At 41.9% G+C, this 72,089-nt stretch overlaps 1 protein-coding gene and 1 pseudogene across 1 annotated transcript; one reads left to right on the top strand and one right to left on the bottom strand.

Annotated features, from left to right (window-relative positions):
- Nucleotides 1-31,000: 31,000 nt before the first annotated feature.
- On the bottom strand, nt 31,001-39,197 carry LOC130029817 (uncharacterized protein C2orf78-like; annotated as a pseudogene).
- A 2,266-nt stretch (nt 39,198-41,463) lies between these two features.
- On the top strand, nt 41,464-41,813 carry LOC130029869 (elongin-C-like). The gene has a single exon (XM_056120955.1). The coding sequence runs from the start codon at nt 41,507-41,509 to the stop codon at nt 41,798-41,800; it is 294 nt and encodes a 97-aa protein (XP_055976930.1). The 5' UTR covers nt 41,464-41,506; the 3' UTR covers nt 41,801-41,813.
- The last annotated feature ends 30,276 nt before the right edge of the window (nt 41,814-72,089 follow it).

Below are 72,089 nucleotides of genomic sequence, written 5' to 3' on the forward strand. Positions count from 1 at the left end.
GAAAGAAAATTACATGATTATAATTCACACAGTATAACCACAAAGAACAAAAATGACCAGTGAGGACATGGATGTTGAGAAAAAAGACCATCATTCATTGCTGGAGGGGATTTCAACCTGAGCAACCTTTTGGGAAAACAATATAGACACTTCTCAAAAAAAAAACCAAAACAGGAATTGAGCTTTTCTTGCTGGGGATATGACCCATTAATTCCACTTCTTGGCATGACCCCAGAGGTCCAAAATCTACTCAGAAAAGACATATTGCAATCATATGATCATTACAGCACTATTCACAATAGCCCACATCAGGAAAGAACCCAACTATTCGAGAACAGAGAAAAGGATAAAGAAACTGGTACAAATACACAATGGAAAACTATCTAGCTATCAGAGAATACAAACCCATGTAGTTTTCTATCTGGCTGTATTTGGAGAGTATCCTACAGAGTGGAGAAAGTAACAAGGGCCCAAGTAAACAGGAACTGTGAACTATTCCTCAGTAAGAAGCAGAGAGGATGGGGGGACTAGGATAGGGAAAGACACCGGGATCATGGTGGGAGAAGCAGATACTCTGGTGCAGTGTATGGTGCTGGAATGTTTCATGCTTGAAACCCAACCATTAACAATATTATAAATTATGTCACTCAAATTTTTAAAAGCCCAAGAAAAAACACAAACCATCATTGTTTTTGGTATTTTATTTTTTTTGTCAATATCTGTCCTAAGAAATTAATCTTGCAACTTTAAGTACTTATTACAAATACAAGATGCACATTCTAATAGGGAAATGCCTAAGGGAAGTAATTAGGGATGAACCCTTGGAAATCATACCCCTATAATAGTTGGTACTGACAGTGTGTGACTCTCATTGAGGGTAAAGTTCAAGGAGGGGCCACAGAAAGGCCACATTATAGTCAGGTGGTAAAACTTCAATGTTTTTATTATTATGTTATTTGGGGAGGGCTTTTTCTGTCACAACCTGCAGTGCTCAGGGGTTACTTCCAGGTCAGCACTTGGGACTTACACTTGGCGGTGTTCAGGGGACCATACGAAATGCCAAGGATCGAACCCAGGTCAGCCACTTCAAAGGCAAATGCCCAACAGCTATACTACTGCTCTGGCTCTTACTGATACATAATTTTCACAAGACAAAGTACGTGGATTCAAGCATACCATTACAGTGTCACATTCCACGCCCTCTCTTTTAAAACCAAGAGAACATCACTATCCTCCCATGGAGTCTTTCTTCTGCTTCCTTCAAATTACTATCTCCCACAAAAGATTCCCTGTTGTGTTTCTATCACCTTGGAGAACATCTTCCATTTCTAGAAGGTCAACATATACTGTGCTCTTGTTGATGACTTTTCTACACATAAGTATGTTTTTCTGGTTCTGAAGTCAGTTGGGCCCCCTTTGGTTGTTTATGTAAGTCAGGGAGGAGAGAGATGGTCACCTTCTCGCAATCCACCTCTGCCACCCTGGCACCAGTTGGGAAGCTTCGGACTTTAAAGGAATGTGATGAATCCCTGTGTGGAGCTGACCTCGAGTTCTGCCAGCCCTACGAGGCCCCGCCAGCCCCATCAAGCCACACCTGACATCTGCATGGTCTTCGCCACGTGGGAGTTGGTCCCCACCATCCGATCTTTTGAGGAAACCCGAGAGACTTAAGCTGGAGTGAGGAATTGCTCTTTTCGGGAAATGAAAGTCCTAGACCTTATCCAGGGTTTCCAGGTACTTTGTCCTGTATCACAGAAAAGATTTTCAGAAAGCAACAAAAAACAGATTTTATTTGGAAAGTTTTAGGAAGGGGAAGGAGTTAGAGAAAATGTGTGTGTGTGAGAGAGAGACATGCTCAAGAAAGGAAGTGGATTTCCCCATCGAAGAAAAGAGCCCTAGTATACATCTCAAGAGGGGAGATGTGGGTGACACAGGTGCTCAGGTATCACTTGTGTTTGGCCTTATGGCACAAGCAGCACATAGACTTGGGCAGCATACGTGTGTGCTTCCTTTGTTAATATGCTTTTATAGGGTGTCTTCAATCTGCCCCATGTGGGACTTTCTAGGTAGGTCAGAGCCCATTGCTAGGGTTGTTGCTAAGGGATAGAGTTGGGATGGTCTTCTTTGAAACTCCTTTCCTTGATCTTTGTTCCTGCTGGATCTTCTCTCACGGAATGGGTCCAGCCTTCTGGGCTAGCTCCAGGTAAAGGTCTTATAAGGTCTCGCTGCCTGTATCCACAAGGTGAGTCCAGACAGCTTTAGGGCTAGGTGGTTGCACTGCTTCCTAAGAATTGCATTTCCATGGGGGCTCTTTCCTATCTACCTGCCTGCCTACATCAGTTTCTCCACTCTGCCACTGACAAAATGTTGAAATTTTTTTCATAGTGATTTTTCTCTGAGTGAACAGTTTACAGTTTGATGAAGCAGTTAGCATAAAACTTACATGTACTTATATGCTTATATCTTTTATGAGATGGTGATGAGGAGGAGACTAATTGATAGAAGTTGGCTGTTTTGGAAACATTGCTATTACCGTTATATTATTCTTCCCTGACATAAGAAAAGGACAGTGGTGGAAGGTCAAGGGTGTTTTAGAGGTGGTAACACACAGTTACTTTGTTTATAAATACTATAAATACTATAAGCTTAAACACCATTATAGCCATATTATGTAAAACAAATCAAACTTACATAGAATACAATAAAATTACATATCGGCCTGCAAAAAATCCTTTTTCAGTGAAGCAAGTTCTTTTGTTTCTCTTGTTCTGCTTTGTGTCTGAGCCACCACAGCTGGTGCTTAGGGTTTACATCTGACTCATCACTCAGGGATTCTTCCTGGCTGGTTTGGGGGCCCATAGGGGGAAAGCTGGGGAATCAAATCTATGTTGGCCTCATGCACCCTACCTGCTGTGCTATCACCTGACCCCCAAAGAAAGATAGTTTTGATTAAACAAAACTTTCTTAGAAAGATGTAAGTAGAGAGAGAAAGAGGAAACATTTTTTTCAAGAGAGAACAGTCTTCTCCAGAGAGGAAAGAAGTCCCAGCAAAGAGACACAGAGATAAGAAAGTAGGACACATTTAAGGGAGAACAGAGGTTTGGAGAACAATTAAGCAAGCAAAGAAAGAGACATAGAGGCAAGCAATTAAGATATGCATTCAGGGAAAACACAGGCCAGAGAACACAGGCCCTCAAAGTGTTTAATTAAAGAAAAAATAAAGAGAAAACGTAGACATAACTTTCCAAGTCATTGAAGCGAGAGGTATCTTTAAGGATGAAATACCAGTAACCAAGAAAGTGGAAGCAAAGACAAACAAATGGGACTCATTAAATTAAAAAGCTTAAGTAACTCAAAGAAAATAATAATCAGAATATATAGGCATTCCACAAACTGGGAGAAATATGTTGCTAACCATGCATTTATAAAGAGCTAATAGCCAAGAGAGCCAAAGTACTGGTGGAACTGTACAAGGAGAAAATATCTAACCCCATCAAAAATGGCGTGAAAAGATGAACAGAAAATTCCTCGAAGAAATAATATAGCACTGTAGCACTATCCTTACATTGTTCAACGATTTGCTCGAGTGGGCACCAGTTTTCCTCTGCTTTTTATAATTAATTTCTACTTCCATATTATTGTGGTCTGAGAGAATACTTTGCATGATTTCTATATTTGTAAATATACATATAGAATATATATTTATATATATATTGAGTTATACTCTAGTATGTCATCTATCCTGTAGAACATTCCACATGCACTAGAGAAAATATACCCTCAGTTTTGGGGAGGGTGGTGGGGGTCCCTGTATGTAGCATAACATTGGTTTGTTCTTTCTCCCTTGCTGCAGGGAGCTTAGGTTTATTGGTTTGCACCCAGCACAGTGCTCCTGAGGCACTCCCATTCCTCGGGAATCCTCTGTAGCATACATACTGCCTAGGACCGTTGCTAAAGACTTCAACATTTCTAACATTCCAATTCTGCGTGTCTTTAGGAAAACATTTTGAAAGCCAAATCAGTCGTTCAGAAAGAATACCACTAAGGAGAAAAGTCTTTTAGATACACTTGTCCAAGATTCTGAAAGGAGGCCCGGAGAGATAGTGCAGGGTTAAGGCTCCCGTGTGCTGGCACTCGTCTGTACCCCAATACTATCCCTGATACTGTCAGGACTTCCAAGCGCCATTGGATGCAGCTCTGAATCTCTAGGTGGAGTCCGGGGTACCCTGAGCAGGTCGTGGAAGCCCTTATAACAAGGTTCCTTGACTGTAAAGAAGGAAAGTATAAGATTCCGGATGTATGCGAATGCCCAATTTTACTCATTTATTTTTATCAACTTTAAAAACTCGTTTTGGGGGCTGGAGTGCTAGGACTGCAGGTAAGGCATTGTCCTTGCACATGACCTACTGGAGTTCGATTCTCAGCAACCCAGATATTCCCCCTGAGCACCACCAGACGCCATTAATGAGAGAAGAGCCAGGAGTAACCCCTGAACATCATTGGGTATGACTCTCTCAAAAAAAGTAAATAAATAAAAATTGTTTTGTTGCCACACCCAGCAGTATTGAGGGCTTATCCCACTGTTCTCACAAGTCACTCTTGGCAGAGCATGGGGCATGAAAGGTGTTGGGGAAAACCCGTGGTCAGTCGTGTGCATGTAAGAGGTTGGAGTGAAACAGTGGTCAGTCATATGCAAGACAAGAACCTTGACTCTGGTCCTGGCTCTCATATCCCATAAAGCCCAATTATAAGCAACATTGTGCAGACTGAATTGTTTCATGGCAGCTGACTTGATGCTCTGAAGAATTGTTAGGAGTTTTGAACAGATCCCTAAGCCTGCCCTTCTGGCAAACTCAGGGGAGAGGCCTGTGTGCACTAGGGAGTGTGTGTGTGTGTGTGTGTGTGTGTGTGTGTGTAGGATGTGCTCTAGTGAGTGTGTTTGTGAGACTGTGTATGTGAAGGAGGTCTCTAAGAAGTGTGTGTGTGTATAGGAGGTGATCTAAGGAGAGTGTGTGGGAATGAGGTGCTCTAGGGAGTGTGTGTGTGGGTGTACATGTATGAAGGAGGTGCTCTAAGGTCTGTGAGTGTGTTTGTGTGTGTGAAGGAGATGCTCTAGTGAGTGTGTGTGTGAGAGCATATGTGAAGGAGGTGCTCTAGGGAGTGTGTGTGCATGTGTGAAGGAGGTGCTCTAAGGAATGTGTGTATGTGTGTGTGAAGGAGGTGTTCTTTGGTGTGTCGGGGCAGGGCAGAGAGGGGAGTCAGGGAGAGAGCTTGTGTCAGGGAATGGGCTATCACTTCCAGGCTCTCCTCTCTTCCTCCTCACTCTTCAGGGCTTCACCGGGACTGTGGGAATAATGGCCACAACTGCTCCTAACCTTGCCTCAGATCTCAGGATGCTGCTGGGTGAACCTGGGATCCATCTCTGAGTGCTCCTTGAAGACCACGGAGGGAGAGACTATTACTGAGGGTGCAGCACCCTGCAATTCATCATCCTGGCTGCCTGTCTTTCCCGTGGGAACCCCATGTTCTTTGTGCATCTGGATCACCAGCCTGAAAAAATACTAGAAAAAATACGGAATGGAACGAACAGGGTGAGAGACTGTCTGAGTTCATCATGTCGACCAAGACCATTCATGGTAACTCACAGTTCCAGAAGGCAGAATCTAAACGTTGGACATGGGAGTCTCCCGGTGGACATTTACACAATGAAATAGACCACATCATATTCAATCGAAGGTTTTGCCTGACCGATGTCGCTGTTGTCCCAAAATTTTGAACGGGATAGGACCACCGTCTCCTTCGTGCAAAATTCTACTTCACAGACCGGGGAGAAAGGGCTGCAAAGTTCAAAAAGAGAACACCCTGAACGATCACCAACTGGGAACTCTTTGGCACTATTGCAGCAACATGGGAAGATGCCATTGTTGACAACATTGTCGAGGAATACGACCGACTGGTTCAACATCTCCATGAATGTGCGAGGAACGCCAAGAGAGAGATAGCCACAAAAAAAACACCTGTCTTCGAAAACTCTTGAGCTAATTCACCAGCGTGGTTTGGCGCATGCCTCAGGCAACCGCAAGCTAATGTCCGAGCTCACAAAGCAGTGCAGAGATGCGATCAAGGAAGACCTCAAAGAGAGAAGAGCAGAAGTACTGGTAGATGCGGCAGAAGCTGGGAAAAGTATTCGTTATGCCCACCTGTCCTTCGCCAACTACAAGACCAAGATGACTGCCCTCCGACATCCTGATGGATCCATCACATCCTCCAGAACGGCATTGGAGAAGATTATCCATGACTTCTACTCAAATCTCTTCGATAGCCATGTCCACTTGCCGACATATCAAATTCCACAGGATGGATATGTCGTTTACAATGTTCTCCCTTCCGAAATCCAACACGCGATTTCGTCGGTAAAGAAACAAACAGCACGCGGCCCAGACAAGGTCAGACCTGAACACCTGAAGAACCTGCCGTCGGTACTCATCAATACACTGGCTCGGCTCTTCACTCGCTACCTGTCTGAATGCAAGGTCCCGTCCCAATGGAAAACCAGCAGACCGTACTACTGTTCAAGAAGGGAGACATCCATGACATTGGCAACTATCGCCCAATCTGCCTATTGTCTGTCATCTACAAGTTGTTCACTTGAGTCATCCTAAATAGGATTGGCAGAACACTAGATGTAGGACAACCATGCGAGAACCCAGGTTCCGCAAAGGATTCAGCACCATTGACCATATCCACACAATAACCAAGCTCATTGAGGTTTCTCAGGAGTTCAAGATGCTGCTCTATTTAATGTTCTTTGATTTAAAGAAGGCCTTTGAATGCCCAAGAACAGATGACTGGTTAAAGAAACTTTGGTACATCTACACAATGGAGTACTATGTAGCTCTTAGAAAAGATGAAGTCATGAACTTTACATACAAGTGGTACAATATGGAAAGTATCATGCTAAGCGAAATGAGTCAGAAAGAGAGGGATAGACATAGAAAGATTGCATTCATCTGGGGGATATAAAGTAACAAAGTATGAGATTAATACCCAAGAATAGCTGAGATCAGCACCAGGAGGATTACTCCATAACTTAGAGGCCAGCCGGGTATCCTAGAGGAAAGGGCTATTCAGATAGAGAAGGGAGCACCAAATAAAGGATGTTTGGAGGATCCTCCCAGGAGGGGAGATGCATGTCGAAAGTAGACTATGGACTGAACATGTTTGCCACTCAATGCCTCTTTTGCAGACCACAACACCCAAAAGGAGAGAGAGAACACAGGGGATTGCCCTGCCACAGAGACGGGGGGATGGTGGGGGGATGGGGGTGGGAGGGATATTAACCATTGTGGTGGAAAATGGGCACTGGTGGATGGATGGGTATCTGATCATTGTATAATTGAAACCAAAGCACAAAAAATTGTAAATCTACAACTTTAAAAAAAATAAAATAAAATAAAGGGAAAAAAAAATAAAGAAGGCCTTTGATTCTGTTGTGACGGAAGCGGTCATTGAAGCCCTAGCCAATCAGGGCATTCAAGCCCAATACATCAACATCCTCCATGAGCTATATTGCGGATTCACTACCAGGATCTCACCATTCTACAAAGAAGTGATCGTTGATGTCAAGAGAGGGGTTCGGCAGGGTGATACCATTTCACCGAAACTCTTCAGTGCCACACTCGAGAACATCATGCAACAACTGGAATGGGAAGGAATGGGAGTGAAGATAGATGGTCGGCAATTACACCACCTCCGCTTTGCTGATGACATTGTTTTAATAACACAAAACATCAGCCAAGCAGCACAAATGCTGGCCAACTTTGACCGTGAGTGTGGAAAGGTAGGACTACAGCTGAATCTTACGAAGACAATGTTTATGAGAAACAGCCTCATTCCTGATGCCCCATTCGCTCTCAACAGAACGACCATCTCCGAATGCAACAGCTATGTGTACCTAGGTCAAGAAGTCAACATGACAAATGACCTGGCACCGAGCTGCGCAGGAGGAAGAGAGCGGCGAGGAACGCCTTCAAGAACGTCGAAGAAATAGCTAAGAGGACGAAGAACCTCCGGCTCCGGGCACATCTCTTTGATTCCACTGTTCGTCCTGCATTAACATATGCCTCAGAGACCTGGGCCCTACACAAACAGGATGAGAACGCTATTCAGGTCTCCCAAAGAAGAATAGAAAGAGCTATGCTTGGAATATCACGTTTCACTCAAATGAGAGAAAAAATCCGGAGTTCCGACATCCGTCGACGATCAAGAATCAGGGACGCTGTCTCATTTGCCAAGGTGTCAAAAATCAGATGGGCTGCTCAAGTAATGAGATTTAAAGACAACCGCTGACTAGAGCTGTTACCGAATGGATTCCAAGGGATGTCAAAAGACCGCGTGGCCACCCACCTACCAGATGGTCAGACTTCTTCGTGAAGATCATGAATGATCGGTTTGAGGCTCTTCATGTTCCCAGAGCGAACAGATGCCATTGGGCTACACTAGCACGCGACAGGGACAAATGGAGACGTTACTGGCACCCGCTCGAGCAAATCGACGACTAACGGGAAGTTAAGTGATTAAGTGATCAAGTGATATATATTACCAAAATGAGCTCAGTCATTGTATGCCAGTCCCTCTGCTTTTTAGCTCAATTAACTCAGCGCCATACTCTTTATGTTCATTCATTTCTGAGCAGATTTCATGACCTCTTTCTCCTGATGGCTGTGTAGTATTCTGTTGTATAGATATACTGTAATGTTCTTCTTCAGTCCTCTGTTCTCGACACTCAGTGTGTTTCCAGATTCAGGCTCTTGTGAACAGTGTTGCAATGCACATAGAAGTGCGACTGATATTCCAGCTGTGTGATTTTAAGTCTGAGGTTATTTCCCCAAAGTGACATAGTTGAGTCACACGGAAACTCAATTTTTAGTTTTGGGGGAATGGTCATATTGTTGTCCAAAAAGGCTGGGCCAGTCGGCCTTCCCCCCAACAATGACAGAGAGCCCCTTTTTCCAGCATCTGTGCCAGCACTGGTTGTTCATATTCCTTTTGCGGTGAGCAGTCTCTGTAGTGAAAGATGATATTTCACTGTTGGACCAAACAGATTCTTCAAGGGACCCCTCTTGTGAGGTCTCTCCCTGGGGTGACAGCCACTGTGTTACAGACCTCAGCTCAGAACATCCCTGTGGAGCCACTGGTGGGAAGCAGCTGTTCTACCTCCCAGGACCCGGGCCTTGGCCAAGCACCTGCAATGACACCCAGTGCCCAGAGCAGGTGAGTAGGCAACAGGGGCTCCCACACTCAGGGTCTGAGATGGGGAGGTGGGTGCAGAGCCCAGACACACGTGCGACTCTTCCTTGGTGTCCATTTGGGGTGTCCCATGAGGTATCCACGGCCCATCTCAGAGGAATCCAATCCCCAATGCTCTCCAGCACAGGGTCATCTAAAGTCCATCAGCCCATTTCCTTGCAGTTGTGGGGGGACTCCTCTTTCTGCCCCAAGGAGCTGGTTTCTCACAGTTCTTGGCTCCAGCCCCTCAGCATCTGGCCCCTGCAAAAATCACTGACCTTCTTGACCCCTCCTTCCCACCCAGCAGGAGAAGCCTGCATACCCCTGGTCTCTGGATGAGGCCTGCACTATGCTGACCCTCAGTACGGCAACTTTGAACCTGCTGGTCTCCCTGGTGCCAGCGTTCCCCCAGCGGAAGTTCTCCACTGTCACCACCATCCTTCCTACCAGCCTGGTGTTCCCCATTCCACCGTGGATACTGCAGCATATGTTGGCTGGTGAGAGCCACACCTGCCAGCACTGGGCAACTCCTGCCTCCAGCCTGTGGTGCTCAGAAGGAACCAGGCCACTCTGAGTATCACTGGTTCTGTACAAAGTGGTGGAGGGAGTATCATGCGAGATCCTGGAGTGGGACATGGGGTGGGCCAGGACAGGTGCTGGGCTGCTGCCTGGTCTCCTGACCATGAGCTTCTTGTTCATTCTTGTTCCCACCCCTCTGTGGATTAGCAGTTCAACACTCAAAACCTGTGGCTTAGGACCCCCAAAGTACATGGATAGCCCCCCCCGCCCTTCACTCCATATCTGTTCCTCCATGCCCTGGCTTCCTCTCCGCATAGCTGTGGGTGATTAGAAGTCTCGGGAGGATACACAGGTGACCATCATCTTGGGAGAGGAGAAGGTTTTTGATGGTTTGGTCTTTCCATATGTCAAAGCAGCACCTAGTTGTGCAGCATTTCTCCACAAAACATTGTCACAGGAGAGCAGAGAGACTCTCTGGGACTCAATCCTGGTCTGAGCTCAGAATCCTGCCATGTCTCTAGACACTCCATGGGGCACTGTCCTGCTTCTAGGTCTGGATGTCTCCTTCTGTACTTGGAGCAAGTTATCAAGTATGAAGATGTACTGAAGCAGTGAGTGGTCCAGGGCCCAGACTGGGCCTGACTCTCCCCGTCCAGAGTGGACACGTGGGGCTGTGTTGGATGCCATGTTTGGGCAGAAGCCAGAGCTCAGGCATCATTTCCCCAACACAGAAACCTCCCTGGAGGGTCGCTGATCATATTGGGCTTTAGAGAGGACCCAGGGCTTAGGAATGTGGGTCACTCCGGTCTCCCTGAGTGACCCACATTCCCTGCCCCAAGGCCTCCTGCTCAGCATCCTGGCCTTCAGCTGCAGATGTGCTGAGCAGGTGTTCTAGAATTCACAGCAGCCCAGGAGAGGCCCAGGTGGGAGGGTCATTCTCAAGAACTTGGGGGCAGATAGCTGGGGACCCACTCGGGTTTTTGTTGGATCTTCTCAGGGACATGATGGCTCAGCGGGACTCCAGGTGAAAGGACCTTTTGTGGGAGCAGGGGAGGCGCATTCCAGAGTCCGGACAGTTCCCCTCACTCTCCCCAGCACCCTGAGTCCTGTATATGGGGCTTGGCCTGAGTGCTGTGCTGAGTCACTGTGCTGTGTCCCCGTGCCATCCATGGTGGGCTGCATCCAGGCGCATCTGTCTGGCTCTGGCTTCCAAGTGCATGGGAATAAGAAGCTTCTCCTGACCACCCGGACCAGGGCCCAGAGTAAAGGCTCTGCCCTCGGGGGTGGCCGGGCTCCTGCATGCCGTGCTCTGGGGACCGGGTTCCTCTGTTTCTGGCTATTTCTCAGTGGGACCCTGAGGCAATCTCCTTCTCCTTAGAGGTTTCTCCAGGCCCAGCAGTTGTCCCAGACCCACCTAAGGAGCTGAGCTGCCTCCACGGGCTGCCCCAGAAACTGAGCGGGTTGAAGCATCAGTGGCAGCCACAGAAGCACGGGCAGAGCTGGAGGACACCGGGCCTGGAGACCCTCATGGTGCCAGCTCGTGTGCAGAGGCCAGCAGGACCATAGAGCCAGCTGAGGATTCCCGCGAGGAGCTTGGGAACGAGCAGGTCTCCATCAGTATGTTTCCTGCCTGACTGGTGGCCGAGCAGCTGACCTTCATGGATGCGGTGAGAGGCAGCGCCTGCCCACCCCTGCCTTCCCAGGCACCTCTTTGGGCAGCGGCACTCACTGCCCACACTCATCCCTGTGCTGGCTCCCTAACCTGCACTGTCCCAGCTGAGTGAGATGGTCCATGTCAGGGGGACATCAGACGGGGTGTTTGTCCGTGTGCTTGGCAGAGAGTAGTGAGGGATTTCGTTCTTTGTGGCGCAGAGACTGGTGTTGAGGGTCTGAGTGTCTGCCGCGGTCTGAGTACCTGGGACTTTTCCATGAGGCCTCTCATGGCGGTTCCCTCCATGGGGGAAGCAGGAACCAGCCCCCTGGCAGCTGGGAAATGTGCCTCTGAGGGGCGCAGAGAAGGGAGCAGGGAGGGCCCTGACCCTGCAGGGCCCCAAAGCAGTCACAGGGGCCCTGTGCCTGCACCCCACAGTCAGTCTGGGCTCCGGGGTCCTGAGCCCTCAGTGCCCAGCGCAGCCCACAGGCCGATGTGAGACTGGCTGTGTCCTGTCTCCTGTCTCCTGTCTCCTTTGGGGTGGCCATGGGTGAGCCTGTTCCTCTCCCCAGGAGCTGTTTCTGGAGCTGCTGCCCTATCACTTCCTGGGGGCCCTCTGGTCTAAGAAGAAGAGGCTGGACCACGGGCATGTGTGCCCCACTGTTCGGGCCACCAAGGGCTTTACAACCCTGAGCCAAGTTTCTCTTTTTTGATTCTTGTCTGTTTCCACTTTTATCCCCCCTCGAACTTCTATTTCTTTCTCATAAATCCTTCAACCCTCACCCTCCTCCAAATAACCACCACAGTGGAAAGCCTCTCAACATTCAGAACTTTTATTACTAATCTATTAACTTATATGCATCTATTTTTAAAAATATATATATATGAAATTAAATGAAATGTGTATGGCTTTCAAGTGTTTGTCTAAGACAATTTTCTGATACCTAAAGTGGCACCACCCATGCCAGCTACTTATAGCCACAAAATCACGAGATGTCCATATCTTTTTCTCTCTCAATAAAAAACTGCATTTTCCCCAAAGAGGTGCATTTGGTAGCATTCTAACGCTCCTGCTGAGCCTTCTTCTTCATAGCCTCACGCTCTGGTCTCTGCTCTTTTGTGATGGGCTTTGACTGACTCTGGAACATGGGCATTCTCCATGGAATTGGTTGGAAATGGAAGTCTTGGGGTAGAAACTGACTCTGCTCTTTGGGTGGAGCCTGTTGCTTGGTCCCAGAGAGAGGAAGAGGGCCCCACTGGAGAGGAGTGCTGGCTGTTGTCTAGGAGGGAGCAGGTCTAGAATTTGCAGGCTGAGAATTAGGCCGACTAGTAGAGCTCAGCATAGCTGGTCGAGATAAGTTGGTCGAAATGGTCTGATCTGGTCTGGTAGGATATGACAAAGATGCAGTCACTTGCCCGGATAAATTGGTGGCAGTTGGCTGAGCTGAATTGGTCAAGCCAGGCCTCACAGGGTAAGCTGCAGCAGGATGATATGAAGCCAGAGACTAGGGTTTCCGAGGAACACATCGAGCTTGTGGCTTCTCCATAGTAAGAAAATTCAAAGGTGCCAATTTGACCTTTCCAGGAGGTGGCAGCTCAGACGGGGATGGAGATGAGCGTTCTTCAGCACTGCTGCTTGGCGTTTGAGCTTTGCCCTGAGTTTTCTCAAGACCTTTTCCAACCCGTGTAGCACTTTGCTGTGCTTTGACAGCTAAAGAGGGCTGGATGTCTTTGGGTTTCTTTGAACTACCCAGGACCAAGTGGAAGAGGATCCATGCTTTGGATCCCTCTTCTTTTCCAGTGCATCAAACACTTGCACAGACTCCAGGATGTGCATGCCCTGGCAGCTGCGTGGCTTTTTAAGGGCCTCTTGTCCAAGCTCAGGTTGACTTAACTTGTGTTTCGTTCTGGCAATGGTGGGATTCTCTTCTGCCTTCACCTTGTTCCCTGTCTGCTTGTTGTCATCAGCTTTCTTGGAGTTTTCTCTGGCCATTTTTGTCTTCTCCTGCCAATGACGCTTGGTATTGCTGATCCTGCGTGACACAGTTTTCTGAGGTTTGCTGTTGGGTTTGACCAAGTTCACAGGACACCTATCACTGGCTGCAGCATTACAAACTATCCCTGTTCCCCCTAGCAAGCGTTCTGGGTCTTTGGAATGGATTTTGGCCTTGGGTTCTCCCTCCAGCGGCTCAGAGGCCTAGTTTTTGTTCTTTGTTGGGTGGGAGGTCCCCTTAGTGGCACCTGAGTTTTCTTGCCCCTGATTTAGAGTGATGGTATCTGTGGTGTTCATTCCCTGCATATCTATGCATTGATCAAGGTCTTCTAAGCAATCAAAGAACTGGGGAAGTTGTTTATCTTCCACCCATGTCATGATGTCTGCAAAAACACTACCAGATTCAGTCCCACCTTCAAGTGTTCCTGTGTCCTCCAAACATTTACCATTTTTTTCCTGACAAGTTCTTTCAATACCAGGCTGTTGGTTTTGACTGAGAGGATCCATGCAGTACAGCAGCTGGTGGATATCAGGGATTACTAAAGGGCACAGCAGAGGATCTTGGTTTTGTATTGGAATCTGTAAGTATCCAGAGACTTTGAAAGCCCAATGTTCATCTCATCCCAATTCTTATCTGTTTGTTCCTGAGTTGGATCTGGGGGCAGTGCCAACTTACTTTGTGCTGAATCTATTATGGGAATATCTGGTAGCTCTGGTGCTGTGTTACTCTTAAGTATTTGAATCCTGCTACTGCAATACATGGAAATTCTGATGTTGGTGTGAGACAAAATGTCTTATTGGAAGGTTGCAATGCCAGGGAAGTCTCTATCCCCATCACTACAGAGAAACCACAAAAGAAATATATCCCCTTTAAATGAGATACTCCCTCCATATAACTCGTGGTGCCACAATTGGGCATCTTCGTGCAATGGGCAAGGCATTGTTACTGGCTCTTCTATGCATCATGGACAAGGCCCTGAGCTTGAAGATTGGAGGTAACTGCTGTATTTCTTACTATTGGTTATGTGGTGCCATTGTTTTCTTTGTATTTGAAATAGTTTCTGTGTAAACCGTACTTAAAAATGAGAGACTTGGAACAGAGGAATAGCACAGACGGTACAGCACTTACCCTGTGCACAGCTGACCTTAGTTTGATCTTCAGCATCACATATGAGCACCTAAGCACCTTCGTATGTGAACCTTGAGCACACAGCCAGGTGTAAGCACTGAGCAGTGCGAACTGTAAACCACATTCTGCCTACCCAAAACTAAAGCTTTTTTTTCCAAGCTAGAGATTTGTAAACTATTAAATGCTATACAGAACTTAGCATAATATAAAAAATTTCTTCACTTTCCTCAAAAACAAAACCCGGCACTTCATATCATGGTATAAAAGAAGGAATGAAGCACCACTTCCTCATGAATTGTGTGCTCCAGTAGAGATTCTAGGTTTGATATCTTTGGACAGGACCTCTGAGCATATTGCGTATTCAGAATCTTGTACATTAAAGTAAGGGAAAGTTAATGTCGTATCATTGCAATAAGAGTTCTTCAGTGTCTTCAGAAGTCACAAAAACAATAATTTAAAAATGGAGCTTATTGTGACTGTGGTTATTCTGGTGGACTGATCAACAATGAAAATGTGGCATTCCTTGTTATGCTACTGAAGTTTTCTTCTAGGAAAGCTAGGTGATCTTTATACCTTCCAATCTGCATGAGAAGCTCTGATGTCGAGTGTGAAAATAAAGTACTGTAAAATGAGTGAGGGGAGTCTAAACTTAAACTGAGTTAGCACAGCGGGTAGAGCGTTTGCCTTACAAGCGGCCAACATGGCCGACCCAGGTTCAATTCCTCCACCCCTCTCGGAGAGCCCGGCAAGCTACCGAGAGTATTCGATATGTCAGACACAGTAACAACAAAGTCTCCAATGGAGACGTTACTGGGCCCGCTCGAGCAAATCGACTATCAACGGGAGGGCCTTTACCTTTACCTTTTATTTAACTTCAGGTTTCATAAATTTAAAAACCTTAGTGTATTGAACTGAAATGCCACCTGTCTATGGACAGTTTCTCACTTGCATATTTGACCCCAAGTTTTGAATTCCAGAATTCCCTTCTCTCAGTTTTACACACCTTGATAACACGATTCTTTGATGGATGGAGCAGACACAGAGTAATAGACTCCATAAGTCGAGGATGTTGGTCGGTTATTTGGGGGCTGAACCTCCTTTAGAACCATAACCATTTCTGGGGATGCATTGCTGTAAGCTTGGATGTCAGAGCCCCTACCTCCTTTGTATGTCATAGAGCCATTGGATTGCATGCAGGGACCGGATTCTCCAGAAAAGGGTGTACCCGGAGTGCCCTGATGATAGTAAACCACCTGGCTTCCTTCCTCATATAGAAGAGACAGGCTATAACTCTGATTTGGAACCCGAGATGGTGTCCTTTCAACAAGACTGGCAGAAAATGTTGGGTACAGAGACACCATGTGGTTGGTATCTAAGGTTCTCTCATAGCAAGCTGCCATAAACATGGGAGAAAAAGTGGTGTCTAGGTCAATGTTAGTCAAAGTAAAGTCTCCATGTGAAACTTCTTTTCAGTACTTTCTGCAATATCCCACTCCAAATCACATGGGTAGGAAGCAGACCAAGTGGAAAGCTGGCTCTGGCCGGATATTCCAGGCAGCACTATTGTGCTAGATTGTTGGTCAAGATCGGCACTATCCATGAGTGGTTGGAAAGAGATGCCAGAATCTCAGGACAGGAGCCAAGCAGATATACCAACTGGACTAGATATGCTGGAGTAGTTGCAGAAACTTCCTGTTAGGGAAGCTGCATTGTTCACCAAGGGAAGGGGAAGGGGCAGAAAATGTGCAGTTCCCAATACAGATGGAGTTTGAATATTTTCTGTAAGGAACAAGAGGATGATGAAAAAAATCTGTGAGACTGATAAACTCCAACAACATTTTTTTTCTTTTTGGGTCACACCCAAATGTTCAGGGGTTACTCCTTTTTTATGCACTCAGGTATAACTCCTGGCAGTGCTCAGGGGACCATATGGGACTCTGGGAATGAAAGCTGGGTTGAACGCGTGCAAGGCAAATGCCCTACCCACTGTCATATAACTCCAGCCCCCTCCGACAACGTTTGAGAGGAGCAAAATTCACTTAAAATTTCAAGTATAGACAAGCTTTTAATACCAACAGTCAATAAAGTTACCAAAAGTCCAAACAACTTTGGGTGGTTGAAAGGCTGGACATTTTGCACTTGGTGTATTTGGCAATATGCTCCCAAAGTGAATACTGAGCTATAGAAGTCTCATGTGATGTTGGTACATGGATTTGTTCCTTGAAGCTAGTTACTCCTTGTCCAAGCGCTGCCTTTAGCTTACTATCCTGTTGAACTTTACATTATTGCCTAAAATGGAAGCATTTTAAAACTAGGAAGTCCTAAGAGAATGACTAACATTTTATTGGAGAGTAAGAAACCTGAGGCCCAGAGATGACCTAGAGACTTGTTCAAGCTTTTCCATTATTTTTATTGGGATTGGCGTGGGGTGGAGTTTGGACCAATACCTGGCAGTGATCTTGGGTTAATTCTGGCTCTGAAATCTGGAGTGACCCCTTGTAGTGCTCAGGAGACTGGATGTAGTGACAGACATCCAACTGGATTGGCTGCCTACAAGGCAAATGCCTTATGCCCTCCTGGACTATCTCGCTGTACCTTATGTATTACCAGGTTAAGGAATCTAAGCATGTGAACTTTCTTGCTTGGACTCTGCCTTGATCACTACAGTGACAGAAACTAGGAGGAAGATACTTTCCAATCATATAGGAATGTGGGTCGTTACAACTATTACCCTTGTAATCTTCAGGTTTTGTCTTTTGCCTGTGCAGTTCCTATCGATTATCATCGGCTCACATATATCTTAATCTACTTGATGATTTGAAGGTTAGCAACCATATCCTGGTTTTTGTCATGCCCCAAAAATGAGTACTTTAGTTTTTCTCAAGCTGTGCTTCTGGAAGGAAGACTGCTCTTTAAATTCTCAGTCTCAAGTTGCTTTCCTGCAAATGAGTTACTTACAACTCTAATTCAGAATAATGTGCACACAGAAATAGGATTTGTCTATTTCATGTGATTTACATGGGAGAAGTATAGAGATCAAGAAAGAAATCATGAAAAATATGTATCACAGAACTGAAAAAGAACTGTTTATATTAATAAAATCTGGGCTATGTGAAAAGCAGCATAGTACAGTAACTGATTGAGAGCAACCCCAAGAGTAAGCCCTGACCAACAGTGAATGTCGTCCTCAAATACAACAAAGAAAACAATGCAATAAGATTATTAAGAAATTGTGTCATGTATATGATATGAAGATGAAATTCTATGTTAACAGAAACTACTAGCCAAAAAAGGCAATAAAAGGTGATTTTTAGTGTATAGCTTACCGGTCTGAAAAACAGAAGATTTACCAGGAAATTCCATAACAAGCAGAAAATATAATAATTGTGATTGTAATAGGTAGCCTGTATATTTTCTAAAGGAGTATAAAGCAGAAATAAATATAATAATTACAAGGAAATGACATGATTATTCTCATTCATGTCTCTGGATATTAACCATCAAACAACAGGTATTAAATAGAGCATACAATTTCAGTAAATCACACAAGAAGCAGAAAAGACCATATTCAAAATCGTCACAAAAATTTCAAATTTATTTTTAAAACCTAGATGACAAGTATCTTTATCAACCTTGAAAATGACATCCCAAATATTTAGAAACAATCACCAAAATCCAACTTAACTATTTTTAATGTAGGAAAGATCAGATTCCACAAAACTGAAATCCATGTGTACTTAGACATCTGAGACTTGACTTTTCTATTTCTTCTTAGGATCTAAAAGTAGATGTCGACTGCTATCAAAATGCTGTCATCTTAGGAAAGAACTATTTTTTTCTTCTTTTTTGGTCACACTCGGCACTGCACAGAAGTTCCTCCTGGATCATGCACTCAGGAATTGCTCCTGGTGGTATTCAGGGAACCACACGGGATGCTGAGAATTGAATCCAGGTCAGCCACTTGCAAGGCAAATGCCTTACCTATTGCTCCAGCCCAGAAAGAGACTCTTGTAAAGATGACAAGTTGCCTTTAATCTGGACCCTACTTACCACACAATAGAATCAATTCTCCTGATTCAACTTAGAAGATATTACTTCTTTATTTTAACAGGCAAACCATACATGTACCTTACAAACTAGAATGTAATAAAAACATTGAAGATGATGTATCTTCCATCCCCCTAGGTAACCAGTATTAGTTATTTAGAGGAAGTATCATTTGTCAAATGTATTTACAATCAAAACTGCCAAGTGCCAACTGTGTTCTAGAGACAATAAGAAAAGAAAACACAGCCATGGTTTCCTATAGACTGTTTTTCTACTGGTACTCTACTCAAGACATAGTATATTTTCTAGTCCTAGAATTGATTAAAGTCAATTGCTTTGACTGGCTCTCAGCATATTTAAATATATTCCTTCTGTTTTGATTTGAACTATCTGGTTCTCTCCAACATTCTATCTCAAACCGTTTCTCCTTCCTTGATAATTTCCCTCCATAATCTTTCTTTCCTATTTTATTCTCCTTCATATAATCTTCTACTTCTTGGCTTCTAATGGTCAATGATGGTTGAAAATGACCCTAAACTTCCTTATCTTTGAGGACTTGCCTCCCTACCACTCAACACTCCACACCTTCCCCACAATCCAATTTTTGTTATCATCTAGTTTAGGTAGAAAACTTAAAAGACACATGATAATGACTTTTGAATACCACTAAATTTAAACTACTAAATTATAAATAAAAGTGTAGAGACTGCTACAAATAAAACATCCTGGCAGATATTAGGTTTTCTACCAAAATTACATTTTCTGTTTCTGTCAAAATATTGTCTCTGATTTACTTTTTTCATGGATATCATGTCAAAATCACTATTAAAGAGAAAAGGAAACAGAGAGTGAATACTCATGCATAAACATATATTTGCTGTTTTGAGTAAGTATCAAATATAATGTAATCAATGAAGAAAAACACTTTGTATGTGAGCAAAATGAAGTCATTGTCTAAAATCACACAGCAAAGGTGAAGGTCAAGCTAAAATAAGGGTTACCATATTCAGGTTGAGTACTCTCCTCTATTATTACATGCTGCTTTTCCTTAACTGCTAAGTTTAGGGATAAGAAATTTCATAAAAAGCTTTGAAAAATATTATTCCTTACCTGACATCATCAGAAATGAGGAAATATCAAGGAAAGGTAAATGAGAAGAGGAGAGAATATGAGAGTACGTCTGAACACTGAAGCGGGAGTCCACAAGTGTCCAGTAGAGATGACTGATCACTGGTGATTGGTCATTGGTCACTGGTCACTTGCGATGATACAAACTTGTTTACAAACAACTCCAGGGGAACCCCAAGATTCTACCATGTGCTGGTAGTTTTGGTGGGAGAATGATGTCATAAAGCAGGCAGTTGAAAGGTAGAGGCTAGCCAATAGGAGGGTCATAATCCCAAGAAGAAGACAGGATTGGATAGACTGAGAAGTAGAATTAAGAAGGCTAGAGAGATGGAATCTTACAAGACAGTTATAACAGTTTCACCTTTCTCAGACTCTTCGGTTAGGGAAATACTCCTATTATACTGATGAGCTTACATATTTAATTAATAAATCAACAGCCCGGCAAGCTACCGAGAGTATTCGATATGCCAGACACAGTAACAACAAAGTCTCCAATGGAGACGTTACTGGGCCCGCTCGAGCAAATCGATGATCAACGGGAGGGCCTTTACTTTACTTTACTTACTAGGTAATAATTTATATTGCTAGTTAACCAATAACATTAAGTTACTACTAGTGTATTTTGTATAATGTTTAATAATATTAAGTGATATGATAATGCTTTAAAATACACATTATTACTTACTTTCTGGTTAGGAAATGATGAATTATTATGAGAAATCTTCCCCATAACAAAACCCCCTAAGTTTAGGGTGTTCCGCTAGCAAACACGCACCCAGAAAAGAATAGTAGGCAAGGATTGAATAGATGATAAAGTAACTGCCAGCTGTACACTTGTGCCAGGCAAACATAGACTAATAATTTGTAGGGACTTTTAGATTTAGGGGACAATATAGCCAAAACTAGAATGAACAACTTTCACAATCTTTTATTTATTTATATATTTATTTTGATTTTGGGTCCTTACTAGCCATGCTGAGGGCTTGCTCCTGGCTCCACACTCAGGAATTACTCTTGGAGGAGTTCGGTAAACTGGGTGCAAGAGAGGTACCCTGCCCACTGAATTCTCTCTCCTGTACAATCAGGATGCCTAATGAACGGATCTGGCCCTGGTTTCTTCCGTTGTCTGCCCTTGGCCAACAGCGTTCCCTATCCAGGCCACACACAGCAGCTCTAGGTCACCAATAATGGTCTGTTAGACAGAACCTTCCAGAGAGCCCGCGAACACAAAACCCTCAGCGTGTCTCCCCAGAAACTTCCCCCTTTCTGGTCCTCCCCTTGCCTTCTTGGCAGAAAATTTCCCATATACTATCTCTTTGAGAGTATGTATTTGATGCTGATGTAGGCAGGTAGATAGGGAAAGGCTCTTTGCAATGAAACAAAGTTTCATGGAAGAAGAATTCTAGGATCAACCCACCCTGTGGACACAGAGAATAAAAACTTGATAAGACCATCCGTAGACCCTAAAGATATGGGCCTCCTCCCCATGAAACTCTTCCTTTCCGAAAACCCCCCTTTCAATCCGGTTAACTCCAGAGACTCAGCCCCAAAGAGATTCCAGGACATTCCAAGTCAGAAGATTCTCGAACCCCCCTTTCAATCCAGTTAACTCCAGCGACCCAGCCCCAAGGAGATTCCAGAACATTCCGAGTCAGAAGGATCTATAAGAGCCAGCTTGAGAGCCCACCTGGGGCTCTCTCCACCCTTGGATAAGCCCGCGTTCCCTCTGGACGCGTTTCTCTCTTTTACTCTCCATTCCCCCGTTTATCTGCTTATCCCTTTCTCTTCCTCTCCAAAAGCCTCCAAACAAAACCTGTTACTTTTTACTGCTCGTCTACTCCTGAAATTCTTTTCTGTGAGCGAGACAAGAACGCTAGAAACCCCAGGTAAGGCTTGGGACTGGTCTCTCCTTTCCTACAAAGAGCAAATTCTTGCCCCAACTTGAGTCCGTGGCTCCCCGAGCAATCAGGTGGCGGGGATTAACTCCCGTGCCGAGAAGTTCAAGCAGACTTCAGGTGTGGCTTGACGGCCACCTTGTGGGGCTGGCGGGGCTTAGGCCCGTGCCGAGCAGGTGCTCACCGCAGACTTTACCGGTCCTAGCCTACCCAGAGGTGCTTGGGTGGCAGAGGCGGAGTGAGAGAGAGTGACCGTCTTTCTCTCCTCCCGACTCATGTGAGCCACCTGTGGGGTCCACCGACATCAATGCTAGACCATTTCTAACAAAATACTATCAACTTAATTCCTCTTACTAAGCTTAAAACAATGGCTTAAATACTGTGGGTACTTCATAAGGTCTTACGATTTGCGGGGGCACCCCCAAATTTTAAGAGGTTACTCCTGGCTCGACACTCAGTAATTATGCCTGGCAGTGCTTGTAGAAAAGTATGGGATGCCTTAGATTGAACCTGGATAGGTCCCTGACCAAGCCAAATACCTATCTGCTTTACTATGGCTCTGGCTGAAGTATTACTATATTTAAGTAGAGTAAATTTATTTACTCAGCCTGGCCGAGCTGAGTTCGATTCCTCTGCCCCTCTAAGAGAGCCCAGCAAGCTACCAAGAATATCTCGCCCGCACAACAAAGCAAGGCAAGCTATCGTGCTGTAATCAATATGACAAACACAGTAACAACAAGTCTCACAAGGGAGACGTTACTGGGCCCGCTTGAGAATCAATGAACAATAGGAGGACAGTGCTACAGTGCTATGTGCAAGATGAAATTCCTTGTGGTTTACAGACTGAAGAGTAAGAACTGTGAATAGCAGAAAATTCCACTGTTCGATAATATAAATCTGCACTGATTCAACCTTATCTTAAGTGTTCTTGCTATGTTCACTTTCATTTTTTGACAAACAACTGCTTTCTAATGATTACAGTCGTAAGCTTCTGGCTTAGTGCTAAACTCACATGATCCTTCTCTCCACATGGCACCTTTGGGGTTTTCAGCATTCATTTTTCAAAATGAGCCTTGTGGACCATGCTGATTTCTATTTCTGAACACGTGATAATTGAATACAGAAACATCTGAGATATTCTTGATTTTTTTCCTCTTCATAGTTTTCCACACTCAGATTTGTTACTTTGAACTCTTAAAAAGATTTTTTAATTTAATTTTATTTTTATAGAGTTATTCACAATATTTGAGTGTATTTAATATTCAAACACCAATACACCACCATTAGAACTTCTCACCACCATATTTCAAATGTTTCCATTCCAAACCTAAAACCCTGCCCTCAAGCAGAGCCAAAATAATTAATTTTGGATTTCTTGTTATGAATAATTAGCTAAAATGATCCAAAAATTGTTTCTTAGAGGAAAGTATGTCAAGACGGTTGTATTACACCCAGGACTTATTAAGCACTTCTATAAGATATTGGTAACATCTTGTTAAGGTTTAGCCTTATGTGCATATCCATCTATCTGTCTGACTGTCTGTCTGTCTCTCTCTGTCTGTCCATCTATCTATGTTTTTGTATAAATATACTTCCCTTATGACTGATTTCCTTCTATTATACTGTATTTATTTTTTATTTTTAATATTATTTTCTATTTTATTTATTATTATTTTACTATTTTTTATTTTTTCATTTTTTAATGAATCACCATGAGGTTCAGTTACAGATTTGCAAACTTTCGTGATTACGGTTTGGTCATAAAATGATCAAGTACCCATCTCTCCACCAATGCCTATTCTCCACCAGCAATGTTCCCAGTATCCCTCCCTCCACACCCACAAAATCTCTCCCACCTGTCTCTATGGCAAAGACAATCCCTTTTACTCTCTCTCTCCTTTGGGGTTTTATGGTTTGCAATGCATGTAGTAACTGGCCATCATATTGGTCTATATTATAAATTCAACAGGTATTGATCTCAATACCATCCCAAGTGAGCCCTCCAAGAATCATGTAAATAGTGGTCCCTTCTCTATTCCATCTGCCTTTCCCCTAACATGTGAGACCTGCTTCCAAGCCTTGGAACGATCCACTTGACCTTTATCTCTATTATCTTTGGGTGTCTTGGAGCGATCCACTTGACCTTTATCTCTATTATCTATGGGTGTTAGTCTCTCATTCTGTTACTTTATATACCACAAATGAGTGCAGTCATTCTATGTCTGTCCCTCCCTCTATCTCAGACTGATTTCACTTTGGATGGCACTCTCCATAGCGATCCACATATATACAAATTTCAACATTTCATCTTTTCTAACAGATGCATAGTATTCCATTGTGTAGATGTACCAAAGGATTTTTTTAACCAGTCATCTCTTCTCGGACACTTGGATTTTTTTCCAGATTCTAGCTATACCAAGGAGTTCTGCAATGAATGTACAAGTGTAGATGTCATTTCTGCTGTAATTCTTTGCAGCTCCAGGATATATTCCCCAAAGTGGTATTGTGGGTACCTCATGATGTCTCATTAATAAAATTTTTTTAAAAATGGGAGCTCAATTTCTAGTTTCTTTGAGAAACATCCATATTGTTTACCAAAAAGGCTGCACCAGTCAGCATTCCCACCAGCAGAAAAAGAGAGTGCCTTTGATCCACATCCATGCCAACACTGCTTGCTTTTATTCGTTTGGATATGTGACAGTTTTTGTGGTGTTACATGATAACTTTTTGTTTTCATCTGCATCTCCTTGATGAGTTGTGAGGAAGAGCATTTTTTCATGTGCCTTTTGGCCATTCAGATTTCTCCTCTGAGAAAGTTTCTGTTTATTTCTTTGCCCCATTTTCTGATGGGATGCATGTTTTCTTACTTTAGAGTTCAACCAGTGCCTTGTATAGCCTTGATATTCACCCATTATCCAACGGCATTGGGTGAATATCCTTTCCTATTCTGTAAACTGTGTTTGTATTCTGCTCACTGATTCCTTTGAGGTGCAGAGTCTACTTGGTTTAAGAGAGTTCCATTAGTGTATCTCTATTTCCACTTGCTTGTTCAGTGGCAGGTCATCTTTAAAGATACATTTAGTTTCAATGTTGTAGAGGATTTTGCTGACCTTCTCTTCAGTGTACATTATGGATTCAGATCTGATGCTGAGGTTCTTTAATCCATTTTGATCTGATTTTTGTGCATTGTCGTAGGTAGAGGTCAGAGCCCATTTTTTTTTTTTGCATGTAGCTGTCCAGTTTTTTCGGGTTCCAAGTCGTGGAGCAGACTTCCTGGTAATTATCTCGCTATTCTTGGGTGTTTTCTCCCATTCTGTTTTTATTATTCCCCAGATGAGTGCAGTCTTTCTATGTCTGTCTCTTTCTTTCTGGCTCATTTCACCTCGCATGATACTGACTATGTTGATCTACTTGTATGTAAATTTCATGACTTCATCCTTTCTAACAGCTGCAGTGTATTCCATTGAAGGATTGAGTATTCTTGGTGAAGCAATCGTTTCATTGTTTTTTTTCACTATAACCCCCATTGTCTTTGGGCTAGGACGGTTTCCTTTGATAAGTCGGCTGCAAATCTAAGGGATGCTCCTTTGTAAGTGATTTCCTTCTTTGGCCTTTCTGCTTGCATTATTATGTCTCTATCTGTGGTATCCGTCATTCTAAATATGATACCTTGGAGTTTCTTTATTAGGGTTTTTTTTAGCAGGTACCCTTCAAGCTCCTTGGATCTGGATGTCTGCATTCTCCAGCTTTGGGAAATTCTCAGCAATGATGTCCTTAACAGTTGCTACTTCATTGGGGTTGCCTCCCCATTCTTCTGAATCTTTGATGATTCTTATGGTGTTCCTCTGAATCTCATCCCCTAGGTCTCTGATTCACACGACATATTTTAAGGTCCTTTCCCATTTCATGTTGTTGCCTGTATGCTTTATGCAGCTCATCTTGAAGATCACTGTTTCTGTCTTCAGCGGTGGCCATTCTACTGTTGAACACTCACACTCTGTTTTTAATTTCATCTCCTGAATCCTTTATTAGTGACACATGTTTGTTGCTCTCTTATTTCTGCTTTCCTTGCTTCCTGATTTTATTGGCTGTCCATTACACTGTTTCTTTCATGGCTTCCTATAATTTACTGACTGCATGTTCCATCATTTCTTTGAGTTCAATAAACATCCTCAACATTTCATCTCTGAATTCGTTGTTGGAGATATTTTCTTTGTTGGTATTCCCTATTGAGTCTTCTGAGCTCTTTTCTTCATCCACTCCTCATGGTGGCTATTTGCCCCTTTTCTTCCTGCTGCTTTGGTATTTTCGAGATGGAAGCTTCCTGTTCACTTTCAATGTTCCTCTCTTGCTGTGAGAAAGGTTTCTGGATAAGCTCTTCAATGGTGGTCACCTTTTCCCCCTTCTAGGATACTAGGTTCCTCTTTGGTTCTGCTAGTTTGTGTCTTCTGTGAGTCCTCTAGTGGAGTTTCAGATATGTGTTCTTTAATGTTAGGCTTGTCAGTTTCTTGTGTTCACAATTATTTTGGTGAGATCAGAAAAGGCTAGTGAAATATTGGCATAATGTGTTTATGACAGCCAGTATGTCCTCCTTAAAGTTAGGTAATGGAGACTGATATGTAGAGAAAGTGTAGAGAAAGGGGAAAATTACAGCAGCCACATGAGGCACTACTGCATTGGAGGCCATGCCCACTCCTACTACTCTACTTTAGGGGGATTAAGCCTCAATGGTGCCTGAACAGAAACAAAGTCCCACTTCTGATGCAGTCCTAATACTTGCCGGGTATGCCTCTGTCCCGAGTGCTTGGGGACTATGGCATGGCCAACGGTGAGTAGTGCTCAGTTCCCTGAAATGGATTTCTGGGCACACTGCCCTGGAGTGTGCACCCACAAACCACTTGCCTTCTATTTTAAATCCCTTCTAATGTGGTGTGCTACTCTTGATCTATCAGTGGTGTAAAGTATAAGACGTCCAGGATAGTTCATTCATGTATGAGGCTTGTCTGAGCGTGTGTAGAATGACTGTGAGGTAGAGGTGGTTGAGGTATGGGCAATATGGCTAACAATACAATAGTAAACTTTGAAAATCTGATCTATTTATTTATTTATTTATTTATTTATTTCAGTTTGGGGGCCACATCTGTTTATGCTCAGCGATTGCTCCTGGGTCTGCAATAAAGAATCATTCCTGTTGGGATCTCTATATTAAAAAGTCAAAATAGTTTGAAAATTAAGGTGGAGCAGGGATCCACACTGGTCATTTTAATTTAAGTCCCAGTTTCAAGATATTGCTACTTGCCCAATAGCTACACATATTTCCTTAACAAGTACTATGTTCATTTAAGAGTGAAATAGAAAAAGTTTTTTTTCCTTTTATATGTACTGATTTCAAGTATTTGTTGCTAGTGCACTGTACGTTTTACATTCTATTGTGTTATTGATGTGCTGTTTTCTTTATGTTGTCTGTGACTGCTAGAACAAATAACCTGTTAGCTTAAACATCAGAAGAATAAAATCCGGAAGCAAGAAATTTTATATACAGATCACTGAGAAAAAGTTGTGATCAAGGATATATGCCTTCTTTAGAAGATCTTTAGCCTGTAGCTTCTGTTAACTTCTGATAACTTCCACGAAGCTTGTCTGGTAGTTAATACACTCCCGTCCTGGCTGCAAAGGTCACATGACCTTCTCTTCTATCTTTATCTTATTCTTCCTCCATTGTGTCAGAACAAGTGTTATTCCATTGACTCATCTGATAATTCACCAGATCTCTCCATTGCCAGTCATAGCAGCTATTCAATCAAGGTTTACTAAACAAAGAAATATTTGAAGGGGTGATGGTTTTTTTTTGATAGTCATTATCTGTTCAATACCATGATGTTGTTAGCATCTAAAAATACATGAATGGGACTGGATCTTGTGTGTGGGTTAATGCTTTGATTTTTCATGTGTTTTGGCCACACCTGTTGGTGCTCAGAGGTTCCTCTTGTCTCAGTGCTCAGGAGTCACTCATGGTAGGGCTCAGGGCACATATGGAGTGCCAGGGAGCCAAGCAGGCCTACTGTGTTGAAGACAAGAACCCTATCGTCTGTACTATGAGGGTAGGGTACAATCATTATCAATGATTCTTTTAGTTAATTTATGAGACCACCAGGACTCTGTGCATTTAGAAAGTGTGGAAACCTCTCCAATATCATAGATCCATACAAGAGAATATCAGTCAGAGGAAGTAATGACATACTGCAGCACAGATGAACTTTGAAAGCATTAGGGTTTAAAAAAAGTTTGCCAAAAAGGTCACATATTTTAGGATCCATGGATGTGAAGAGTTTAGAGAGAGAAAATTCAGAAACACAAAAGAGAAGTGTTGCCAGGAACCAGAGGAGAGAGAGAATGGAGAGGTCAGTGGGAAGCAAAGAGGTTGTTTTTGGAAATGATGAAAATGTTATGGATAAAATAAGGGTCACTCTCACTGTCACTGTCCTCCCGTTGTTCATCGATTTGTTCGAGCGGGCCCAGTAACATCTCCATCGTGACAATTATTACTGTGTTTACAAAATGGAATACATCATGGGTAACATGCTAGACTTTGCCCTGCGGGGGAGATAAACTTGATAGCTTGCCAGGCTCTATGCGAGGGGCAGAAGAATCGAATTTGGGTTGCCCATGTTGGCCGCTTGCGAGGCAAAAACCTACCCGCTGTGCTATAGCTCCAGCCCATGGAAAAAATAATGACAATAGGTGCAAAACTAGCAAGTATAGCAAATACTACTGAAATTTGTCTTAAATGATGGATCCCATAAAACAATTACTTATGCAGGTGTGTATTTTATAAAGGTACAATTTCTCTCTCCTTTACTCATTGCCTAGAAGCACCTAGGAAAACTGGGAATAACTGTTAGACTGTGTCTGATTTTTTCTTCTTTGAAAACTCTAAATTATGTAAATGCAGTACACCTTACCTTTTTCAGGTTAGCAGTAGAAGGCCTTCAGACACTCTCCTTTGGGCCCCTTATCCCTGCGCTGGCCAAGGTGTTCTTACTCTGTTCCCCTTAGGAAATACTTAAAACACTTCACTTCAAAGTCTGTCCCAATGCCCCACAAAAGAAAAACGAGTCACCACTCTCAATGTTCTGCAGCTTGATTTTTGTTGCTTTTGTCTTTGCATGTTTAACACTGGTGGTTGTTTTGCGGCCACACCACGTGATGCTGGGAGAACCAGGCTGTCTGCCCAAGATCCAGAGGAGCTCCAGAACGAACTTCTGCTCTTTGAGCTCTCTCTGTCTGACGTTGTATGTGACCTGTTATTTTTCACCTACTTTATTTTCCCACTTTTGTTGTTCCTTTGATGAATGGAACACAGTTTTTCACTAAAAAATACTTTAATGTAGCCCACCAACTTTACCATCATGCCCATCTGGTGTTCTGGTCCCAATCCTTCCCCGTTTCCTTCCCTTTCATTCATCACACTATATTTCTCCTAGGACCATTTCTTCCCACCACCGCCTTCGCAGCCTCAAGAAGAGCCAGTTCCAACCACTCTGGGAGTGGTGACCTAGTGCGGATGTCCCAGTCGGGATTCTCCCACGGCCCAGCCTCCAACATCAGTTACAGCATTGGTTTTTGTGTGTGCTTCCATTAACATAGATGTTTGGAGCAGGCTGCAGACATCAGGCACCGCGGAAAACCCCAAAAGCCCCCTGAAGCTAATATATATTGAGCTCCCAAGTCACTATTATCAGGATTCTGTGGTCTGAAAGACACATTGGTCACCTTGGGGAGTGCGCAAATCCAAAGAACTTAGTCTTATAGACCTCATTGTTGAACCACACTGGACTAGTGCCCCGGTAATACTGGCTCTGAGTATTGTTGGGAAGAAGAATTGAAATGGTGCATCTAGGGTGCCTGAACCATGGGCCTGAGTACATAGTGATTGATCTTTACATGTTCCAAGAGCTGATATTCGGGCTTCTTGCTACAACTGTTCTCTTTGCTTTGTCACTATTTACAGTCACCCCTGAATAACTCTGAGGGCCGTTGACTGTTCATCTGTAGGTACTTTCTCCAGTATATGTGTTAGGACCCCACAGACTGATCATTTATGGATATACCACCCACACGTTTTGGAGATATGTCTCAAAACTCTTAACAACGGTGGTCATGAAACATAAAGACAGCCTCTGTGAAGCTATTTTTCCTTTTCATCAGGTCATCTTGTTATACTAATCCTCGTTCTTCAGCAATTTTCATTTTTTTTATATTAAACCAAACACTCTAACTGTGCCATTTCTCCCATTCTTTTTCGGTGGAGACTGACAATGGTGGCATAGTTGCCTGTTCTCAGGGCTTACTTCTGACTCTGTGCTCAAGCATAACATCTACTGAAACTCGTGGAACCACATAGGATTCCAGGGATGAACCTTGGGTCAGCGTCCTGTAAATGCCCTAGCAGGTAGACTATTTCTCTGCCTGCCCCCCTGCTCAACACTTCATCAGGCACATAAAATTTCTCCTCTTAAGGACATTACAACTCTGAGCCATGTTTCTCTTTCTTAGATTCTTGTCTGTTCCCCCTTCTATCCCCCTCTAACTTCTATTTCTTTCTTATGAATCCTTCGCCCCTCACCCCCTCCAAATAAGCATCACAGTGGAAAGCCTCTCAACATTCAGAACTTTTATTATTAATCTATTAACTTATATCACAATCAATCACAACCATCCTGTTATTCTTTGATTGCCTTGAGCAGTTCCCAGTAACGTCTCCTTTGTCCTAGCCCTGAGAATTTTTTTTAAAAGTGCCATATTAAAGGCTCTTTCAGAGTTAGGAGAATGAGACCCCTCATTGTTACTGGTATTTGGCATATTGGGTACGCCACGGGGAGTTTGCCAGACTCTGCAGTGCGGGATGGTTACATTCGGTAGCCTGCCAGTTTGTCCAAAGGAGGAATGAGATGATAAGATGTCGCATGGCCTTGTTCTCTCCTGGGAGCTGAGTGTGATAATTTCTGGATCCTGGCTGTTGTTGGGGTTACACGGCAGTTGGTGGGTGTAACTGTCTAGCTACTGGCAGATCCAGTCCCAAACCGTGCAGGCATGGAGATCTCAGTCCCAGGTCCCACACACCTGGGTTCCTCTGCCAGTTCTTTTATGCGTGAGGCTCATTCAAGTGTGTGAAGAGTGGTCCCAGCATGGCCTTGGTTAGGGCCCAGAGGTCTTCTTAACTTATATGCATCTATTTATTTTTTAAAAAATATATCTGAATAAATGAAATGGGTATGGCTTTTCAAGTGTTTCTCTAGGCAACCATCTGTTACTTAAAGTGGCACCAACCATTCCAGCTACTTATAGCCATAGAATCAAGAGATGTCCATATCTTTTTCTCTCTTGATAAAAAAAAAACTGCACTTTCCCCAAAGAGGTGCATTTGGCAGCATTCTCACGCTCCTGCTGAGCATTCCTCTTCATAGCCTCACGTTCTGGTCTCTGCTCTTTTGTGATGGGCTTTGACATGGCTGGTTTGGGAACATTGGGCTTTCTCCATGGAATTGGTTGGAAACGGAAGTCTTGGAGTAGAAACTGACTCTGCCATTTGGGTGGAGCCTGGCCCTGGCGCTCGGTCCAAGAGAAAGGAAGAGGGCCCCACTGGAGAGACGTGCAAGGTGTTGTCTTGGAGGGAGCAGGTCTAGAATTTTAAGGCTGAGAAATAGGCCGGTTAATAGAGCTCAGCAAGGCTGCTCGAGATGGGTTGGTGGAAATAGGCTGAACTGGTCTGGCAGGGTGTGACAAATATGCAGTCGCTGGCCGGGATGAATTGGTGGCAGTTGGCTGGGCTGAGTTGGTTGAGCCAGTACTGGCAGGGTAAGCTGCAGCAGGACGATGTGAAGCCAGAGAGTGGGGTTTCCGAGGAACATGTCGAGCTTGGGGGTTATCCATGGTAAGAAAAGGCAAAGGTACCAATTTGACCTTCCCAGGAGGTGGCAACTCAGACTGAGATCCAGACAAGCATTGTTTAGCACTGCTTCTTGGTTTCTGAGCTTTGACCTGAGTTTTCTCAAGAACTTTTCCATCCCTTGTAGCACCTACCAATGGTTTCACAGCTAAGGAGGGCTGGACATCTTTGGGCTTCTTTGAACTACCCAGAACCAGGAGGAAGATGATCCAGGTTTTGGATCCCTCTTCTTCACCAGTGCATCAAACACTTGCACAGACTCCAGCATGTGCATGCCTAGGAGGCTTGGGGGCTTTGTTAGGGCCTCTTGGCCAATCATAGGTTGACTTAACTTGCGTTTCATCCCAGCAATGGTGGGCTTGTCTTCTGCCTTCACCTTGTTCTATATCTGCTTATTGTCATCAGATTTCTTGGAGTTTTTTCTGGCCTTTTTTGTCTTCTACTTCTCATGGCTCTTGGTCTTGTTGATCCTGCTGGACACAGCTTTCTGAGGTTTGCTCTTAAGTATGGCCATGGTCATAGGACACCTATCACTGGCTGAAGCATTACAAAAATTCACTGCTTCTCCTAGCAAGTGCTCTGGGTCTTTGGAATGGATTTTGGCCTTGGGTTCTTCCTCCAGAGCCTCAGAGGCCTGGTTTTTGTTCTTCCGTGTTGGGTGGGAGGTCCCCTTAGTGCCACCTGAGTTTTTTTTGCCCCTGATTTAGAGTGATGGTATCTGTGGTGGTCATTCCCTGCAGATCTATGCATTGATGTAGGCCTTCTAAGCATTCAAAGAGCTGGGGAAGTTGTTTATCTTCCACCCATGTCGTGATGTCTGCAAAAATACCACCAGATTTAGTCTCACCTTTAAGTGTTCCTGTGTCCTCCAAACATTGACCATTCTTTTCTTGATGAGTTCTTTCAGTACCAGGCTGTTGGTCTTGACTCAGAGGATCCATGCAGGCCAGGAGCTGGTAGATATCGGGGACTTCTAAAGGGCACAGGGGAGGATCTTGTTTTTCTATTGGGATCTGGTAGGTATCCAGAGACTTTGAAAGCCCAATGTTCATCTCATCCCAATTCTTATCTGTTTGTTCCTGAGTTGGAGCTGGGGGCAGAGCCAGGTTACTTTGTTCTGGATCTATTATGGGAACATCCGGTAGCTCTGGTGCTGTGTTACTCTTATGTATTTGAATCCTGCTACTGCAAGACATGGGTAATTCTAAAGTGGATATCAGACAAAAACTCTGATCAGAAGGTTGCAATGCCAGGGAAGTCTCTATCCCCAGGGAATTCATCACTACAAAGGAACCATGGAAGAAATCAGTCCCCCTTAAACGAGGTACTCCCTCCATACAACTCGTGGTGCCACAATTGGGCACCTTCCAGGAATGGGCAAGTCATTGTTACTGGCTCTTCTAAGGAACATGGACAAGGCCCTGAGCTTGAAGATTGGAGGTAACTGCTGTATTTCTTACTGTTGGTCATGTGGTGCCATTGCATTCTTTGTATTTGAAAGACTTTCTGTGTAAACCGTACTTAAAAATGAGAGACTTGGAAAAGAGGAATAAAGCAGTTGATAAAGCACTTTCCCTGTGCACAGCAGACCTTAGTTTGATCCTCAGCATCACATATGAGCGGCTTAGCATCTTCCTAAGTAAACCCTGAGAACACAGCGTGGCCCAAGCCCTGAGCACTGTGGTCTGTCACCCACAGTCTGCCTCCCCCAAACTAAAGCTTTCTTTTCAAGTAGAGATATGTAAACTATTAAACTATTATACAGAAATTAACATCATATAATCAATTTCTTCACTGTCCTCAAAAAAAACCGGAAGTTCATACCATGCTATAAAAGAAGGAATGAAGCACCACTTCCTCATGAAATGTGTGCTCAAGTAGACATTCTAGGTTTGATAACTTTGGACAGTATCTCTGAGTATATCATGTGTTCAGAATCTTGTACATTAAACTCAGGGAAAGTTAATGTGGTATCATCACAATAAGACTTCTTAAATATCTTCAGAAATCACAAAACCAATAATTAAAGAAATGGAGCTTATTGTTACTGTGGTCATACTGGCAGACTGATCAACTATGAAGATGTGGCATTCCTTGTTATGCTACTGAAGTTTTCTTCTAAGGAAACCTAGGTGGTCTTTATACTATCATACATTCCAATCGTTATTTGAAGCTCTGATGTCAAGTGTGAAAACAAGGTGCTATAAAATGAGTGAGGGGAGTCTAAACTTAAACTGAGTTTATTTACCTTCAGGTTTCATACATTTAAAAATCTCAGTGTATTGAACTGAAATGCCACCTACCAATGGACAGTTTCTCACTTGCAGATTTTTCCCCAAGTTTTGAATTCCAGAATTCCCTTCTCTCAGTTTTACTCACCTTGATAACACGATTCCATTATGGGTGGAGCAGACACAGAGTAGTAAACTCCAGAGGTTGAGGCTGTTGGTCCATTCTTTGGGGGCTGAACCTCCTTTAGAACCATTACCATTTCAGGGGATGCATTGCTGTAAGCTTGGAGGGCAGAGACCCTACCTCTTTTGTATGTCATTGGATAGCAGGCAGGGACCAGGTTCTCCAGAAAGGAGAGGTCCTGGAGTGCACTGATGATAGTAATACACCTGGCTTCCTTCCTGGTAGGGAAGTGACAAGCTTCCACACTGATTTGGTACCTGAGATGGTGTCCTTTGAACTAGACTGGCAGAAAGTGATGGGTTCAGAGACACCATGTCTTTGGTATCTAAGGTTTTCTCATACCGAGCTGCCATAGACATGGAAGACACAGTGGTGTTTTGGTCAAGGATAGTCATAGTACAGTCTCCCATGTAAGACTTCTTTTCAGTACTTTCTGCAATATCCCACTCCAAAACACTTTTGTTGGAAGCAGACCAAGTGGATAGCTGGCTCTGGTCAGACACTCCAGACAGCATTTTTGTGCAAGAATTTTGGTCAAGATCGGCACTACCCATGAGGGATTGGAAAGAAATGCCAGAATCTGACGGCAGGAGCCAAGCAGGTCTACCAACTGGAGTAGATATGCTGGAGTATTTGCAGACACTTCCTGTTAGGGAAGCTGCATTGTTCACCATGGGAAAGGGAAGCTGCAGAGAATGTGCAGTTCCTAATATAGATGGAGTTTGAATATTTTCTGTAAGCAACAAGAGGGTGATGAAAAAATTCTGTGAGAATGATAATCTTTTATGGGGGGGTTACACCCAGCGATGCACATGGGTTCCTCCTGGTTCATGCACTCAAGTATTACTCCTGGCAGTGCTCAGGGTACCATATGGGATACTGGTAATGGAACCCGAGTTGCCCGCATGCAAGGCAAATGCCCTGCCTACTGTGCAATCACTCCAGCTCCCTCCAACAACGTTTGAGAGGAGCAAAATTCACTTAAAATTTCAAGTATAGACAAGCTTCTAATACCAACAAGTCAAGTAAGTTACCAAAAGTCCAAACAACTTTGGGTGGTTGAAAGGCTGGAACATTTTGACACTTTGTGTATTGGGCACCACACTCCCAAAGTGAACACAGAGCTAAAGAAGAGACTGGTGATGTTGGAACATAGATTTGTTGCTTACAGATAGTTATTCCTTGTCATAGCTCTAACTGTATCTTGCTCTCCAGTTGAACTTTACGTTATTGCCTAGAATGGAAGCATTTTACAACTTGAAATTCCTATGAGAATGACTAACATTTTACTGGAGAAGAAAGAAACCAGAGGCGCAGAGATGGCCTAGAGACTTGTTCAAGCTTTCCCATTATTTGTATTGGGATTGGGGTGGGTGGAGTTTGGACCAATACCAGGCAGTGATCTTGGGCTAGTCCTGGCTCTGAACTCTGGAGTGACACCTTGTAGCACTCAGGAGACTGGATGCACTGACAGAAATCCAACTGGAGTGCCTGCCTACAAGGCAAATGCCTTATCCCCTCCTGCACTATCTTGCTGTCCCTTATGTATTACCAGGTTACAGAACCTAAGCATGTGGACTTTCTTGCTTGGACTCTGCCATGTTCATACTAATAAAATCTGGGCTATGTGAAAATCAGCATAGTACAGTAAGTGATTGAGAGCAGCCCCAAGAGTAAGCCCTGACCAACAATGAATGTCGTCCCAAGCACAACAAAAAAAACAGTACAGTAAGTTTATTAAGAAATTGTGTCATGTATATGATATGAAGATGAAATTCTATGTTAACAGAAACTACTAGCCAAAAAGGCAATAGGAGGTGATTTTTGAGTGTATAGTTTACCAGTCCATAAATCAGAAAATTTACCAGTATCTTACATAACAAGCAGATAATATAATAAATGTGAATTCATTTGGTAGCCAGTATGTGTTCTACAGGAGTACAAAGCAGAAATTAATAGAATAATTATAAGGAAAAGACATGATTATTATCATTCATGTCTCTGAATATTAACCATCAAACAACAGGTATTAAATAGAGCATACAACTTCAGTAAATCATGTAAGAAGCAGAAATGACCATTTGAAAAATGGTCACAAAAATTACAAATTCTTTTTTAAAAGCTAGATGACAAGTACCTTTATCAACCAAGAAAATATCATTCCCAAAATTTCAGAACCAATCACCAAAATCCAACTTAACTTTTTTTAATGTATGAAAACTCAGATTCCACAAAACTGAAATCAATGTGAACTTAGACATCTGAGACTTGACTTTACTATTTCGTCTTAGGATCTAAAAGCAGATGTCAACTGCTATCAAAATGCTGTCATTTGAGGAAGGAACTATTTTTTTTCTTTTTTGGTCACACCCGGGCACTGCACAGGAGTTCTTCCTGGCTCATGCACTCAGGAATTACTCCTGGTGGTGTTCAGGGAACTATACGCGATGCTGATTATCAAACCTGGATCGGCCACATGCAAGGGAAATGACCTGTCTGCATGCAAGGCAAATGCCCTACCTATTGCTCCAGCCTAGAAAGAATCTCTTTGTGAAAATGATAAGTTGCCTTTAACCTGGACCCTACTTACCACACAAAAGAATCAATTCTCCTGATTCAACTTAGATGATATCACTACTTTATTTTAACAGGCAGACCATACATGTACCTTTCAAACTAGAATGTAATAAAAACATTGAAGATGATGTATCTTCCATCCCCCTAGGTAACCAGTATTAGTTATTTATAGGAAGTATCATTTCTCAAACGTGTTTCCATTCAAAACTGCCAAGTGCCAACTGTGTTCTAAAGACAATAAGAAAAGAAACGACAACGATGGTTTTCTATAGACTGTTTTTTCTACTGGTACTCTACTCGAGACACAGTATGTTTTCTAGTCCTAGAAGTGATTAAAGTCAACTCCTTTGACTGGCGCTCAGCATATTTATTCCTTCTGTTTTGATTTGAACTATTTGTTTCTCTCCAACATTCTATCTCAAACTGTTTCTGCTTCTTGATAATTTCCCTCCATAATCTTTCTTTTCTAATTTATTATCCCTCATATCATCTTCTACTTCTTGGCTTCTGTTGGTCAACGCTTGTTGAAAATAACCCTCAACTTCCTTAGTTTGAGGACTTGCCTCCCTACCACTCAGCGCTCCACACCTTCCCCACAATCCAGTTTTTCTTTTCATCTAGTTTACATAGAAAACTCCAAAGACACGATAATTACTTTTGAATAGCACTAAATTTCCATACTACTAAATTAGAAATAAAAGTGGAGAGACCACTACAGATAAAACATCCCTGTAGCTATTAGGTTTTCTACCAAAACTACCTTTTCTGTTTCTGTCAAAATATTGTCTTTGATTTACTTTTTTCATGGATATGTCAAAATCATTATTAAAAAGAAAAGAAAACACAGAGTGAACACTCATATATAAACATATATTTGCGGTTGTGTGTATCAAATATAAAGTAATCATTGAAGAAAAACACTTTGTATGTCAGTGAAAGGAAGTCAATGTCTAAAATCACACAGCAAATGTGAACTTCAAGCTAAAATAAGTGTTACCATATTCTGGTTGAATACTTTCCTCTATTATTACATAATGCTTTTCCTTAACTGCTAAGTTTAGGGATAAGAAATCTCATGAAAAACTTTGAAAAATATTATTCCTTACCTGACATGATCAGAAAAGAGGAAATATCAAGGTAAGGTAAATGAGAAGAGGAGATGATATGAGAGTACGTCTGAACACTGAAGCGGGAGTCCACAAGTTCCAATACAGGTGACTGATCACTGGTGATGGTCATTGGTCACTGGTCACTTGCGATGATCCAAACTTCTTTATAAACAACTCCAGGGGAGCCCCAAGATTCTACCAGGTGCTGGTAGGTTTGGTGGGAGAATGATGTCATAAAACAGGCAGTTGAAAGTTAGAGGCTAGCCAATAGGGAGGTCAGATTCCCAAGAAGACTGGATTGGATAGACTGAGAGGTAGACTTAAGCAAGCTAAAGAGATGGAATCTTTGTAAGACAGTTATAACAGTTTCATCTTCCTCATACTCTTAGGTTAGAGAAATAATCCTATTCTACTCATGAGCTTACATATTTCATTAATAAATCAACAGTTACTAGGTAATAATTAATATTGCCTAGTTAACCAACAACATTAAGTTATTATTACTGTATTTTGTATAATGTTTAATATTATTAAGTGATATGTTAATGCTTTATAATATACATTATTACTTACTTTAGGTGTAGGAAATGATAAATTATTATGAGCAATCTTCCTGTACCAAAAAACCCTAAGTTTAGGATGTTCTGCTAGCAAACATGCACCCAGAAAGAAGAGATGGCAAGGATAGAATAGATGACACAGTATCTGCCAGGTGTAAACTTGTGCCAGGTAAAAATAGACTAATACTTTGTAGGGTATTTTAGATTTAGGGGACAATACAGCCAAAACTAGAATAAACAAATTTCATAATCTTTTATTTATTTATTTTGATTTTGGATTCTCACCTAGCCATACTCAGTGCTTGCTCCTGGCTCCACACTCTTGAATCACTCCTGGAGGAGAGGAGCTCTGTAGCCTGTGTGCAAGAGAGGTACCCTGCCCACTTAATTCTCTCTCCTGCCTGAACAACTTTATAGTTTACAGTTGCCTACTGATTCTCTATGAACTACACTAGCCTCTGCTCTCCAGGTCCCTGTGGCATGTTTATAAACTTCCTAACTGTCCTTGATGTCTCTGTCAACTCCAACATTGGCTCACCTTTAGGGATCTGCTGGGGTTGGTGGAGCAATATTGCATTATATTGACCTGCCATGAGACCACTAAATGCTGCACAGGTCACCCTGAACTTAGGTCAATTCGCGTTTTTTTCTACTTCTGTGTTTGTCTCATTCTCTGTTATTGAATGCTGCTGATTGGAGGTTCAAAGTGACAATTGGATTTAGCAGATGAGAAACAATTTAGACAGATTATAACCAATTATTGTGATCAACAAATTTTACCATCTGTTAGAAAATCCGAAGTAGTTAGGGATAATTGGGGACTTCTAAAAAGAACCAGAAAGAACACAATAAATACTTGAAGGCAGTTGTCATTTAAAATGGTGTCCTCATCTGGATCAAAGTGATAATCCAGTGGGAAACGCACTTCCATCCACATGTTGGACCTGGATTCAATCCATGTCATCCCAATAAGTATGGTCCCTTGAACCTTTGAGGCTTGTCTTCATTCATGGTAAGCACCCTACACACTGTACTATCATTGCAGCCTAGAAATTGTGGGTTTGTATGTGGGTGTTATGTATATGTGTTTGTGTGTGTCTAGAGAGAGAGGATTTGGGGTAGCCCCAGTGATACTCAGGTTATACTGTCTCTGTGCTCAGGAGTGAGTCCTGGTGATCTTCATGGCACCATGTGTGGTGCTGGAGATAGAACCATGGTCAGTCACATGGAATATTCATATATTAACCCCTACATTATTCCTCAGTGCTGAAGCAGAAATATATTTTAGAAGTGAAAATACGATGATCCAGTAGGAGTCACTGCAAAGACAGAATCAAGAACTTTGCTGGGGAAAGATCACAAACAATGTTCAAACACCCATCCCTCAACCAGTGCACATTCCTCACCACCAATCTCCACAGTATACCACCCGTTTCTGGCCCTCCCCCTGACTTCATGGCAGACAATTTCCCACATACTATCTCTTTGATTTACGTCTTTGATGCTAGAGCATTTCTAACAAAATATTATCAACTAATACCTCTTAATGTGCTTAAAACTGTGACTTGTATACAGTGGGTACTTCATAAGGTCTTACTGTTTGCAGGGGCACGCCAAAACTTTCAGAGGTGACTCCTGGCTCGATACTCAGTAATTCAGCCTGGCAGTGCTTGTCAAAATATATGGGAAGCCTTAGATACGTCCTGGATAGGTCCCTGACCAAGCCAAATATCTATCTGCTTTATGATTGCTCTTGCTGAGGTATTACTATATTTAAATTTAGTAAATATATTGACTCAGACTGGCAGAGCTGAGTTCAGTTCCTCTGCCCCTCTCAGAGAGCCCAGCAAGATACCAAGAATATCTCACCCGCACAGCAAAGCAAGGCAAGCTACCATGCCCTATTCAATATGCCAAACACAGTAACAACAAGTCTCACAAGGGAGAGCTTACTGTGCCCACTATAGCAAATCTATGATCAATGGGAGGAAAGTGCTACAGTGCTATATGCAAGATGAAATTCCTAGTGGTTTGTAGAGTGAAGTGTGAGAACTGTGAATAGCAGAAAATTCCACTATTCGATACTCAATATTATAAGTCCACACTCATTCATTCTTGATCTTAAGTGGTCCTGCTCTATACATTTTCATTTTTGACCACCAACAGTTTTCTAATGATCACAGTTCTAAGTCTCTGCATTAGTCCTGGACTCACATGATCCTTCTCTCCACATGGCACTTTTGGGGCTTTCAACATTCATTTTTCAGCATGAGCCTTGTGGACCATGCTGAATTCTATTAGTGAACACCTGAAAATTGAATACAGAAACTTCTGAAATATTCTTGATCTTGTTTTCCTCTTCATTGTTTTCCACACTCAGAATTGTTGCTTTGATCTCTTAAAAAGATTTTTTAATTTAATTTAATTTTTTGATACAGTTGTTCACAATATTTGAGTGTATTTAATATTCAAACACCAATACACCACCATAACACCTTCTCACCACCATATTTCAAATGCTTCCATCCCAAACCTAAAACCCTGCCCTAATGCAGAGCCAAAAGAATTCATTTTCTACTGTGTTATTCATAATTCGCCAAAAATCATCCCAAAATTGTTTCTTAGAGGAAAGTATGTCAAGGCAGTTGTATTTCACCCAAGAGCCATTTGCACTTCTATAACAGATTAGTAACATGTTGTTAATGTTTAGCCTTGTGTGCATATCTGTCTGTGTGTCAGTCTGTCGATCTATCTTTCTGTATAAATATATTTCTCTTAGATTGGTTTCCTTCTATTCTACTTTTTTATTTTTGAATGAATAACCATGAGGTTCAGTTACGGATTTGCAAACTTTAGTGATTACATTTCGGTCATAAAATGATCGAGTAAGCATCTCTCTAGCAGTGCCCATTGTCCACCACCAATGTTTCCAGTATCCCTCCTGCCACCCCCACACAATCTCTCCCACCTGCCTCTGTGGCAAACACATTCCCTTTTACTCTCTCTTCTTTTGGGTGTTATGATTTGCAATGCATATAGCAAGTGGCCATCATGGTTGCTCTATAGTCTACCTTCAGCAGGAATCTAACATCCCGAGTGAGCCCTCTAAGAATAATTTAAATAGTGGTCCCTTCTCGGCGGGGCACGCGCGAGGGTGCAGCGGCTGCACTGGTTGTGGTGGCTGCAGAGCTGACAACAAACTCCTAAATTTCCTCTGGGAGTGAAGAAGAATTTCTTAAGAACATAATGGATGGAGTAGAGAAAACCTATGGTGGCTGTGAAGGCCCTGATGCTATGTATGTCAAATTAATATCCTCTGATGGCCATGAGTTTATTGTAGAAAGAGAAAATGCCTTAACATCAGGAGCAATAAAAGCCATGGTGAGTGGCCCAGGTCAGTTTGCTGAAAATGAAACCAATGAAGTCAATTTTAGAGAGATACCTTCACATGTGCTATCCAAATTGTGCATGTATTTCACCTACAAGGTTCGTTACACTAACAACTCCACCGAGTTTCCTGAATTCCCAATTACACCTTAAATTGCAATGGAAATGTTGATGACTGCGAATTTCCTAGACTGTTTGTTAAATAAAATAAATTATAATAAGCTGTTAACTTTTTTCAGTATTTAATATCCATAGTTCAGTTAGTAACTTTTCATATATAGCTTGTTGCCTGTGTGCAATTGAACTTTTTTAATGTTCATTGCCAAGCAGGTTATCTTCTGTTCTTTTGCATAGCAATCAGAACTGACATTCGTTTGCTATATCAGTAAATTAAGGACATCTTCAAAAACTGAGATATAAACTAATATGCCATTTCATAGGTAGTTTTGCCTTTTATTTTGGATTTGATTTTTTTAAATTAATGGTGGTACAGTAAATGATAAAATTTAGGCATAAATGTACATGTTCTACAAGTAAATAATTGGCTCCGTATATTTATGTTTTGTTTTGTTTTTTTTAAACTATTCTGATCTTCTAGACACCATTAGTAGCATTATTTGTTATGTAAATGTTGCATTATAAACATGTTTATAACTTAGCCAAGACTTTAATTTTTTTTATAACTGTCAAAGACATAAGCGTTGAAATTTCTTATCTGTCTTCTGAAAAACTGCAGTATTGTTTAAATGTTTCTTGCCCTTTTGTTTATAGCTAAGATTTAAGAACTTGATTTAAAAGTAGTTTTAGAAGATTACTACTCAGTTTTTGGAGCTAGTAATTGCATGTTGTCAACAGGTCAGTTACATGACTGATTAAATATGCGTTGTTCATTTTAACCAATTCACAATATGTAATTTACTATAGTTATTTTCCCCCAATATTTATTCTTCCATAGTTCCTTGTTGTATTCACATTTTTCTATGTATGTCTATGTATGTATTAAGACTTAACCTCACTAGACCTTAAAAACTAGACTTGCATGAATTATTCTAATATTTCTCCTTTCATTTAATTATTTATTAGAAACATTTTGAGATACACAATGCAATGCTTACAATGTACTTTGTTACACATAATAATCTATTAAAATATATCATCCCAAGTGAATATGACAATAATGATTGGTGGGTCTTTTACCCAAGGGTAAAACTTAAACTTAAGTTTATTTGGGTCTTTTATCCAAATGAACTTAAACTTAATAAGATGGTCAATAAGCTCTCCTACTAAACATGCCAAAAATATTAAAAACCATGACAGCATAGATAATGAGAAGCTTTGGTAAAAGAAGCACTGACCGTGAGTTTATATTTCTTTTATCTTGTAGTGGCAACAATGCTGTCATTATAGAGTCTATAAATTAAGTTTTCAACTTAGTTCTTCCAGATGGGTTTATTATGGACAAGTTTTTCTGGGAACTGCAACCATTAAGAACCAAGTCTCTACAAGCCTCCTGCGTGCATAGGTCTGGGGCAACCCTGTGCATTCCTATAAGCTTAGATAAGGCCAGAGCAAGATTATAGAAACTTCAGAAAATTAAAAACAACCAAGAGTTATAAAATTAAATTTTACTCTTAAAAGACCTAATGTTGTACTTTCTAGTTTATGAAAGTAGTAAACAATATACATGTTAACTACATATATTTTAGTAACTTCATAAGACATGCAGGTACATATTTTAGTATAAAAAACTCAAGATCAGAACTCTATTCTGTTACCTAGTGGAAAGTAATGTCAATTATAAAAACCAAAACTACCATCCGAACTGTCAAGGTGATAGCTAGAAATGGTTTATTTAACCTTGGCCAACTTTAGTGAGTTTACTTTGTGTTAGATTCAGAAGTAATTCTAGGTTTAAAACATTGGACTAGGAAAACCTGCATATCTTGCAAACAGTACTTTCATGTTAATAAATGCTCAAATGATTGAAAGATTGGAACACTTTGTATTTGAACTTTTGGGCCTTTTTTTGAGGATTTATGAAATCAGGATATCTTTACATAGTTATATAATAGGAAATATTTGATTAAATTTAAGAAATGATCTTAAAAAATTAGTGGTACCTTCTCTATTCCATCTGTTAGCCTCCCAACTGTTGCATTCTATTCCACAAATAAGTGCAGTCATTCTATGTCTGTCCCTCTCTCTCTTTGAATGATTTCTCTTAGCATGACACTCTCTATATTGATGCACATATATGCAAATTTCATCATTTCATCTTTTCTAACAGATGCATAGTATTCCATTGTGTAGGTGTATCAAAGTTGTTTTTAACCAGTCATCTGTTCTCGGGCACTTGGATTTTTTCCAGATTCTGGCTATTGCAAAGAGTTCTGCAATGAATGTACAAGTGCAGAAGTCATTTCTACTGTAATTCTTTGCATCTCTAGGATATATTCCCAGAAGTGGTATAGCGGGGTCAAATGAGAGCTCACTTTCTAGTTTTTTTGAGAAACGTCCATATTGTTTTCCAAAAAGGCTGCGCCAGTCAGCATTCCAATCAGCAGAGAAAGAGAGTGCCCTTTGATCCACATCCATGCCAAAACTGGTTACTTTTGTTCTTTTGGATATGTGCCAGTTTCTGTGGTGTGACGTGGTATCCTTTTGTTTTCATCTGATCTCCCTGATGATTTGTGATGAAGAGCATTTTTTCATGTGCCATTTGGCCATTCAGATTTCTCCTCTGAGAAACTTTCTGTTTATTTCATGCCCACATTTTATGATGTGATGGATGTTTTCTTACTATAGAGTTCTACCAGTGCCTTGTATAGCCTTGATATTCACCCCTTATCAGATGGGTATTGGGTGAATATCCTTTACCATACTGTAAACTGTGTTTGTATTCTGCTCACAGATTCTTTTGAGGCACAGAGGCTACTTAGTTTAAGAGAGTCCCATTAGTGTATCACTGTTTCCACTTGCTTGTTCAGTGGCTTGTCACCTTTGAAAATACTTTTATTTTCAACAATGTGAAGGATTTTGCTGACCATCTCTTCAATGGATCTTATGGATTCAAATCTGATGCTGAGGTTATTTAATCCATTTTGATCTGACTTTTGTGCACGATCTTAGGTAGAGGTCTGAGCCCCCTTTTTTTTCCTGTACTTGTCCAGATTTTCTGGGTTCCAAGCCATGGAGCAGACCTCCTGGTAACTATCTCACTATTCTTAAGTGTTTTGTCCCATTTTCTTATTTAATATTGCCCAAATGAGTGCCAACTTTCTATGTATGTTCCTCTATTTCTAGCTCACTTCATGTAGCATGATAGTGACTATGCTGAACTACTTGTATGTAAATTTCATGACTTATCCTTTCTAACAGCTGCAGTATATTACATTGAAGGATAGAGTATTCTTGGTGAAGCAATCTTTTCATTGAATTTTTTTCACTATAATCCCCCATTGTCTTTGGGCTAGGACAGTTTCCTTTGATAAGTCTGCTGCAAATCTAAGGGATGCTCCTTCTTATGTGATTTCCTTCTTCGACCTTTCTGCTTGCAGTATTATGTCTCTATCTGTGGTATCCGTCATTCTGAATATGATATCTTGGAGTCTCTTTATTAGGTTCTCTTAGGGCACCTACCTTCTGAGCTCCTTGAATCTGGATGTCTGCATTCTCTAGCTTTGTGACATACTCAGCAATGATGAACTTACCTGATGCTACTTCATTGGGGTTGCCTCCCCATTCTTCTGAATCTTTGATGATTGTCATGTTATTCCTCTAAAGTTCAGCCCCTAGGTTTCTGTTTCACCTGACCTATTTTGAGATCCTTTCCCATTATAGGTGTTGCCTGTATGCGTTATGCAGCTCATCTTGAAGCTCACTGATTCTCTTTCAATGAAGGTTATTCTACTGTTTAGTGTGTGCACTCTGTTTTTAATTTCATCTCCTGAATCCTTTATTAATGACAAATTTGTCACTTTCTTATTTCTGCTTTCATTGCTTCCTGATTTTATTGGCTGTCCATTCCACTGTTTCTTTCATGGCTTTCTTTAAATTACTGGCTGCCTGTTCCATCATTTCTTTGAGTTCAATAAACATCCTCAACATTTCATCTATGAAATATTTACTGGAGAGAATTCATTTGTTGGTATTCCCCTTTGAGGCTTCTGAGTTGATTTCTTCATCCACTCCTTGTGGTGGGAATTTGCGCCTTTTCTTAATGCTCCTTAGGTATTTTCGAGGTGGGACCTTCCGGTTCACTCTCGATATTCCCCTCTTGCTGTGAGAAAGGATTCTGGATGAGCTCTTCGATGGTGGTCACCTTTTCCCCCTTCTAGAATACTAGCTTCATCTTTGGTGCTACTCCTTTGTGACCTCTGTGATACCTCTAGTGCAGTTTCAGATATGCGTTCTTTAATGTAGACTTGTTCATTTTCTTGTGCTCATTTACTTTGCTGATATCAAAATAGACTAGTGGAATACTGGCATAATGTGTTTGTGACAACCAGGCTATCCTCCTCAAAATTAGGTAATGGAGATTGAAATTTGATTCCAAATTGTAGAGAAAGGGGAAAATTAGAGCAGCGGCATGAGGCGCTGCTGCCTTGGAGGCCATGCCCACCGCCGCTGCTCTAGTTTTGTGGGAGTAAGCCCCAGTGGTGCCTGATCTGGAATAAAGTCCCACATATGATGTAGTCCTAGAATTTTCCGGGGAACACTTCTGTCCTAAGTGCCTCTGGGAGGAGGGCGCATGGCCAACGGTGAGGAGTCTTGCAGTTACTTGGGCTGGATTTCTGGGCACACTGCCCTGGAGTGTACGCCCACCAACCACTTGCCTTCTATTTTAAACCTGAATAAATGTGGTGTGGTACATTTGATCTATCACTGGTGTAAAGTGTAAGAGGGTGGAAGAGATTCATTCATGGGTGAGGCTAGTGTGAGCGTGTGGATAGTGGCTGTGATGATAGAGGTGATTGAGTTATGGACAATATGGCTAAAAAGAGGATAGGAAAATTTCAAAATCTTATCTATTTATTTATTTATTTCAGGTTGCGGGTCACACGTGGTTATGCTCAGGTATTGCTCTCTGTTCTGCACTCAGGAATCATTCCTGGAGAAGGCACTATAATAAAAAGTCAAAATAGTTTGAAAATTGATGTGGAGCAGGGAAACACACTAGTCATTTTAATTTAATTCCCACAATATTGCTACTTGCCCAATAGCTACACAAGTTCCTTAACAAATGCTGTTTTTACTTAAGAGTGAAATAGAAAAAGATTTTTAAGTTTCATATGTAATGGTTTCAAATATGTGTTGCTCGTTGCTCGAGCACTGTATTGTTTTACATGCTACTGTGTTATTGATGTGCAGTTTTGTTTAGGTTTTCTGTGACTGCTGTAACCAATTGCCTGTTGGCTTAAACATCAGAAGAAAAATATCTGCACTCCTGAAAGCCAGAAATTTCATATACACATCACTGGGAAAAAGATGTCAGCCCAGATATATGCCTTCTCTAGAAGGTCTTTTGCCTGTATTTTCTGTTAACTTCTGATAACTTCCACGAGGCTTGTCTAGTAGTTAATAAACTCACATCCTGGCCTCAAAGGTCACATGACCTTCTCCTCTATCTTCATCATCTACTTCCTCCATTGTGTCAGAACAAGTGTTATTCCATTGACTCACCTGAAAATACAACAGATCTCTCCATTGGCAGTCATAGCATCTATTCAATCAAGGTTTTCTAAACAAAGGAATATTTGCAAGGTTGATGGTTTTTTGGAATGGCCATTATCCATTCTACACCATGATGTTGTTAGCATGTAAAATTACATGAATTGGACTATATCTTTGTTTGTGCGAATGCTTTGATTTTTTGTGTGTTGTAGCCACACCTGATGGTGCTCAAATTTTCCTCTTGGTTTTGTGCTCAGGAGTCATTCATGGCAGGACTCAGGGGACATATGGAGTGCCAGGGAGCCAAGGACGCCTACTGTGTTGAAGACAAGCACCCTACACTCTGTACTATGTGTACAACCACTATCAATATTTCTTTTAGACAATTTATGAGACCTCCAGGGCTCTGTGCATTTTTAACGTGTGGAACCCTCTCTAATATGATAGATCCATACAACAGAATATCAGTCAGAGGAAGTAATGACATACTGTAGCAAGATGAACATTGAAAGCATCTGGGTTTAAAAACGGCTGCCAAAAATGTCACATATCTTAAGATCCATGTATGTAATGGGTTTAGAGAATGAAAATTCATAGAGAAAAAAGAGGAGTGTCGCCAGGAACCAGAGGAGAGAGAGAATGGAGAGCTCAGTGGGTATTGAAGAGGCAGTTTTTGAAAATGATGAAAGTGTTATGGATAAAATAATGGTCACCTTCACTGTCACTGTCCTTCCATTGTTCATCGATTTGCTCTATCGGGGCCAGTAACATCTCCATTGTGACAATTGTTACTGTGTTTGGCATACAGAATACGTCATGAGTAATGTGCCAGACTTTGCAGTGCAGGGGAGATACACTCAGCATTTTGCGGGTTCTCCGCGAGAGGCGGAGTATTCGAACTCGAGTTGCCCATTTTGCCCGCTTGCAAGGCAACAGCCCTTCCCGCTGTGCCATAGCTCCAGCCCATGGATAAAACGATGGTAATAGTTGCAAAAGTAGCAAGTATAGCTAATGCCACTGAAATTTGTCTTAAATGATGGATCCCATAAACAAAATTGCTTAAGCAGGTGTGTATTTTAAAAGGGTACAAATTCTCTCTCCTTTAATCATTGCCTACAAGTACCTAGGAAAATTGGGAATAACTGTTGGGCTGTATTATATTTTTTTCAAACTCTAAATTATGTAAATGCAGTGCACCTTACCATTTTCACGTTAGCAATAGAAGTCTATCAGACTCTCCCCTCTGGGCCACTAATCCCTCTGCTGGCCAAGGTGTTCTTACTCCCCTTAGAAAAAACTTACAACTATTCACTTCAAAGTCTCTCACCCGCACCCAAAAGAAAAATCATTTACCAGTCTCAGTGTTTGCAGCTTGATTTTTGTTTCTTTTGTCTTTGCATGTTTAACACTAAGTAGGTGTTTTGTGGTCACACCCCATGATGCTGGGAGAACCAGGCTGTCTGCCCAAGATCTAGGAGGAGCTCCAGAATTCACTTCAGCTCGTTGAGGTCTCTCTGACCTTGTATGTGACCTGTTATTTCTCACCTATTTTATTTTCCTACTTTGATGAATAGAATACAGTTTTTCTTTAAAAAACATTTTAACATAACCCACCAACTTTCCCATTACGCCCATCTGGTGTCTCGGTCCCAGTCCTTCTCCATTTCTATCCTTTTCATTCATCACCCCATATCTCTCCTAGAACCATCTCTTCCCACCACCACCTTCCCAGCCTCAAGAACAGGTGGTCCCAAATGCTCCGAGAGTTGTGACCTACTGCGCATATCCCAGTTCGGATTCTCCCATGACCCAGCCTCCAACGCCATTGGTACCATTGTGTTTTGTGTGAGCTTCCGTTAACATAGATGTTTGGAGCAGGCTGCAGGCACCAGGCACCACGGAAAACCCCTGAGAGGCCCCTGATGCTAATATATTTTGAGCTCCCAAGTCAGTAATGTCAGGATGCTGTGGTCTGAAAGACACATTGACCACCTTGGGGAGTTTGCAAATCCAAAGAACTTAGTCAGATAGACCTCATTGTTCAACTGCGCTGGCCTAGTGCCCCAGTAATACTGGTTCTGAGTATTGTTGGGAAGACGAAGTGAAATGATGCATCTAGGGTGGCTGAACCATTGGCCACGATTGATCTTTACAAGTTCCAAGGGCTGATTTTTTGGCATCTTGCTACAACTGTTCTTTTTGCTTGGTCCATATTTCCAGAAACTCCTGAATAACCTTGATGGCTGTTGACTGTTCATCTGTAGGTTCTGTCCCCAGCATATGTGTTAGCATCCCACAGCCTGCTAACTTATGGATAGACCACCCACATCTTTTGGAGACACGTCTCAAATCTCTTTATTTAATAACAGAGGTCATGAAACATAAAGACAGCCTTTGTGAAACTATTTTTCCTTTTCATCAGGTCATCGTTATGCTAATCCACCTTCTTCAGCATATTCCATTATTTTTTTTTTATTAAATCAAACCCTTTAACTGTGCCATTTCTCCCACTCTTTTTTGGAGCAGACTGGAGATGGAGGCATACTTGCCTGTGCTCAGGGCTTACTTCTGGCTCTGTGCTCAAGGATAACATCTAGTGAATCTCGTTCTACCACATAGTATTCCAGGGATGAATCTTGGGTCAGCCTCCTGCAAATGCCCTATCAGGTAGACTATTTTTCTGCCTGCCTCCCCCCTGTAATCTCTTCATCAGGCCAATAAAATTTCTCCTCTGAAGGAATTTACAACTATGAGCCAAGTTTCTCTTTCTTAGATTGTAGTCAGTTGCCCCTTTTAACTGCCCTCTAACTTCTATTTTTTTCTTATGAATCCTTCGACACTCAACCCCTCCAAATAACCATCACAGTGGAAAGCCTATAAACATTCAGAAATTTTATTACTAATCTCTTAACTTATATGCATCTATTTATTTTTTGAAAAATGTATCAGTATATATGACATGTGTATGGCATTTCAGGTGTTTGTCTAAGACAACCATCTAGTACTTAAAGTGGCACCAACCATTCCAGCTACTTATAGCCATAGAATAATGAGATGTCTATATCTTTTTCTCTCTCGATAAAAAACTGCACCTTCCCCAAAGATGTGCATTTGGCAACATTCTCACGGTCCTGCTGAGCCTTCCTCTTCATAGCCTCATGCTCTGGTCTCTGCTCTTTTGGGATGGGTTTTGACGTGACTGGCACGGGAACATTGGGCTTTCTCCATGGAATTGGTTGGAAACAAAAGTCTTGGAGTCAAAACTGACTCTGACGTTTTGGTGGAGCCTGGCTCTCACTTCCAGAGACAGGAAGAGGGCCCTGCTGGAGAGAAGTGCTAGCTATTGTCTTGGAGGAAGCAGGTCTAGAAGTTGCAGGCTGAGAAATAGGCCGGCTAGTAGAGCTCAGCAAAGCTGGTCAAGACGGGTTGGTCGAAATGGGCTGAGCTAGTCAGGCAGGGTATGACAAAGATGCAGTCTTTGGGTGGAATGATCTGATGGCAGTTGGCCAAGCTGAGTTGGTAGAGGCAGGCCTGGCAGAGTAAGCTGCAGCAGGACGATGTGAAGTCAGAGACTATGTTTTCTGAGTAACACGTCGAGCTTGTGGCTTCTCCATGGTAAGAAAAGGCAAAGGTACCAATTTGACCTTCCCAGGAGGTGGCAGCTCAGACTGGGAAGGAGCCGAGCGTTCTTCAGCACTGCTGTTTGGTTTCTGAGCTTTGACCTGAGTTTTCTCAAGACCTTTTCCATCCCTTATAGCACCTGGCAATAGTTTCACAGCTTAGGAGGGCTGGGAATCTTTGGTTTCTTTGAACTATACAGAATCGGGGAGGAAGAGGATCCAGGCTTTGGATCGCTCTTCTTCCCCAGTGCATCAAATTCTTGAGGAGACTCTAACATGTGCATGCGCTGGCACCTGCAGGCCTTTTTAAGGGCCCCTTGGCAAAGCTCAGGTTGACTTAACTTGTGTTTCATCCTGGCAACGGTGGCCTTCTCTTCTGCCTTCACCTTGTTCCCTGTCGAATTATTGTCATCAGCTTTCATGGAGTTTTCTCTGGCCTTTTTTGTTTCTCCTGCCCAGAGCTCTTGGTCTGGGTGATCCTTCTGGACACAGCTTTCTGAGGTTTGCTCTTGGGTTTGGCCATGGTCACAGGACACCTATCACTGGCTACAGCATTTCAAACAATCTCTTCTCCCCCTAGCAAGTGTTCTGGTTCTTTGGAATGGATTTTGGCCCTCCAACGGCTCAGAGACCTGGTGGTTGTTGTTCTTCCATGTTGGGTGGGAGACCCCATTAGGGTCACCTGAGTTTTCTTGGCCCTGATTCAGAGTGATGGTATCTGTGGTGTTCATTCCCTGTGGATCTATGAATTGACCTAGGCCTTCCAAGAAATCAAAGAGCTGGGCAAGTTGTTTATCTTTCACCCATGTCATGATGTCCTCTCTAGAAAGGAGAGGTCCTGGAGTGCCCTCTTTATAGCAAACCACCTGGATTCCTTCCTGGTAGGGAAGCGACAGGCTATAACTCTGAATTGGAACCTAAGATGGTGTCCTTTATAAAACACTGGCAGAAAGTGATGCATACAGAGACACCATGTGGTTGGTATCTAAGGTTTTCTTATAGCGAGCTTTCATAGACATGGAAGACACAGTGGTGTTTTGGTCAAGGATAGTCACAATAAAGTCTCCCATGTAAGGCTTCTTTTCCGTACTTCTTGCAATATCCCACTCCAAAACACTTGGATTGGAAGCAGACCAAGTGGATAGCTGGCTCTGACCAGACACTCCAGGCAGCATTGTTGTGCTAGAATATTGGTCAAGATCAGCACTACCCATGAGTGGTTGTAAAGAGATGCCAGAATCTGAGGGCAGGAGCCAAGCAGATCTACCAACTGGAGTAGATACGCTGGAGTACTTGCAGACACTTCCTGTTAGGGAAGCTGCATTGTTCACCACGGGAAGGGGAAGCTGCAGAGAATGTGCAGTTCCTAATACAGATGGAGTTTGAATATTTTCTGTAAGAAACAAGAGGGTGATGAAAAATATCAGTGAGACTAATAACCTCCGACAACGTTTTTTTTTTTTTCCTTTTCAGTCACACCCAGCGATGCACAGGGGTAACTGCTGGTTCATGCACTCAGGTATTACTCCTGGCAGTGTTCAGGGTAACATATGCGATGCTGGGAATGGAACCCTGGTTGGCTTTGTGCAAGGCAAATGCCCTACCTACTGTGCTATCATACCAGCCCCCACTGACAACGTTTGAGAGGAGCAAAATTCACATAAAGTTTCAGATATAGAGAAGATTCTAATACCAACAGTCAAGTAAGCTAACAAAAGTCCAAACAACTTCGAGTGGTTGAACGGCTGGAACATTTTGCAGTTTGTGTATTTGGCACCACACTCCCAAAGTGAACACAGAGCTATAAAAGACTCTGGTGATGTTGGTACATGGATATGTTGCTTACACCTATTTTGTCCTTGTCCTAGCTATACCTATAGCTTTCTCTCCTGTTGAACTTTACATTATTGCCTAGAATGCAAGCATTTTAATCTAGAAGGTCCTAAGAGAATGACTAACATTTTATTGGAAAAGAAAGAAACCCGAGGCCCTCAATTGGCATTGAGACTTGTTCAAGCTTTCTTGTTTATTTTTATTATTTTTTTATTGAATTGGAGTGGAGTGGATTTCGACCAATATCTGGCAGTGATCTTGGGCAATTCTGGCTCTGTACTCTCAAGTAACCCCTTGTAGTGCTCAGGAGACTGGATGCTGTGACAGATATCCAACTGGATTAACTGCCTATAAGGCAAATACCTTATATCCCCTCCTGTACTATCTCACTGTTCCTTATGTAATACCAGGTTATGGAACCTAAGCATGTGGATTTTCTTTCCAGGCCTCTACCATGATCACTACAATGTCAGAAACTAAGAGGAAGATACTTTCCATTTATGTAGGCATGTGGGGTCATTACAACTATTAATAGTGTAATCTTCAGGTTTGACTTTTTCTTGTGCAGTTCTTATTTATTACCTACGGCTCACATATAACTCAATCTACTTGATGAACTAAAGGTTCACAACTGTACCCTGGTTTCTGATCCCCCATCAAAAATGAGTACTTAATTTTTCTCAAGATGTGCTTTTGGAAGGAAGAGTGTTGTTTAAATTCTGACTCTCAAGTTGATTTCCTGCAAAGGAGTTACTTACAAATCTAATTAAGAATAATGTGCACGCAGAAATAAAATTTGTCTGTTTCACATGACTTACATGTGAGAAGAATAGAGACAAAGAAAAAATCATAAAAAATATGTATCACAGAAATGAAAAAGAAGTATGTAGATATTAATTAAATCTGGGCTACGTTGCAAGCAGCATAGTACAGTAATTGATTGAGAGCAACCCCAAGAGTTAGCCCTGACCTACAGTGAATGTCGTCCCCAAACACAACAAAGAAAACAGTAAAATAAGTTTATAAAGAAATTGTGTCATGCACACGATATGAAGATGAAATTCTATTTTAGCAAAAATTACTAGCCAAAATGGCAACAGAAGGTGACTTTTGAGTGTATAACTTACCAGCCCATAAAACAAAAGATTAACCAGTACTGACATAACAAGCAGAAAATATAATAAATGTGATTTCATTTGTTAGCCAGTGTATGTTTTAAATGAGTATGAAGCAGAAATAAATATAATAACTACAAGGAAATTACAATATTATTCTCATTCATACCTCTGAATATTAGCCATCAAACAACAGGTATTAAATAGAGCATACCATTTCAGTAAATCACATAAGAAGCAGAAAAGACCATTTAAAAAATGGTTAAAAAATTTCAAATTTATTTTTAAAACCTAGATGACAAGTATCTTTGTCAACCTTGAAAATGACACCCCAAACATTTAGAAACAATCACCAAATTCCAACTTAACTATTTTTAATGTAGGAAAAATCAGATTCCACAAAACTGAAATCCATGTGTACTTAGACATCTGAGACTTGACTTTTCTATTTCTTCTTAGGATCTGAAAGCAGATGTCTACTGATGTCAAAATGCTGTCATGTTAGTAAGAAACTATTATTTTTTCTTTCTTGGTCACATCTGGCACTAAACAGTAGTTCCTTCTGGCTTATGTACTTAAGAATTACTGCTGGTGGTGTTCAGGGAACCATAGGGGATGCTGAGAAGCGAACCCGGGTGGCTCATATGAAAGGTAAATGGTCTACCCGCGTGCAATCCAGATGCCCTACCAATTGCTCCAGCCCAGAAAGAAACTCTTTGTGAAGATGAGAAGTTGCCTTTACTTGGACCCTAATTATCACACAAAAGAATCAGTTCTCCTGCTTAAACTTAGAAGATATCACACCTTTATTATAACAGGCAGAACATACAAGTACCTTACAATCTAGAATGTAATAAAAACAAAGATGATGTATCTTCCATACCCCTAGGTAACATGTATTAGTTATTAATAGGAAGTATCATTTCTAAAACATGTTTGCATTCAAAACTGCCAATTACCAACTGTGTTCTAGAGACAATAAGAAAAGAAACCACAACCATGTTTTTTGGATAGGCTGTTTTTCTTCTAGTACAGTTAGGTACTCTACTAGAGACATAGTATGTTTTCCAGTCCTAGAATTGATTAAAGTCAACTGATTTGACTTGCTCTCAGCATATTTACTATATTCTTTCTGTTTTGATTTGAACTATTTGGTTCTCTCGAACATTCTATCTCAAACTGTATCTCCTTCCTTGATAAGTTCCCTCCATAATCTTTCTTTCCTATTTTATTCTCCTTCATATTATCTTCTACTTCTTGGCTTCTGTTTGTCAAATCTTGTTGAAAATGACCCTAAACTTCCTTACCTTTGAGGACTTGACCCCTACGATTCAGCACTCCACAACTTTCCCACAATCCAGTCTTTCTTATGATCAAGTTTAGAAAGAAAACTCAAAAGACACATGATAATGACTTTTGAATAGCACTATATTTAAACTACTAAATTATAAATAAAAGTGGAGATTCCGCAACAGGTAAAACATCCTGGTATATATTAGGTTTTCTACCAAATTGTATTTTCTTTTTCTGTCAAAATATTGTCTCTGATTTACTTTATTTCATGGATATCATGTCAAAATACTATTAAAGGAAAAAGAAAACAGAGAGAGTGAACACTCATATATAAACTTGTACTTGAGGTCGTAAATATCTATCAAATATAATTTAATAAATGAAGAAATACCCTTTGTATTTGAGAGAAAGTTAGTCAATGTCTAAAATCACACAGCAAATGTGAACATCAAGCTAAAATAAGGCTTACCTGGAGCAATAGCACAGCAGTAGGGCGTTTGCCTTGCACGCAGCCAACATGGCCGACCTGAGTTCGATTCCTCCGGCCCTCCTGGAGAGCCCGGCAAGCTACCGAGAGTATCTCCCCCGTAAGGCAGAGCCTGGCAAGCTCCCCATGACGTATTCGATATGCCAGACACAGTAACAACAAAGTCTCCAATGGAGACGATACTGGGCCCACTCGAGCAAATTGACGAACAACGGGAGGTCCTTTACCTTTTACCTTACTTTCCTCTATTATTACATGCTGCTTTTCCTTAATTACTAAGTTTAGGGATAAGAAATCTCATAAAAAGCTTTGAAAAATATTTTTCCTTATCTGACATGATATGAAAATAGGAAATATCAAGGAAAGGTAAATGAGAAGAGGAGACGATTTGAGAATATTTCTGAACACAGAAGCAGGAGTCCACAAGTGTCCCATACCGATGACTGATCACTGGTGATTGGTCATTGGTCACTGGTCACTCGCGATGATCCAAACTTGTTTACAAACAACTGCACGGAGCCCGAAGATTCTAGCAGGTGCTGGTAGGTTTGGTGGGAGAATGATGTCATAAAGCAGGCAGTTGAAAGTTAGAGGCTAGCCAATAGGGAGGTCAGATTCCCAAGAAGAAGACTGAATTGTATAGACTGAGAGGTAATCTTAAGCAGGCTAGAGAGATGGAATCTTACAAGATAGTTATAACTGTTTCACTTTCCTTAGACTCTTACGTTAGGAAAATACGCCTATATACTGATGAACTTACATATTTCATTAATAAATCAGCAGGTACTAGGTAATAATTAATATTGCCTAGTTAACCAATAACATTAAGTTATTTCTAGTGTATTTTGTATAAGGTAAAATGTAAAGGTAAAGGCCCTCCCGTTGATCATCGATTTGCTCTAGTGGGCCCAGTAACGTCTCCATTGGAGACTTTGTTGTTACTGTGTTTGGCATATCGAATATACTCTCGGTAGCTTGCCAGGCTCTCCGAGAGGGGCAGAGGAATCGAACTCGGGTCGGCCATGTTGGCTGCGTGCAAGGCAAATGCCCTACCGCTGTGCTATCGCTCCAGCCCTGTATTTTGTATAATGTTTAATAATAAAAATAAGTTATATGTTAATGCTTTATGATATACATTATTACTTACTTTAAGGGTAGGAAATGATGGATTATTATTAGAAATCTTCCCCTAGCCAAACCCCCTAAGTTTAGAGTGTTCTGCTAGTAAACATGCACCCAGAAAGGAATAGTAGGCAAGGATAGAATAGATGACAGTATCTGCCCGCTTAAACTTGTTTCAGGCAAACTGACTAATATTTTGTAGGGTCTTTTAGATTTAGGGGACAATATAGTCAAAACTAGAATAAACAACTTTCACAATCTTTTATTTATTTATTTATTTTGATTTTGGGTCCTCACCTAGTCATGCTCAGGGCTTGCTCCTGGCTCCACACTCAGGAATCACTCCTGAGGAGCTCGGTAGATTGGGTGCAAGAGAGGTACCCTGCCCACTGTATTCTCTCTCCTGCGCAAACAACTTTATAGTTTACAGATGCCTACTGATTCTCTCTGAACCACACTAGCCTCTGCTCTCCAGGTTTCTCTGGCACGTTTATATACTTTCTAACAGTCCTTGATGTCTCTGTCAACTCCAACAATGGCTCACCTGTAGGGATCTGCTGAGGTTGCGGTGCAATATAGCATTATATTGACCTGCCATGAGACCACTGAATGCTGCACAGGTGACCGTAAAACTTGGCCAATCCACCTGTTTGTCTACTTCTGTGTTTGTCTCATTATCTGTGATTGACTGCTGCTGAATGGAGGTTCAAAGACATCATAGGATTTGGCAGATGAGAAACAATTTAGACAGATTGTAACCAATTCTTGGGGTCCACAAATTATACGATTGGTTAGAAAATCCCAAGTACGGTGGGATAATTCAGGACCTCTAAAAAGAATCAGAAAAAAACACAAGAAATACTTGAAAGCAGTTGTCATTTAAAATAGTGTCGTCATCTGGATCAAAGTGACAATTCATTGGGAAACGCACTTGCCTTGCACATGGTGGACCTAGATTCAATCCCTGCCTTCCCAATACGTCTGGTCCCTTGAACCCTTCAGGATTGTTTTCATACATGGCAAGCACCCTACTCACTGTACTATCAATCCGGATAGCGCAGGAAGTGTTTGTGTGTGTGTGTTATGTATGTGTGTTTGTGTGTTTGTGGAGAGAGAGGTTTTGGGCCAGCCCCAATAATACTCAGTTACTTGTGTCTCTGTGCTCAGGAGTGACTCCTGGTGGTGCTCATGGGACCATATGTGGTGCTGGAGATAGAACCAGGGTCAGTCACATGGAATATTAATCCATTAAGCCCTACATTATGCTCAGTGCTGGAGCAGAAATATATTTTAGAAGTGAAAAAAAGATGAGCCAGTAAGAATCAGTACAAAGATTGAATGAGGAACTTTGTCTGGGAAGGATCACCCAAGTGGCCAGGAACTGATTTCATACTACAATTGCAGAGATGTGCAGAGATAGAGAGAGATCCTCAAAAGAGTAACCAATTGACTATGTGTAGTTTTTTAAATAGAAAATATTTGCTGATCCTAATTAGCAAGACCAAGAAAGAAAGGAAGACTGAGAAGAAAAAGGAGAAAAAGAGAGAAAGAAAGAAAGAAAGAAAGAAAGAAAGAAGAAAGAAAGAAAGAAAGAAAGAAAGAAAGAAAGAAAGAAAGAAAGAAAGAAAGAAAGAAGTAAGGCATATGTAAGGAAGGATATAGGGATGAAAGGAAGGAAGGAATGATGGAAAGTAGAAAGGAAGAAGGGAATACAGAAAGGAAGGAAAAAGGAAGGAAGGAAGGAAGGAAGGAAGGAAGGAAGGAAGGAAGGAAGGAAGATTTTTTCGGCTGCTGGTGCTGACTCCATTGGACCACACACCCCTCTGGCATGCCCTGAATAAAACAGGCTGGCATGGGGTCTTGGGGTCTAGGAACATGTCTATGGTATATTGTTCTGTGCTCTCTTCTGAGAGATTCATTGTTGAGTCTCTGGACCATGGCCATTGATGAGATTATATGGCAACATAGGTGGTTTTTGTGTGTGACTGCCAAGCTGCTGAAAACAGGGGGAGTTGGGGAGAAGTCAGCCATACTCTGATTTCATTGAGCCTGGCTGGAGTTTTCAGAATTCCCACATACCTGAATTTTTGTGCAGACCACTCATAGATGATGATTGTCCACACAGGCCGATAGCGGCCATGATCATGGCTTTCAAGTTCTGGAGGTTTTTGGCTGCAGGGGCTAGGTTAATTGCGGTGGGGAAGAGATGGGACTCTAGATTTTGAAACACTTTTTCTTTATTGTCTTGTCTTCATCACTTTTTTTGAGTTCTCTTGATTGAAAATTTATATTTTTAAAATTTTATTTTATAAATCATCGTGAGATAGTTACAAGCTTTCATGTTTGAGTTACAAACATACAATGTTCAAACACCCATCCCTCCACCAGGGCACATTCCCACCACAATTCTCCCCATTATACCGCCCCTTTCTGACCCTCCCCCTGCCTTCATGGCAGACAATTTCCCACATACAATCTCTTTTATCTTATATCTTTGATGCTAGAGAATTTCTAACAAAGTATTATCAACTAATGCCTCTTAATATGCTTAAAACTGTCCCTTGTATACAGTGGGCTCTTTATAACGTCTTGCTGTTTGCGGGGGCACTTCAAAATTCTCAGAGGTGACTCCTGGCTCGACACTCTGTAATTATGCCTGGCAGTGCTTGTCGAAAAATATGGGAAGCCTTATTTAGAACCTGGATAGGTACTCACCAAGCCAAATATCTATCTCCTTTACCATTGCTCTGGCTGAGGTATTAGTATATTTAAATTTAGTAAGTATATTGACTCAGCCTGGCTGAGCTAAGTTTGATTCCTCCAGCCCTCTCAGAGAGCCCGGTCAGCTACCGAGAGTATCTCACCCACAGAGCAAAGCAAGGCAAGCTACCATGCCATATTTAATATGCCAAACACAGTAACAGCAAGTCTCACAAGGGAGACGTTACTGGCCCCGCTTGAGCATATCAATGAACAATGGGAGGACAGTCCTATGGAGCTATGTGCAAGATGAAATTCCTTATGGTTTATAGAGTGAAGTGTGAGAACTGTGAATAGCAGAAAATTCACTGTTCGATTCTCAATATTATAATTCTCCACTAATTCAACCTTGATCTTAAGTGGTCTTGCTCTATACACTTTCACTTTTTGACAACCAACTGTTTTCTAGTGATCCCAGTCCTAATCCTCTGGCTTAGTGCTGTACTCACATGAACCTTCTCTCCACATGGCATCTTTGGGGCTTTCATTCAGTTTTCAGCATGAGCCTTATGGACCATGCTGAATTGTCTTTCTGAACACCTGATAATTGAATATAGACACCTTTAAGATATTCTCGGTTTTGTTTTCCTCGTCATAGTTTTCCACACTCAGAATTGTTCCTTTGATCTCTTAAAAAGGTTTTTAATTTAATTTTTATACATTTGTTCACAATATTTGAATCCATTTAATATTCAAACACCAATACACCACCATTACACCTTCTTATCACCATATTTCAAATGTTTCCATCCCAACCCTAAAACCCTGCCCTAATGCAGAGCCAAAAGAATTACTTTTGTACTGTTTTTTATGAATAATTCGCTAAAAATGATCCCCAAATTGTTTTTTAGAGGAAAGTATGTCAAGGCGGGTATATTTCAACCAAGAGTCATTAAGCACTTCTATAAGAGATTAGTAACATGTTGTTAAGGTTTAGCCTTGGGTACATATCCATCTATCTGTCTGTATGCACATCTATCTTTCTGTATAAATATATTTCCCTTAGATTGGTTTCCTTCTCACGGATCATGGTCACGGATCATGGTCCTCCCGTTGTTATCGATTTGCTTGAGTGGGCCCAGTAACTTCTGCATGATGAGACTTCTTGTTACTCTGTTTGTCATGTCTAATACATCACAGGTAGCTTGCCAGGCTCTGCCATGCAGGCGAGATACTCTTGGTAGCTTGCCGGGGTCTTGGAAAGGGGCAGAGGAATCGAACTCAGGTCGGCCATGTTGGCTACGTCCAAGGCAAATGCCCTACTGCTGAGCTATCGCTCCACCCTGAATGCACGCGATCTCCTCTGATCTCTGAAGCTAAGCAGGGTCAGGCCTGCTTAGTACTTGGACGGTTTCCTTCTGTTCTATTTTTTTTTTGTATTTTTTAATGAATCATCATGAGGTTCAGTTACAGATTTGCAAACTTTCGCAATTACATTTCCGTCAAAATGGTTGAGTACGCATATCTTTACCAGTGCCCATTCTCCACCACCAATGTTTCCAGTATCCCTCCTGCCACCCCCACACAATCTCTCCCACCTGCCTCTGTGGCAAACACATTCCCTTTTACTCTCTCTCTCTCTCTCTCTCCTTTTGGGTATTATGGTTTGCAATGCATATTGCAAGTGGCCATCATGGTTGCTCTATAGTCTACCTTCAGCAGGAATCTAACATCCCAAGTGAGGCCTCCAAAAATCATTTAAATAGTGGTCCCTTTCTTGGTGGGGAGCGGACGCGAGTGCGTTGGCTGCAGTGGCTGTGGTGGCTGCGAAGCTGACAAGAAACTCCTAAATTTCCTCTGAGAGTGAGGTAGAATTTCTTAAGAACATAATGGATGGAGAAGAAAAACATATGATGGCTGTGAAGACCCTGATGCTATGTATGTCAAATTAATATCCTCTGATGGCCATGAGTTTATTGTAGAAAGAGAACATGCCTTAACATCAGGAACAATAAAAGCCATGTTGAGTGGCCCACGTCAGTTTGCTGAAAATGAAACCAATTAAGTCAATTTTAGAGAGATACCTTCACATGTCCTATCCAAACTGTGCCTGTATTTCACCTACAAGGTTCCTTACACTAACAGCTCCACCAAGATTCCCGAATTCCCAATTGCACCTGAAATTGCACTGGAACAGTTGATGGCTGCGAATTTCCTAGATTGTTAAATAAAATAAATTATAATAAGCTGTTAATTCTTTTCAGTATTTAATACCCGTAGTTCAGTTAGTAACTTTTCATATAAAGCATGTTGCCTGTGTGCAATTGAACTTTTAATGTTCGTTGCCAAGCAGATTAGCTTCTGTTCTTTTGCATAGCAATCAGAGCTGACATTTATTTGCTACATCAGTAAATTAAGGACATCTTCAAAACCTGAGAAATAAATTAATATGCCATTTCATAGGTGGTTTTGCCTTATATTTTGGAAGTGATTTTTTAAATTAATGGTGGTACAGTAAATGATAAAATTTAGGCATAACTGTACATATTCTACAAGTAAATAATTGGCTCTGTATTTTTATATTTCGTTTTGGTTTTTTAAACTGTCCTGATCTTCTAGACATCATTAGTAGCATTATTTACTATGCAAATGTTGCATTATAAACACGTTTATAACTTAGCCAAGACTTCACTTTTTTTATAACTGTCAAAGACATAAGAGTTGAAATTTTTTCTCTGTCTTTTGATAAACTGCAATATTGTTTAAATGTTTCTTGTCCTTTTGTTTATAGCTGAGATTTAAGAACTTGATTTAAAAGTAGTTTTGGAAGATTACTATTCAGTTTTTGGAGCTAGTCACTGCATGTAGCCAACAGGTTAGCTACATGACTGATTAAATGTGCGTTGTTCATTATAACCAATTATTAGTATGTACTTTGCTATCGTTATTTTCCCCCAATATTCATTCTTCCATAGTTCCTTGTTGTCTTCATATTTTTGCATGTACGTATTAAGACCTAACCTCATTCACTTAATCACTTAATCACTTAATCCCCGTTATTCATCGATTTATTCGAGCGGGTGCCAGTAACGTCTCCATTCATCCCGGTTGCGTGCTAGCGTAGCCCAATGGTATCTGTTCGTTTTAGGAACATGTAGAGCCTCAAACCGATCATTTAGGGTCTTGACGAAGAAGTCTGACCATCTTATAGGTGGGCGTCCACGTGATCTTTTGATGTCTCATGGAATCCAATCAGTAATGGCTCTAGTCCAGCGGTTGTCTGTAAACCTCATTACATGTCCAGCCCATCTGATTTTTGATGTCTTGGCAAATGAGACAGCGTCTCTGATTCTTGAGCGTTGACGAAGATCAGAACTCCGGATTCTATCTCTCATTTGAGTGAATCGTGATATTCCAAGCATAGTTCTTTCGATTCCTCTTTGAGAGACCCGAATAGTGTTCTCATCCTGTTTTCGTAGGGTCCAGGTCTCTGAGGCATATGTTAATGCAGGAAGAATAGTGGAATCAAAGAGATGTGCTCGTAGTTGGAGGTTCTTTGTCCTTTTAGTTATTTCTTCAATGCTCTTGAAGGCATTCCAAGCCGCTCTCTTCCTCCTGCGTAACTCAGGTGCCAGGTCATTCATCATGTTGATTTCTCGACCTAAGTATATATAACTGTTGCATTCGGAGATGGTGGTTCCGTTGAGAGCGAATGGAGCGTCAGGAACAAGGCTGTTTCTCATAAACATTGTCTTCGTAAGATTCAGCTGTAGTCCAACCTTTCCACACTCACGGTCAAAGTCCGCAAGCATTTGTGCCGCTTGGCTGATGTTTGGTGTTATTAGAACGATGTCATCAGCAAAGCGGAGGTGGTGTAGTTGCCGACCATCTATCTTCACTCCCATGTTTTCCCATTCTAGTCGTCGCATGATGTTCTCGAGGGTGGCACTGAAGAGTTTTGGTGAAATGGTATCACCCTGCCGAACCCCTCTCTTGATATGGATGATTACTTCTTTGTAGAATGGTGAGATCTTGGTAGTGAATCCGCAATAGAGCTCACGAAGGATCCTGATGTATTGAGTTTGTACGCCCTGATTGGCTAGGGCTTCCATGACCGCTTCCGTCTCAACAGAATCAAAGGCCTTCTTTAAATCAATGAACGTTAGACAGAGCGGCATCTTGAACTCCCGAGATACCTCAATGAGCTTGGTTATTGTGTGGATACGGTCGATGGTACTGAATCCTTTTCGGAATCCAGCTTGTTCACATGGTTGTCCTTCATCTAGTGTTCTGCTAATCCTATTCAGGATGACTCGAGTGAATAGTTTGTAGATGACAGACAATAGGCAGATTGGGCGATAGTTGCCAATGTCGTGGATGTCTCCTTTCTTGTATAGTAGTACAGTCTTGCTGGTTTTCCATTGGGATGGAACCTTGCATTCAGACAGGTAGCGTGTGAAGAGTCGAGCTAATGTATTGATGAGTACTGATGGTAAGTTCTTCAGGTGTTCAGGTCTGATCTTGTCTGGGCCAGGTGCTTTTTGTTTCTTTACCGACGAGATGGCATGTTGGATTTCGGAAGGGAGAACATTGGGAACGACATATCCATCATGTGGTATGTGGTATGTGGGCAAGTGGATGTGGCTATTAAAGAGATCTGAGTAGAATTCATGAATAATCTTCTCCATTGCCCTTCTGGAAGATGTGATAGATCCATCATGATGTCGGAGGGCAGTCATCTTGGTTTTGTAGTTGGTGAAGGACAGGCGGGCATTACGAATGTTTTTCCCAGCTTCTGCTGCATCTACCAGTACTGCTGCTCTCCTGTTTTTGAGGTCATCCTTGATGGCTTTTCTGCACTGTTTTGCCAGTTCGGCCGTTTGCTTGTGGTTGCCTGAGGCACGTGCCACGCCATGTTGGCGAATAAGTTCAAGAGTGTTCGAAGAAAGACGGTTTTTTGTGGTTATCTCTCTCTTGGCATTCCTTGCACAATCATGGAGGTGCTGAATCATTCGATCGTATTCCTCATCAATGTTGTCAATGACGGCATCTTCCCATGTTGCTGCAACAGAGCCAAAGAGTTCCCAGTTGGTGGTTGTTCTGGGAGTCTTCTTCTTAAACCTTGCATTCTTTTCTCCTCGTTCTGTGAGGTAGAATTTTGCACGAAGAAGACGGTGGTCTGATCCCGTTTGGAATTTTGGGACAACAGCAACATCGGTTAGGCAAAACCGCCGATTGAATATGATGTGGTCTATTTCATTGTGGAACCGTCCATCGGGAGACTCCCATGTCCAACGTTTAGATTCAGCCTTTTGGAATTGTGAGTTACCATGGAAGTAACCTCATTAGACCTTAAAAACTAGACTACCCTGAATTATTCTAGTCTTCCTCCTTCCATTTTAATTATTTATGAAAAACATTTTGAGATACACAATGCAATGCTTACAATATACTTTGTTACACATAATCATGCATTATAATATATCATCCCAAGTGAATATGACAATGATGATTGGTGAGTCTTTTACCCACAGGTAGTGTGAACTTAAACTTAATAAGGAGGTCAATAAGCTCTCCTACTAAGGGCTGGAGCGATAGCACAGCGGGTTGGGCGTTCGCCTTACAAGCAGCCAACATGGCCGACCCAAGTTCAATTCCTCCGCCCCTCTCGGCTACCGAGAGTATTCGATATGCCAGACACAGTAACAACAAAGTCTCCAATGGAGACGATACTGGGCCCGCTCGAGCAAATCGATCAACGGGAGGGCCTTTACCTTTACTAAACATACCAAAAATTTTAAAAACCATGACAGCATAGCTGATGAGAAGCTATGGTAAAAGAAGCACTGACCATGAGTTTATATTTCTTTTATCTTGTAGTGACAACAATGCTGTCATTATAATGTCTATAATTTAAGCTTTCAACTTAGTTCTTCCAGATGGGTTTATTATGGACCAGTTTTTCTGGGAACTGCAACCATCAAGAACTAAGTCTCTACAAGCCTCCTGCATGCCTAGGTCTGGGGCAACCCTGTGCATTCTTGTAATGCTTAGATGAGGCCCGAGCAAGGTAATAGAAACTTCAGAAAATTAAAAACAACAAGGTAAAGGCCCTCCCGTTGATAATCGATTTGCTCGAGCGGGCCCAGTATTCGATATGCCAGACACAGTAACAACAAAAACAACAAAGAGTTATAAAATTAAATTTTACTCTTAAGAGACCTAATGTTGTACTTTCTAGTTTATGAAAGAAGTCACTGTCCTCCCGTTGTTCATCGATTTGCTCGAGCGGGCCCAGTAACGTCTCCATTGGAGACTTTGTTGTTACTGTGGTTGGCATATCGAATACGTCATGGGTAGCTTGCCAGGCTCTGCCGTGCAGGCGAGATACTCTTGGTAGCATGCCTGGGCGGAGGAATCAAACTCGGGTCGGCCATGTTGGCTGCATGCAAGGCAAACGCCCTGCCGCTGTGCTATCGCTCCAGCCCTATAAAAGTAGTGAAGTAAACAACATACAAATTAATTGCATATATTTTAGTAAATTCATAAGACATACAGGTACATATTTTAATATAAAAGACTCAAGATCAGAACTCTATTCTGCTACCTGATGACAGGTAATGTCAATTATAAAAACCTAAACTACCATCAGAACTGTCAAGGTGATAGCTAGAAATAGTTTATTTAACCTTGTCCAACTTTAGTGAGTTACTTTGTTTTAGATTCAGAAGTAGTTCTAGGTTTAAAACACTGGACTACAAGATTAGCAAAACCTGTAAATCTTGCAAATGGTACTTGCATGTTAATAAAGGCCCAAATGATAGAAACATTGGAACACTTCGTATTTGATCTTTTTGGCCTTTTTATTTGAGGATTTATGAAATCAGGATATCTTTCCATAGTTAGGTAATAGGGATTATTTGAATAAATTTAAGAAATGATCTTAAAAAAATAGTGGTCCCTACTCTATTCCATCTGTTAGTCTCCTAACTGTTACATTATATTCCACAAGTAAGTGCAGACATCCTATGTCTGTCCATCTCTCTCTGATTTCTCTTAGCATGACGCTCTCTATATTGATGCACAGATATGCAAATTTAATCATTTCATCATTTCACCATTCTACAAAGAAGTAATCATTGATGTCAAGAGAGGGGTTCAGCTGGGTGATACCATTTCACTGAAACACTTCAGTGCCACCCTCGAGAACATCATGCGACAACTGGAGTGGGAAGGAATGTGAGTGAAGATAGATGGTCGGCAACTACACCACCTCCGCTTTGCTGATGACATTGTTTTAATAACACCAAACATCAGCCAAGCAGCACAAATGCTGGCCGACTTCGACTGTGAGTGTGGAAAGGTAGGACTCAGCTGAATCTTACGAAGACAATGTTTATGAGAAACAGCCTTGTTCCTGATGCCCCATTTGCTCTCAACAGAACGACCATCCCCGAATGCAACAGCTATGTGTACCTAGGTTGAGAAGTCAACATGACAAATGACCTGGCACCCGAGCTGCGCAGGAGGAAGAGAGGGACTTGGAACGCCTTCATGAGCGTCGAAGAAATAGCTAAGAGGAGGAAGAACCTCCGGCTCTGGGCACATATCTTTGATTCCACTGTTCTTCCTGCTTTAACATATGCCTCAGAGACCTGGGCCCTACGCAAACAGGATAAGAACGCTACTCGGGTCTCCCAAAGAGGAATTGAAAGAGCTATGCTTGGAATATCACATTTCACTCAAATGAGAGAAAAAATCCAGAGTTCCGACATCCGTCGACGATCAAGAATCAAGGACGCTGTCTCTTTTGACAAGGTGTCAAAAATCAGATGGGCTGGTCACGTAATGAGATTTAAAGACAACCGCTGGACTAGAGCTGTTACCAACTGGATTCCACAGGATGTCAAAAGACCGCGTGGCCGCCCACCTACCAGATGGTCAGACTTCTTCGTCAAGATCATGAATGATCCATTTGTGGCTCTTTGTGTTCCTAGAGCGAACAGATGCCATTGGGCTACACTAGCCTGTGACAGGGAAAAATGGAGATATTACTGGTGCCCGCTCAAGCAAATTGATGTTTAACAGGAAGTCGAATGATCAAGTGATCATCTTTTCTAACAGATGCATATTATTCCATTGTGTAGATGTACCAAAGTTGTTTTTAACCAGTCATCTGTTCTCAGACATTTGTATTTTTTTTCCAGATTCTGGCTATTGTAAAGAGTTCTGCAATGAATGTACAAGTGCAGATGTCATTTCTACTGTAATTCTTTGCATCTCCAGGATACATTCCCAGAAGTTGTATTGCAGGGTCAAATGGGAGGTCTATTTCTAGTTCTTTTGAGAAACGTCCATATTGTTTTCAAAAAAGCCTGTACCAGTCAGAATTCCCATCAGAAGAGAAAGAGAGTGCCCTTTGATCCACATTCTTGCCGGCACTGGTTGCTTTTGTACTTCTGTATATGTGCCAGTTTCTGTGGTGTGACATGGTATCTTTTTGTTTTCATCTGCATCTTCCTGATGATTTCTGATGAAGAGCATTTTTTCATGTGCCTTTTGGTCATTCAGATTTTTCCTCTGAGAAAGTTTCTGTTTATTTCATAGCCCCACTTTCTGATGGGATGGAAGTTTTCTTACTGTAGAGTTCAACCAGTGCCTTCTATAGCCTTGGTATTCACCCATTACCAGATAAGAATTGGGGGAATATCCTTTCCCATTCTGTAAACTGTCTTTGTATTCTGCTCACTGAATCTTTTGAGACATAGAGGCTGCTTAGTTAAGAGAGTCCCATTAGTTTATCACTGTTTCCACTTGCTTGTTCAGTGGCATGTCACCTTTGATGATAATTTTATTTTCAACAACGTGGAGGATTTTGCTGACCTTCTCTTTAATGGACCTTATGGATTCAGATCTGTTGATGAGGTTCTTTAATCCATTTTGATCTGACTTTTGTCCATGGTCTTAGGTAGATGTGTGAGCCCCCCTCCTTTTTTTTTTGCATGTAGCTGACCAGTTTTCCCGGGTTCCAAGCCATGGAGCAGACCTCCTAGTAATTATCTCACTATTCTTGGGTGTTTTATCCCATTCTGTTATTTAATATTCCCCAAATGAGTGCAGTCTTTTCTGTATGTCCCTCTCTTTCTGACTCATTTCACCTAGCATGATACTGACTATGTTGAACTACTTGTATGTAAATTTCATGACTTCATCCTTTCTAACAGTTGCAGTGTATTTCATTGAAGGATAGAGTATTCTTGTTGAAGCAATCATTTCATTGATTTTTTCACTATAACCCCCATTGTCTTTGAGCTAGGACGGTTTCCTTTGATAAGTCTGCTGCAAATCTAAGGGATGCTCCTTTGTATGTGATTTGCTTCTTTGGCCTTCCTGCTTGCAGTATTATGTCTCTATCTGTGGTATCCATCATTCTAAATATGATACCTTGGAGTTTCTTTATTAGGGTTTTTTTAGCAGGTACCCTTCAAGCTCCTTGGTTCTGGATTTCTGCATTCTCCAGCTTTGGGAAATTCTTAGCAGTGATGTCCTTAACAGTTGCTACTTCATTTGGTGTTGCCTCCACATTCTTCTGATTCTTTGATTATTCTTATGTCGTTCCTCTGAATTTCATTCCCTAGGTCTCTGATTCACATGAGCTATTTTGAGTTCCTTTCCCATTATATGCTGTTGCCTGTATGACTTATGCAGCTCATCTTGAAGCTCACTGATTCTGTTTTCAGTGTTGGTCATTCTACTGTTGAGCCCGCACACTCTGTTTTTAATTTCATCTCCTGAATCCTTTATTAGTGACACATGTTTGTTACATACTTATTTCTGCTTTCATTGCTTCCTGATTTTATTGGTTGTCCATTCCACTGTTTCTTTCATGGCTTCCTGTAAATTACTGGCTGCCTGTTCCATTGTTTCTTTGAGTTCAAGAAACATCCTCAACATTTCATCTCTTAATTCTTTATTGGAGAGAATGCATTTGTTGGTATTCCCTATTGAGGCTTCTAAGCTGGTTTCTTCATTAACTCCTCGTGGTAGAATTTGCAACTTTTCTTAATGCTCCTTAGGTATTTTCGAGTTGGGACTCTTCGGTTAACTCTCAATTTTCCCCTCTTGCTGTGAGAAAGGATTCTGGAAGAGCTCTTCGATGGTGGTCACCTTTTCCCCCTTCTAGATTACTAGCTTCCTTTCTGGTGCTACTCCTTTGTGACCTCTGTGAGTCCTCTAGTGCAGTTACAGATATGTCTTCTTTAATGTAGACTTGTCAGTTTCTTGTGTTCACATTTCCTTTGCTGAGATCAAAATAGGCTAGTGGCCTATTGGCATAATGTGTTTGTGACAGCTGGACTGTCGTCCTCAAAATAAGGTAATGGAGATTGAAATTTGAGTCCAAAGTGTAGAGAAAGAGGAAAATTAGAGCAGCCAACTGAGGTGCTGCTGCCTTGTAGGCCATCACTACCGCCACTGCTCTAGTTTTGGGGGACTAGGCCCCAATGGTGCCTGATCTGGAATAATTTCCTACTTCTGATGTAGTCCTAAAATTTGCCAGGGATTGCCTCTGTCCTGAGTGCCTCTGTGGGGAGAGGGCATGGCCAATGGTGAGGAGTCTTGCAGTTCCCTGAGCTGGATTTCTGGGCACACGGCCCTGGAGTGTACACCCACAAACCACTTGCCTTCTATTTTAAACCTCAACAAATGTGGTGTGCTACTCTTGACCTATCAGTGGTGTAAAGTATAAGAGGTTGGAAGAGAGTCAATCATAGGTGAGGCTAATCTGAGTGTATGGATAGTGGTTGTGAGAATAGAGGTGATTGAGTTATGGACAAATGGCTAAAAAGCAGACAGGAAACTTTCAATGTCTGATCTATTTATTTATTTATTTCAGTTTGGAACTGTGAGTTACCATGAATGGTCTTGGTCGACATGATGAACTCAGACAGTCTCTCACCCTGTTCGTTCCATTCTAGGCCATGGGTCCCGATGTGAAGTTCTTCAGCTGATCTTCTCGGTCCTATCTTGGCATTAAAATCACCCACAATGATCTTGTAGAAGGTGTGGTCTTCTTTATAGAACTTCTCTAGCTCCATGTAGAACTTCTCGATTTCTCTTACATCATAATGAGATGTTGGTGCGTAGACAACGAAGATAGAAACTGCAGGCAATGAGCCACATCTATTCAAATGTAAACATCCGATCCGGGTTGTTAGGCATTCGAATGAATCAATGCTCTTGGCCAAGTTTGTGTTGACAAGGACACTGACACCTCCAACACCTCTTTTATCGCATGTTCCGAGGAACAATTCTTCTCCAGTGTCGAAAACGGCATGGTAAGATTCGTGCCTTCTTGTCTCAGTCAGACCAATGATGTCGTACTTGATCATTCGTGCTTGTACCATCAGGTCCTCGATGGATGCATCTGATGCTAGTGTACGTGCATTGAAAGTACAGACGATCATTTTTGTCTTCCTTCGTTGTGGCACCCTAGGTCGGCCTTGAGATTTTGTCAGCCTCTCCTTTCTCATCCTTCTCAGTGCTGCCATGTCGGTGAAGCCTTCAGGGTCAGGTGAATGAGACCAGTTTTAGTTACTGGTTTTGGCATATCAAATACACAACGGGTAGCTTGCCAGGCTCTTCCGTGTGGGCAGAATATTCTCGGTAGCTTGCCAGTCTTTCCGAGAGGGATAGAGGTTTTTGGGGCGACCTCTAATCACCCTTGTAGGTGTTACCATATTTGAACCCTATCAAATACGTTACGACAATTCCGGAAGATGGGTATTTAGTGTCTTATGATGTGTCGCACGGCCGCTTTGTGGCCGCGCGGGTCCGAAAAGCGTCCTGAAGTGTGGCGACGGCTGGGTAGTGAAAATAGTGTCGATAGTGGAAGTCTGCCAGTGGGGTATTTATCTGGGTAGGGTGGGTCTCCTGTGCACAATTCGATCCCTGGGTGGTTGATGGAAGCAGACAGGGCAGGGTAGGGTGGGGCTCCTGATTAGAATCCCTTTGTCACCTGTGGTTGGTGGGAGCAAGCAGAGAAGCTCTGTCCCTGGGTCTGCCGAGCCTGGAGTCCAAGGTCTCAGAGAGTTCTGCTTATCTTGTTTTGTGGGTCTTCAGTAGTGCGTGAGTCTCGGCTAGAGCTGCCACGCAGGTCCAGAAAGCGTCCTGAAGTGTGGCAACGGCTGGGTAGTGGAAGTACTGTCGAAGGCAGAATCTAAACGATGGACATGGGAGTCTCCCGGTGGACGATTCCACAACGAAATAGACCACATCATATTCAATCGATGGTTTTGCCTGACCAATGTCGCTGTTGTCCCAAAATTTCGAACGGGATCGGACCACCGTCTCCTTCGTGCAAAATTCTACTTCACAGAGTGGGGAGAAAGGGCTGCAAAGTTCAAAATGAGAACTCCCAGAATGACCACCAACTGGGAACTCTTTGGTACTATTGCGGCAACATGGGAAGATGCCATTGTTGACAACATTGACAAGGAATACGATCTACTGGTTCAGCACCTCCATGAATGTGCGAGGAACGCCAAGAGAGAGATAGCCACAAAAAATCACCTATCTTCGAAAACTCTTGAGCTAATTCG

Source organism: Sorex fumeus, unplaced genomic scaffold (genome assembly GCF_029834395.1).
Source record: "Sorex fumeus unplaced genomic scaffold, SorFum_2.1 ptg000043l, whole genome shotgun sequence".
Lineage (NCBI taxonomy): Eukaryota > Metazoa > Chordata > Mammalia > Eulipotyphla > Soricidae > Sorex > Sorex fumeus.

Bases quoted from the DNA above. Each gene is read 5' to 3' on its own strand.
- LOC130029869 (XM_056120955.1), top strand. From the start codon at position 41,507: ATGGATGGAGTAGAGAAAACCTATGGTGGCTGTGAAGGCCCTGATGCT.